The sequence below is a fragment of the Hordeum vulgare genome, chromosome 6H (genome assembly GCF_904849725.1).
Source record: "Hordeum vulgare subsp. vulgare chromosome 6H, MorexV3_pseudomolecules_assembly, whole genome shotgun sequence".
NCBI classification, from domain to species: Eukaryota; Viridiplantae; Streptophyta; class Magnoliopsida; order Poales; family Poaceae; genus Hordeum; species Hordeum vulgare.
Genome location: NC_058523.1, coordinates 431,837 through 503,925, shown reverse-complemented (window position 1 = coordinate 503,925; position 72,089 = coordinate 431,837). Strand labels below are relative to the sequence as shown.

Here is a 72,089-nt window from a genome sequence, read left to right as displayed (position 1 = left end):
CCATCAGGCTACGAACCGGAGTCTGGCTAAGACTAGAAAGTAAAGCAGATATACACGCATCTCACGAGAAGCATCCCGCCGGTGGCCGGACCCGAGGACGCTGGCGGCGCCACTCCCGGCCACCACCGGCAGGGAAACCAACGGCGGGGCCCGCGGGACTCTCGGGGGATCCATTTTCGCCCTGAGCGCGGGAAAAGGACTCCGCTTGGCTGCCGGAACTGCAACTGCCGGAACCCTGCCCGCCTGGGAGCACGCGACACAGAACCTGACGGCCTCCCTGCTGGCGCTGCCGAGCTGCACTACCGACGACGAGGGGGTCCTCTGGGCACGGCGCTGCTGCCGAGAGGGGGGGAGGAAGCCCCTGCTACAACCCCTACCTCTAACAGCAACAAACTAAACACTCGAACTCTGCACGTACACACAATAACAAACTCCTGACGAACGGCGGCAGAGAAGACGACGACCCCGCCGCGGATCTAGACTGGACCGAGGAGGAGGAAGCACTGGGCGGCGGGCCTCACCTTGGGGAGAAGAGGGGGCGCCGGACGGGACAGAGGAACGCCGGAGGCGAAGAAGAGGAGCCGACGCAGCTCGCCCGGTTCGCCCCGATGACGGGGACGAGCTCGACGGGGGGGGGGGGGGGGGGGGGGGGGGCGCTCCTCGGGGTCCTAGCGCCGGGAATGGGACGCGGGGAGCCGCCCCGAGCCCCCGGACATGGCGGTCGGTGCCGGAGACGACGGATCGGCGGTTGACGAAGGAGGCGCTGCACTACCCTCTCTCTGCTTCCTCTCTGATACTTACCAGGGAAGAACGAGGGCAGGAGGACTCTCGCGGCGCTGCGGGGAAACGGAGTGGGAACCCTAGGCGTAGGGAGGGGTCCCGGGCTCCTCTTTAACGTCTCGGGAGGCGAGCTCGAGCCGCTGGATCAAAGAGAGAGTGATCGGGAGGTGGAGCGCGCGTCATACAGGGGTGACGTCGGGAGGAAGAAGGAACGCTCGCCAGTGGGCTCGGTCGCCAGGGGGGAAGTCCTACTGGGCCGCACGGGAGAAGGCATGATGGGCCAGGGCAAGAAAATAACACACAGGAGGCTTGACCAACAAGATTGATTGAAAAACAATTGCACCCAGGGAAGGGAAAAGAGATTATACTGCCCAGAATAACTACTGGGTTTAAAAAAAATAAAAGGAAAATCCTGCTAGACCTAAGAAATAATGGCCCAATAGGGAAAAATAGCCAAGCAATATTTGGTGATGTTTGAAATAAATGCAAAACAGTAATTAAGCTACTGTTTTGAATTTATTTGCACCACTAAAGTCAAGGAATCAAACCAGAAAAATTGCACCCCCTCACAAGCACATTTTATCTACCCACTAGACATTTTATAATCATCTTTGAGAAGAAGGAATTTTGACAAGGATAAAAATAGGAGGGAAAAGGAGTTAAAAGGCAAGAGCTTACAAAGGCTAGCACACCCTCTTGCATCACACCCACCATTATCACATGCATCACAAGGTAGTGCAACACCACCATTTAATGCTAGCAAGGTCACATGCACTCACACACCCCAACACTATTCCCATTAGACTCAAATGCAACATGATCATGGCATGCAATCATAAGTATGGCAAGGAATGATATGTAATTCATGCATGCAAGGGAAGTAAGCACTAGGGAACACACATGAATTCAAAGCACGAAAGATATCCTCAAGATCTCTGACAAGGTGGCCCCACATGGAAGGTTACAAGAAGGGAAAGTTCTACACTTGGGGCATTACAAACTCTCCCACACTACAAAGAAGATCTCGACCCCGAGATCTAAGACTGAAAGAAATCGGGAAATTCGGAACGGAGGTGATCCTCGCGTTCCCACATAGCCTCTTTATCAGAATGGTGTGACCACTGCACTTTGAGAAACTTGACAGACTTGTTACGGGTCTTGCGCTCAGTTGCCTCGAGAACCGCAACTGGATGCTCGCGATAAGAGAGGTCAGGCTGAAGATTGATATCTTGAAGATGCACAGTGCGCTCGGGGTTCTTGAAACACCTCCGAAGCTGAGAAACATGGAACACATCATGGACATTTGCAAAGGTTGACGGAAGCTCGAGCTGGTACGCGAGGTCGCCCCTCTTGCCAACCACTCTGAACGGACCAACGAAACGAGGCGCAAGCTTGCCTTTGATGCCAAAACGCTGCATACCCTTCATAGGCGACACCTTGAGGTAGACAAAATCATCCAGCTCATACGACATGTCACGTTGCTTGCTATCGTAATAGCTCTTCTGACGGAACTGCGCTGCTCTGAGGTTGTCGCGAATGATCCGACACATCTCCTCAGCTTCTTCCATCATATCATTGCCAAGGATCTGACGCTCGCCTGTCTGGGACCAGTTGAGCGGAGTACGGCACTTCCTGCCATAGAGAATCTCAAACGGAGCATTGCAAGAGCTAGCTTGATAACTGTTGTTATACGAGAACTCCGCGAAAGGCAGACAATCCTCCCACTTCATGCCAAAGGAGATAACACAGGCTCTCAGCATGTCCTCAAGAACTTGATTCACCCTCTCCACTTGACCACTAGTCTGAGGATGGAACGCTGTGCTGAAGCGGATCTTCGTGCCCATAGCAGACTGAAACGAGTCCCAGAACTTGGAAGTGAAGATACTCCCGCGATCTGATGAGATCATCATAGGTACACCGTGCAACGAGACAACCCTCGAGGTGTACAACTCTGCCAGCTGAGCTGCTGAAATGGACTCCTTGACTGGAAGGAAATGCGCCACTTTACTCAATTTGTCGATGACGATGAAGATAGCGTCATTGCCCTTCTTGGACTTCGGAAACCCTGTGACGAAGTCCATCTCAATGTGATCGAACTTCCACTCGGGAATCGGCAAAGGCTGCAAGAGGCCCGCTGGTCTTTGATGTTCTGCTTTCACCCTTCGACATACATCACACTCATTAACAAATTGAGCAATTTCACGCTTCATACGGGTCCACCAGAACGACTGCTTCAAGTCATGGTACATCTTAGAACTTCCGGGATGAATAGAAAGCAGAGAATTATGAGCTTCTTCCATGATCACCTTCCTGAGATCACCTTTCGGGACGACAAGGCGGTCCTCGAAAAACAAAGTGTCCCTGGCATCCACAGTGAAACACTTATACTTGGGAAGGCTCTTTCCAACACCAATCTTGACCTTCTTCACCATAGTATCAAGTAGCTGAGCTGCTCTGACCTGATCTTCCAAGGTAGGAGAGATCTGAAGGTTCGCAAGAAAACCCTGAGGAACCAGCTGAAGATTGAGCTTCCTGAAAGACTCAGAAAGACCCGGCTGGAGAGGTTGCAGAATCAGACTGTTGCAATATGCTTTCCTGCTCAATGCATCTGCCACAACATCTGCCTTGCCTGGCGTGTACTCAACACTCGGATTAAAATCCTGGAGCATTTCCACCCAACGTGTTTGCCGAAGATTCAAGTTAGGCTGAGTGAAGATATACTTGAGGCTCTTGTGATCGATGAAACCCTTCAACCTTTCGTTCCAACAAGAGATGTCTCCAAGTCATCAAGGCGTGCACCACAGCTGCTAGCTCGAGATCGTGCACAGGATAGTTCTTCTCGGCAGGCTTCAGCTGCCTGGAGGTATAAGCAACCACCTTCCTATCTTGCATCAAGACAGCACCAAAACCCTGAAGAGAAGTATCGCAAAAGACCTGGTACGGCCTGGAATCATCCGGAGGAGCCAATACCGGAGTGGAGTTAAGCTTCTCCTTGAGTGTATCGAAAGCCAGTTGACACCCTGGAGACCACACATACTTGACACCCTTCTGAAGAAGACTAGAGAGCGGCTTGGCGATTTTGGAGAAGTTCTCAACGAATCTTCTGCAATATCCGGCAAGACCGAGAAAGCTTCGAAGCTGATTCACATTCTGCAGAGGTTCCCATTCAACAATGGCCTGAACCTTGGACGGATCAACCTTAATGCCCTCGGCAGAGATAATATGCCCAAGATACACCACTTCTTTCAGCCAGAACTCGCACTTGGAAAACTTGGCATACAGCTTGTATTCTCTCAGTTTATCAAGCACCAACCTGAGATGTTTCTCATGTTCTTCCTCATCCTCAGAAAAGACAAGAATGACATCGAGATAGAGCAAGACAAACTCATTCTTGAATGGCGAGAAAATATAGTTCATCAATCGGCAAAAAGTCGGAGGAGCATTAGCCAGACCAAAAGACATGACCGTATACTCATTTGAGCCAAAACTGGTCCTGAATGCCGTCTTTGGAATGTCTTCCTCACGAATGCGAATCTGATGATAGCCCATCCTGAGATCAAGCTTGGAGAATACTTTAGCACCTTTCAACTGCTCGAACAACTCATTTATGTTCGGAAGCGGATATTTGTTCTTGATTGTCTTCTTATTCAATGGGCGGTAATCGACACACACCCGTTCCGTGCCATCCTTCTTCTTGACAAACAGAACACCACATCCCCACGGAGACGAGCTTGGTCTGATCAAACCCAAACGCTCTTGCTCATCGAGTTGTCTCTTGAGTTCCTTCAACTCCTCTGGACCCAGCTTGTACGGCCGCCTGCACACTGGCTCTGTGCCTGGCTCAAGCTCAATGACGAACTCCACTTCACGGTGCGGAGGCATCCCTGGCAACTCTTCAGGAAACACGTCCTTATATTCGCAGACTACTGGAACTTGCTCAATGGGATTGATCTCACCCTTTTCATTCAAGGAGAACAAGCGGACTGTGTCATCGGGCGCCGCGAATATAATCACATCCTCCGAAGAGTGGGTCAGCTTCACTTCTTTAGCTTCACAATCAATTGATGCCTTATTCATGGCCAACCAGTCCATACCAAGGATCAAATCAATGTCGGACTTGCCCAAGACAATAGGAGACGCCAGAAAAGCATAATTGTCCAACTTGATAGAAACATCCGGAACCCTCATGAACGAACTCATGCGCATGCCCGGAGAAACCACACGGAAGGGACTATCCAAATGAATTGTAGGAATATCATGCTTAGCTAAGAAAGGCTTGGAGATGAAGCAATGCGAAGCACCAGAATCAAACAAGACTTTAGCAGGAAAATCATTGACTAGGAGATTACCCATGATCACATCCGAAGAATTCTCTGCCTCAGCTGCATTCACCATGTTGACTCGAGCTGATCTGGGGTTGAACTTCAAAAGAGCGTTGCTAGGAGGTTTGCCTGGAGGAGGAGGCGGCAGACGGAGCTGTGACGTGCATTTGTTGGCATAGTGACCCTTCTGCCCACATTTGTGACAAGTGACAGCTGCTGGCTGCCGGAACTGAATCTGAGGAGGCCCTTGCTTCTGATGCTGATATCTCTGCTGGAATCCGGGGTTGGGTGGGCGGGAAGAACCACGTCCACCTGAGTGCTTCGGCTGCTGAGAGTGTCGAGGAGGAGGAGGAGGAGAAACCCAAAACCTCTGTTGCTTCTGAACCACCTGAGTCGAGGAAGAGCTGGAATCTCTGAAACGTTTCTTGGAGTTCTCCACCCTGAGCAAGGCTGCCTCTGCTCTGAGAGCTAAGTTATAGAATTTGTAAAACTCCTCAGGATCGTGCAAAGCGAGTGCTAACTGCAAATCCTCCTTCAAGCCACCCCTGAACTGGTATATCTTACTCTTCTGATCCGGAACATCCTGCAATGCGTAACGGGCCAGCTCGTGGAACTCAACATTGTACTTGTACACATAATTGTTGCCCTGCTTCAAGCGCCTGAACTTCTCACGCATCTCCTCAACAAAACTGGAAGGAATGTAGTGGGACCTGAAGTCACGACAGAACTCGTCCCAAGACATCACCCTGCCACCTCTGGAGTCCCTAAGCTGCTGCCACCAAATAGAAGCCTCCCCCTTCAACTGGAATGTTGCAAACTTGACATAATCCTCTGGACGCACATTGCTACACTCGAAATGCTTGTTCATATCACGGATCCAATCTTCCGCGTCAAACGGCTGGTCGCAAGAAGTGAACGTCCTAGGCTGGTTTGACAGGAACTGACTCAGACTGGCGAAGTGATTGCCACCCTGCTAGAAATTGCCTTGCTGATGATTGGCTCTCTCTTGGATCAACTGCAACAACATCTGAGTATTTGCATCGGTAGCTGCCATCATTGCCTGCCAAGCCTCTGCAGGAGGAGGCGGCGGCGGTGGCGGAGGAGGAGGTGGAGGAGGCATATCCTCACGCGCTGGGGTCTGACGAGTTGGTGGAGCCATCCTGAAGACGGACAGCATATTAGTCCACAGAATGTTTGAAGATAAGCTGAATCAAAAGACAGAATATCTGAATAGAACTTAGCACTGCACTCGAACAACATAGCAAGAGTGCATTCTCAAAGTAACAGACGACAAAATTCCGATAAGGGGCCACAGCAAACAAATGTGAGCTAGAACTGCTCGGAACAAACATATGATCGAGATTTCCCAAACCTCAATCAAGCGTCTGTAGGAAGATAGTCCTATAAGATACTACCAGATATCCCACCTATTAATTCCCAAAATAACTGGTCATGCAATCAGGCACACGGATACAAGGAGTATTTCACACCACTTCTAACTAAACCGTCACCTGTATCACATCCTTCAACACACAACCAGCATCTCGGAACTTCGTCTACAACAGATCCTCGTGATCACAACGATACCAAGTGTGGTAGTACCCCCGAACCATCTACACCAGTACTGGGGACGTCGGGGTTATCTCACCACTACCCGTATTGAAGCAATAACGAACACCCTCCGTTCTTAGGTACTCAGAAATCTGAATGATGGCGATGTGCGCGATAATCCCTGGAGCTCAACTCCCCTGATACTTAGAGCAGATAGGAGGCACCAGGACACAATTCCGTCACATCGAAATCATATAGATTTTGCAAACACCCGCGTGATCGTAAAAAAAAAATTTGAGCGGGAAAAGGAGTAGAGTTAAAGATTTCCTAAGACGGAATCCTCACCAGAGCAAAGAAGAGGAGAAAAATGAAACCTACTCTCCGATATAACTAAGACTCAAAACATTTACTAGACTCGACTCGGCCAAATACGATCACACAAAGGCTCCTATGGTCGTAAGGCTCTGATTACCAACTTGTAACGACCAAGATGCGGTCCTTTCCGACCTGGGGGTCGAGGCCCCCGAATAGGAAAGAAGCGCATCTAAGTGTTTGCAAGCAAGTAAACATAGCACCTAATAATAAATAAAGTAGACAATCTGGGATTCAACTGTCTTCTTATTAAAAAAAACAGAGTACAACGCAGATACAAACAAGGTAGTTCTGGTACGGACTACAAAACAAGGAAAATGCTATGCTACCCGCTGCAGGCCCACAGTCACGACCACGGCTCAGTCCTCTGGATAGTTCACGTAGAGGCGATCTGTCTCCTCGTCGTACTGCCACGCCAGCTGGGTGCCATCGGGATCATCTGCCTCTGGGGTACCTGTACCTGCTGGGAGTTTCGGAGGAATCCCTGAGTCACGGGGATTCAGCAATCTAAGACCTTGGTGCCAGAACTAGTCATGTTATTGGGTAAGGAAGGGGTGAAGTGTTTCAGGGTGCTGCATCCTAAGGTTGAATAAGTGGCTAGCTTACGCAAAGGAGAAGTGACAGTGGTCTACGCTGACGGTCGGGAATGCTTGATCAGAAAGTGATCCTGAACACCTACCTACGGCATTCATAACCCCACCGTGTTCCCGGTCGAAGAGAGATCTTCGAAGGGACAGTCACGGTTACGCACACAGTTGGCATGTTTTATTAGGTTATGTCTAAGTTTTCTAATACCGGATGTTAACAAAATATTCCAAGTTGCCACATAACCGCGGGCACGGCTTTCCGAAAGATTAAACCCTGCAGGGGTGCTCCAACTAGTCCATCACAAACGAACACAAACCGCAAAGGCATCCTCTATCACGAATCTCGTGATCTTGTCGGATTCCTTAGAGGAAAACCTCAACTCTGGGGAAAACCAAAGCTTCACCGGGATTCCTGTACGCAAGATATACCGCTAAGGCAAGACAAGACTAGCAGGACCTCCCGACGTGTCGACGACCCTGATAAGAGCCGCGTATCTCAGTCTCAGGACACGCCGGATGAGCGATGGTTACCACGCCAAAACTCCGAGTTGCCCCGGGGAGCGTAATAAGCTGCTCTGGTTTGGACCAACACTCATGAGGAGCACTGGCCCGGGTTGTTGATTAAGAAACCTCGGGGTAGATATTCCCTATGCAGTTTATTATTAAGTGATTAGCAAATAGTACCAATGTTGGTTCCTGCCGGACAAGCCTTAACACTACGCGATTTATCAAGGGGGTCCCCATAACAACCCCGAACGTGTTAGGAGCGGTCAATATGGAATCAAACACCGGTAACCGGTAACTAAGGCGGCAATAACGGAACAAGACACCCGGCAAAAGGCATGGCTCCCGTCATTTACCAAATATATAGGTACATTAATTAAATAACAGAAATTAATATAATGATATCAAGCTAATGGCAACTCATGAGTTATAAACACCTGCAACTAACAATGCTAACATTAGTAGCTGAGCAAGCCTACCTAGCCATGCAAGTTTGCTAGGAAAGGGTAAGGTGTTTAGGCTCATGGCATATGAAGAGGCAATATATTTTTCAGTGGTAGGCACCGAGCAATATGACGTGGAATCGAAACTAACATAACAAGTCTAGATATGGGATCAAGGTCATGTCATCTTGCCTGTGATATCCTCAGCTTGGAATGGTTCTGGATCGTCCTGCACGTACTTTCCTGACTCCACGTATTCGGTCTCCGCTCCCGGTGCTACCCAATGCAAGAACAACAGCCAATGAACAGAAGCACCACAAAATGCAACAATCACATAATGCATGAGATGAACGTTGAGCAAGCATCCCTATTTCTAACACTAGCACAAGCAAGAATAACTACAACAAGTTCCTGGGCAGAACTTTGCACTAAACTATTTGGACATGCATGGGAATGAAATGAACAGATGCATCTCGTAAAAACGGTGCAAAATCATATAAAGAACTTTGCAAACGGAGCTACGGATCAACGGGAAACAACGAAACACGATATGAGCCCTACGTGAAAGATTCATCACCACACACACAATTGGCACGAATCTGGTGTTCCCAGGTTTCCAAGACATATATGAACCCAACATGAATGAAATGGAGCAAGGTAGAACACTCCAACAACAATTAAACGCAAACTTTGCACAAAATGTCAAAACTACGCAATCTGCCAGCTTCTGCATCTTAGCTGTTTGAGAGCAACATGCAACATAGCTACAGGTCTTCAAACATGACAAATAATATATGTGGATGTAGCCAACCAAGAACACTACCATCTCCATAAATAATCACAGCAAAAGGAATTAAACTCTAGAAGATACAAGGCCACAAGCTTTCCCAAAACCATCAGTTCTCAGGGACTTAGTGAAAATTCCTGCACCTGAGGTTCTGTTTCTGTTCTGAAGCTTTTTGACAGCAATCCAAACACAATCTACTGGACTCCAAATGACTTGAAAATTTACAGGAAGCTTCACAACCATACCAGGTTCAAAATACTAGCACTGAACTAAGTCCAGTTCTTAACATAATGACCAGCACAACCTTATCTACAGGGGAAGAAAATGTTCTCAGCATCCCAGACTTAGTGAAATTTTCAGAGTTCAAAAATCTGGAATTTTCCAGCCACATGCCCACTTTGTCTAGGCATAGTTTTCTCACACATGTTCCCAAGAGGTGTTTGACACCACTATGGTATTGAGCACAACCCCCTACAACTAGCACACCAAGATCCATGCCTTTGGGCTCCTTCTATACCATGGGAACAAGGCCCAAACTTTCAACAAAATGCAAATGCAATCCATAAGGTATGCTTCTGAGATGACAATTACCTAGGAGGGTTTCATGTGCACAATGACAAAGTGACATGGGGGTTTGAACCCCATGTTTGTGTCATGCACATCAACAACTCCCACACCCATATCACAATATTATTAGAACAAACACATCACAATGGAACCCTAGGCCATCAAGAGAGTATGCACCCCCCACATATGGGCATGTGATGGTACACACTCTCACATGCATTACTAGGATCCTCCTAGGAATCATGTCTTACTCAAGGTGCAACCCTCACAACAATCTACCCTAGCTAAACTAGGAATCCACACCTACACATGCTATGATGGCAATAAGCAATAGAATTATCTTGCACACACAATTATATGTGGTGGGGAGGGCACCCCTACATTCACACACTTGCACAAGGCCACCCTCATGAGGGCCACTAGCACCCACATGCACTAGGCTAGCAAGGCACCCAAGCGAGAGCACCAATATACACACACTTGCACACACATCACACCTCAAGCACCATTTGCGAGCACCTAGGTCCACACCACTACTACCATCACAATTCTTCTCCTACTCCCCCAACAAGTAGCATGGAAGGAAGGAATACATAGGCATAGATTCACCACTAATATCATCACAAGCTACTCCTACACCTCCTACAATTAACATGGAAGAAAGAACCACATAGGACAATATATACTCTGAGCTGGACATGGGGTTGCTCACATAGCCAGGGAAAAATGACTGCAAACAGGGAAAAAAATTAAAAAGAAAAAGAAATCTGGGCTCACTGGGTTTCGAACCCCAGCCCCCTGATACAACAACACCACAACACACCACTACGCTGACTGCTACGATTGTTAACAAGAGAGGAGGGAATAGCAAGGTAAGTTAACTGCAGGCCCATTGACACAAATAATCAAGCAAAACAACAAAAGGCGCCGAGGGGGGACTCGAATCCTGGACCTCTCATCAGGCGCATGCATATGACAGACAGGTACTACCATCAGGCTACGAACCGGAGTCTGGCTAAGACTAGAAAGTAAAGCAGATATACACGCATCTCACGAGAAGCATCCCGCCGGCGGCCGGACCCGAGGACGCTGGCGGCGCCACTCCCGACCACCACCGGCAGGAGAAACCAACGGCGGGGCCCGCGGGACTCTCGGGGGATCCATTTTCGCCCTGAGCGCGGGAAAAGGACTCCGCTTGGCTGCCGGAACTGCAACTGCCGGAACCCTGCCCGCCTGGGAGCACGCGACAGAGAACCTGACGGCTTCCCTGCTGGCGCTGCCGAGCTGCACTACCGACGACGAGGTGGTCCTCTGGGCACGGTGCTGCTGCCGAGAGGGGGGGAGGAAGCCCCTGCTACAACCCCTACCTCTAACAGCAACAAACTAAACACTCGAACTCTCCACGTACACACAATAACAGACTCCTGACGAACAGCGGCAGAGAAGACGACGACCCCGCCGCGGATCTGCACCGGACGAGGAGGAGGAAGCACTGGGCGGCGGGCCTCACCTTGGGGAGAAGAGGGGGCGCCGGACGGGACGGAGGAACGCCGGAGGCGAAGAAGAGGAGCCGACGCAGCTCGCCCGGTTCGCCCCGATGACGGGGACGAGCTCGACCGGGGGGGGGGGGGGCGCTCCTTGGGGTCCTAGCGCCGGGAATGGGACGCGGGGAGCCGCCCCGAGCCCCAGGACATGGCGGTCGGTGCCGGAGACGACGGATCGGCGGTTGACGAAGGAGGCGCTGCACTACTCTCTCTCTGCTTCGTCTCTGATACTTACCAGGGAAGAACGAGGGCAGGAGGACTCTGGCGGCGCTGGGGGGAAACGGAGTGGGAACCCTAGGCGTAGGGAGGGGTCCCGGGCTCCTCTTTAACGTCTCGGGAGGCGAGCTCAAGCCGCTGGATCAAAGAGAGAGTGATCGGGAGGTGGAGCGCGCGTCGTACAGGGGTGACGTCGGGAGGAAGAAGGAACGCTCGCCAGTGGGCTCGGTCGCCAGGGGGAAGTCCTACTGGGCCGCACGGGAGAAGGCATGATGGGCCAGGGAAAGAAAATAACACACAGGAGGCTTGACCAACAAGATTGATTGAAAAACAATTGCACCCAGGGAAGGGAAAAGAAATTATACTGCCCAGAATAACTACTGGGTTTAAAAAAAATAAAAGGAAAATCCTGCTAGACCTAAGAAATAATGGCCCAATAGGGAAAAATAGCCAAGCAATATTTGGTGATGTTTGAAATAAATGCAAAACAGTAATTAAGCTATTGTTTTGAATTTATTTGCACCACTAAAGTCAAGGAATCAAACCAGAAAAATTGCACCCCCTCACAAGCACATTTTATCTACCCACTAGACATTCTATAATCATCTTTGAGAAGAAGGAATTTTGACAAGGATAAAAATAGGAGGGAAAAGGAGTTAAAAGGCAAGATCTTACAAAGGCTAGCACACCCTCTTGCATCACACCCACCATTATCACATGCATCACAAGGTAGTGCAACACCACCATTTAATGCTAGCAAGATCACATGCACTCACACACCCCAACACTATTCCCATTAGACTCAAATGCAACATGATCATGGCATGCAATCATAAGTATGGCAAGGAATGATATGTAATTCATGCATGCAAGGGAAGTAAGCACTAGGGAACACACATGAATTCAAAGCACGAAAGATATCCTCAAGATCTCTGACAAGGTGGCCCCACATGGAAGGTTACAAGAAGGGAAAGTTCTACACTTGGGGCATTACAAACTCTCCCACACTACAAAGAAGATCTCGACCCCGAGATCTAAGACTGAAAGAAATCGGGAAATTCGGAACGGAGGTGATCCTCGCGTTCCCACGTAGCCTCTTTATCGGAATGGTGTGACCACTGCACTTTGAGAAACTTGACAGACTTGTTACGGGTCTTGCACTCAGTTGCCTCGAGAACCGCAACTGGATGCTCGCGATAAGAGAGGTCAGGCTGAAGATCGATATCTTGAAGATGCACAGTGCGCTCGGGGTTCTTGAAACACCTCCGAAGTTGAGAAACATGGAACACATCATGGACATTTGCAAAGGTTGACGGAAGCTCGAGCTGGTACGCGAGGTCGCCCCTCTTGCCAACCACTCTGAACGGACCAACGAAACGAGGCGCAAGCTTGCCTTTGATGCCAAAACGCTGCATACCCTTCATAGGCGACACCTTGAGGTAGACAAAATCATCCAGCTCATACGACATGTCACGGTGCTTGCTATCGTAATAGCTCTTCTGACGGGACTGCGCTGCTCTGAGGTTGTCGCGAATGATCCGACACATCTCCTCAGCTTCTTCTATCATATCATTGCCAAGGATCTGATGCTCGCCTGTCTGGGACCAGTTGAGCGGAGTACGGCACTTCCTGCCATAGAGAATCTCAAACGGAGCATTGAAAGAGCTAGCTTGATAACTGTTGTTATACGAGAACTCCGCGAAAGGCAGACAATCCTCCCACTTCATGCCAAAGGAGATAACACAGGCTCTCAGCATGTCCTCAAGAACTTGATTCACCCTCTCCACTTGACCACTAGTCTGAGGATGGAACGCTGTGCTGAAGCGGATCTTCGTGCCCATAGCAGACTGAAACGAGTCCCAGAACTTGGAAGTGAAGATACTCCCGCGATCTGATGACATCATCATAGGTACACCGTGCAACGAGACAACCCTCGAGGTGTACAACTCTGCCAGCTGAGCTGCTGAAATGGACTCCGTGACTGGAAGGAAATGCGCCACTTTACTCAATTTGTCGATGACGACGAAGATAGCGTCATTGCCCTTCTTGGACTTCGGAAACCCTGTGACGAAGTCCATCTCAATGTGATCGAACTTCCACTCGGGAATCGGCAAAGGCTGCAAGAGGCCCGCTGGTCTTTGATGTTCTGCTTTCACCCTTCGACATACATCACACTCATTAACAAATTGAGCAATTTCACGCTTCATACGGGTCCACCAGAACGACTGCTTCAAGTCATGGTACATCTTAGAACTTCCCGGATGAATAGAAAGCAGAGAATTATGAGCTTCTTCCATGATCACCTTCCTGAGATCACCTTTCGGGACGACAAGGCGGTCCTCGAAAAACAAAGTGTCCCTGGCATCCACAGTGAAACACTTATACTTGGGAAGGCTCTTTCCCACACCAATCTTGACCTTCTTCACCATAGTATCAAGTAGCTGAGCTGCTCTGACCTGATCTTCCAAGGTAGGAGAGATCTGAAGGTTCGCAAGAAAACCCTGAGGAATCAGCTGAAGATTGAGCTTCCTGAAAGACTCAGAAAGACCCGGTTGGAGAGGTTGCAGAATCAGACTGTTGCAATATGCTTTCCTGCTCAATGCATCTGCCATAACATTTGCCTTGCCTGGCGTGTACTCAACACTCGGATTAAAATCCTGGAGCATTTCCACCCAACGTGTTTGCCGAAGATTCAAGTTAGGCTGAGTGAAGATATACTTGAGGCTCTTGTGATCGGTGAACACTTCAACCTTTCGTTCCAACAAGAGATGTCTCCAAGTCATCAAGGCGTGCACCACAGCTGCTAGCTCGAGATCGTGCACAGGATAGTTCTTCTCCGCAGGCTTCAGCTGCCTGGAGGTATAAGCAACCACCTTCCTATCTTGCATCAAGACAACACCAAAACCCTGAAGAGAAGCATCGCAAAAGACCTGGTACGGCTTGGAATCATCCGGAGGAGCCAATACCGGAGTGGAGTTAAGCTTCTCCTTGAGTGTAACGAAAGCCAGTCGACGGGTTCTTCTTCGACGGCCCGCACAAGGGGTGGTACTTCCATTTCACCTCTATCTCTCCGTAGAGCCTTGGAAGACAGTCTGACGACACCACCCGCGGGTGATTCTTCTTCGGCAGCATTGCCCACTGGGAGAGGTGCTGGTCGGGTAGGGAAGAAGGGGAAGGCTACAAGAAGAGGTGGTGGCCGCGGAAGAAGTAGGCGGACTGTTGCACCATCCTCGCCACCACCACCAAATCATTCACCCGAGCACAGGACTACTATGGTGGACCCGTTTGAGGAGGAGGCTACGGGGACTCTGGTCCAGGAGCCTCGGGTGGACGGGCATTCGGCCCATGAGACTCCGGTCTAGGATCAGCCTCGGGTCGAGGTGCCTTCTTCCCACGAGACTCGGGTTCCTGAGGCTACATCCCAGGAGACTCCTGCCACACACGCTTGGCCAACGTGGAGAGATCCGGATGGGGTGCCTGGCCGAATCAGTCCGAGGTGCCGGATTGGACCGAGCGTCCGGGTGGTTGTTCTGCAGATGGCAGGGACGAGTTTACGGATAGTGAGGGCGATGTGCAGGTGGATGGGGCCACCGTGTACAAGCGTGGTAGTACACGCCTCCCGGTAGTGCTGGCTACCCACGAGCAGAGGCCGGTGATTAAGCCTGAAGGGAATAGGTAAGTACATTTACTCATTTTTTGGCTTTTCCCTTCAAGTTTCTTCAAATATCTAATGCATTGACCTTATCATACTGCAGGGGATGGGCACACCCTCGTGGAGTCCGGAAGCCGAACGGCGTCCTTGGTGTGCTTTGTCGGACAAATTTTCCGGGGTTAGTCATGTTGCCTGGTGAGGGTCAGGTTCCTACACTAGGATTTTCCTGGGAGCACTACCAGGCTGCGGAGGCCCCGCTGGAGGAAATTATAGATGGTGTCTTGTGCCACACGAGGGCCGAGATGGTGATCAAGAGCTTTTAGGTAAATTATCCTTTTACACAATCTAAAATTAACAATATAGCTAATTATTTTACTAATCGGTGTTGTCTCGTTTGATTGCAGACCTTCTATAGGTGTGAGGAGGGATATGAGGAGGAGGAGGCCAAGGTTTTTGAGGCCGAGTGTAGGCGGTTCTTATAGAACTTACGCCACGAGTCTCGGCTGCACGCTATTCGAGACTACTACGCCACGCGTGGTATTAAGAAGGAGAAGGAGGAATGCCGCGCCAAGTATCTGAAGAAGGAGCAGTACATGAAGGTAATTACCTATTATTAAGGCCTTCTACGTAGTTCTCTTTATTTCATTCATAGGCGTAGCGCTCAAAATTCTTTCTAATAACTTATAGGTGCCCCCCAGATGGTATGTGGATAAGATGGATTGTTGGGAGGCGTTGGTGGATGAGTGGTGGACAGGGAACTGGAGAGCTGTCCACGACAATTTGAAGGATCGGCGGAGCCAAATGGTTGGTGTGCCACACCATCAAGGCAGCGTCAACTTACTTCAGTTCGGACGAAACTGGGTATGTGGTTTGCTTCATGATTCATGCAATTCATTCTTCATGCTAGCTTGAGCCCCTTACTAATACTTTGCTCCTCTCTTTTAGGCGCACCACAATAAGACAGAGATGTCACACTTGTACGACCTTTATGGCATGGCCCATAGTGACTCCTACAAGAAGGCGAAGGCATTCTCTGAGTATGACCTGGATGATCCAAATAACTTCACCAACATATCATCCCACCACAAGCTCGTGACATACAGGGACACGGGGAAGGCTAGGAAAGGGGAGAAATTTAACCCGAGCCAGGAAGCTTCGGATCCAGAGCTGGTGATGGATCAATAGCCATTGGAGATGGGATAATACGTTGTCTACTCACTCTCCCGGAGATCAAGGCGCGCCAGTCGAGCTCATGTCCTGAGATAACGCCTCATCCACGGCCAGTCGATCTTGCCATCGAGGTTAGTTGTACGGACTCGGAAAACTTTCATCCATTTCATTATGTGTGTGACCATCAATCATTACGGTGGTAACAAGAAATGGTGTTGCAGGATGCTCTTCAGAAAGAGACAGCGGCAAACCAGGCTGCTCTTGAACAAGAGAGATTAGCAAGCCAGGCTACTCTTGAGGCTGCTCTTGAGGAGAGGGACCGGACCACGGCACGAACGATTGAGGAGGAGAGGCACCGGAATGACGCGGGTCAACGCGCCTTGTACGAGCTTTTTGTGGTATGTTTTTTTTCACATTAGCCAAATCATGTTTGTAACGTGTGTTTCATTACTAACTAATACGACCGACTCTTCAGAGTCTGTGCGAGAGGAGCGGTCAAGTCCCTCCGCCTATGCCCGTCTTCTCTGCGATTGGCACGGTGAGTTTTATTTGAATGGTCATTATAAACTAGTATTAACAATTGAGTGTCATCATGCTAACTGAGACATTACAAAATATCTTTTCTGGAGAATAAGTCCTGAGCGGCATCGCATGACACTTATCCAGAGCAACGTCTCCAAACGAAGCCGGCGCGAGCAACCGTGTTGTTTCTCCTCCTTGATGACCACGACGGTAAGTTTTCTCTAGTTCATTTTTGACATAATTAGATAATTTAGCTCCTCCTCCTCTAAAATGACATATTTAACCCAAGTTAGGTCCAAAACGACATATAGTTAGCTTGGCTTCCACCTAAATGAGGAGGATAAAGAAAAATGGAAATAGAAATAAGAGGAAGAACAAGAAGAAGAAGAGGAGGAGGAAGAAGAGGAGAAGAAGAGGAGGAGGAGGAGGAGGAGAAGAAGAAGAAGAAGAGGAGGAGAAGAGGATAAGAAAGATGAAAAATGAAAAGAAGGAAGAGGAAGAAGAAGAGAAGAAGAAGAGAAGAAGAAGGAGAAGGAGGAGGAGGAGAAGGAGTCCTCCTTCTTCTCCTTCTTCCACTAGTGGGGACAGGGCCTATAGCCCCGGCCCGTAAGGGGGTTTAGTCCCGGTTCACCAACCGGGACTAAAGGGGCGGGACTAAAGGCCTAACCTTTAGTCCCGGCGCTGTTTCAATCCGGGACCAAACGTGCTCCACCTGGGCGCCTCGGAGCGCCCTCAGGGGCAGGCCCTTTAGTCCCGGTTCTTAACACGGACCGGGACTAAAGAATTTCAGATTTTGCTTATTTTTGGGTTTTAGGGTTTTAGGGTTTAGGTGTTCGGGAGATTAACGTGATGCCTCGTTTGGTGTTGGGGAATTAGTTTTGATATAATTCTAAATAGAAATAATTATGCATATATATATAAGATTAACTTATCTTACAAGCGAGCATGTATATACAATTATATGGAGTTCTGAATTATCGGGACTAGAACCCGTCTATTCGATTACATGGACCAACATCAGTAATGCCCCCTAGCTACACTAAATCGTCCTTTGTCATCTATAGCTTCCGTCCTCAGAAAGGTCGCAAGCTCCTATGCAACAGCAATCGCGCGTTGCTCTGGTAGGACCTTCTCCCTCATGGTCGTGTACTATATAAGAAGAGGAGATGAATATGAATATCAATCATGATAACAAAGAATGACCGGTAAAAATAGAGGTGTGAATGTGTTGGAATTATGCCCTAGAGGCAATAATAAAAGTATAGTTATTATAATAATTCCTGTATCAAGATAATAGTTTATTATCCATGCTATAATTGTATTGAATGAAGACTCATTTACATGTGCGGATACATAGACAAAACACCGTCCCTAGCATTCCTCTAGTTGGCTAGCCAGTTGATCAATGATAGTCGGTGTCTTCTGATTATGAACAAGGTGTTGTTGCTTGATAACTGGATCACGTCATTGGGAGAATCACGTGATGGACTAGACCCAAACTAATAGACGTAGCATGTTGATCGTGTCATTTTGTTGCTACTGTTTTCTGCGTGTCAAGTATTTATTCCTATGACCATGAGATCATATAACTCACTGACACCGGAGGAATGCTTTGTGTGTATCAAAGTCTCGCAATGTAACTGGGTGACTATAAAGATGCTCTACAGGTATTTCCGAAGGTGTTAGTTGAGTTAGTATGGATCAAGACTGGGATTTGTCACTCCGTATGACGGAGAGGTATCTCGGGGCCCACTCGGTAATACAACATCACACACAAGCCTTGCAAGCAATGTAACTTAGTGTAAGTTGCGGGATCTTGTATTACGGAACGAGTAAAGAGACTTGCCGGTAAAACGAGATTGAAATAGGTATGCGGATACTGACGATCAAATCTCGGGCAAGTAACATACCGAAGGACAAAGGGAATGACATACGGGATTATACGAATCCTTGGCACTGAGGTTCAAACGATAAGATCTTCGTAGAATATGTAGGATCCAATATGGGCATCCAGGTCCCGCTATTGGATATTGACCGAGGAGTCTCTCGGGTCATGTCTACATGGTTCTCGAACCCGCAGGGTCTGCACACTTAAGGTTCGACGTTGTTTTATGCGTATTTGAGTTATATGGTTGGTTACCGAATGTTGTTCGGAGTCCCGGATGAGATCACGGACGTCACGAGGGTTTTCGGAATGGTCTGGAAACGAAAATTGATATATAGGATGACCTCATTTGATTACCGGAAGGTTTTCGGAGTTACCGGGAATGTACCGGGAATGACGAATGGGTTCCGGGAGTTCACCGGAGGGGGGCAACCCACCCCGGGGAAGCCCATAGGCATTGGGGGAGCCACACCAGCCCTTAGTGGGCTGGTGGGACAGCCCACAAGTGCCCAATGCGCCAAGAGAAGAAAAATCAAGAGGAAAGGAAAAAAAAAGGAAGGAGGTGGGAAGGGAGGGGGACTCCTCCCACCAAACCAAGTCCAACTCGGTTTGGGGGGGGGAGTCCTCCCCCCCTTGGCTCGGCCGACTCCTTGGGGGTCGTTGGACCCCAAGGCAAGGCCCCCTCTCCCTCCTCCTATATATATGGAGCAATTAGGGCTGATTTGAGACGACTTTCTCACGGCTGCCCGACCACATACCTCCACGGTTTTTCCTCTAGATCGCGTTTCTGCGGAGCTCGGGCGGAGCCCTGCTGAGACAAGGTCATCACCAACCTCCGGAGCGCCGCCACGCTGCCGGAGAACTCTTCTACCTCTCCGTCTCTCTTGCTGGATCAAGAAGGCCGAGATCATCGTCGAGTTGTACGTGTGCTGAACGCGGAGGTGCCGTCCGTTCGGTACTAGATCGTGGGACTGATCGCGGGATTGTTCGCGGGGCGGATCGAGGGACGTGAGGACGTTCCACTACATCAACCGCGTTCTATAACGCTTCTGCTGTACGGTCTACAAGGGTACGTAGATCACTCATCCCCTCTCGTAGATGGACATCACCATGATAGGTCTTCGTGCGCGTAGGAAATTTTTTGTTTCCCATGCGACGTTCCCCAACAGTGGCATCATGAGCTAGGTTCATGCGTAGATGTCTTCTCGAGTAGAACACAAAATGTTTTGTGGGCGGTGATGTGCGCTTTGCTGCCCTCCTTAGTCTTTTCTTGATTCCGCGGTATTGTTGGATTGAAGCGGCTTGGACCGACATTACTCGTACGCTTACGAGAGACTGGTTTCATCGTTACGAGTAACCCCCTTTGCTCAAAGATGACTGGCAAGTGACGGTTTCTCCAACTTTAGTTGAATCGGATTTGACCGAGGAGGTCCTTGGATGAGGTTAAATAGCAACTCATATATCTCCATTGTGGTGTTTGTGTAAGTAAGATGCGATCCTACTAGATACCCTTGGTCACCACGTAAAACATGCAACAACAAAATTAGAGGAGGTCTAACTTGTTTTTGCAGGGTATGATTGTGATGTGATATGGCCAACGATGTGATGTGATATATTGGATGTATGAGATGATCATGTTGTAATAGAAATATCGACTTGCATGTCGATGGTACGGCAACCGGCAGGAGCCATAGGGTTGTCTTTATACTAACGTTTGTGCTTACAGATGCGTTTACTATTTTGCTAGGATGTAGCTTTAGTAGTAATAGCATAAGTAGCACGACAACCCCGATGGCAACACGTTGATGGATGATCATGGTGTGGCGCCGGTGACAAGAAGATCGTGCCGGTGCTTTGGTGATGGAGATCAAGAAGCACGTGATGATGGCCATATCATGTCAGTTATGAATTGCATGTGATGTTAATACTTTTATGCACCTTATTTTTCTTAGAACGACGGTAGCATTATGAGGTGATCTCTCACTAAAACTTCAAGACGAAATTGTGTTCTCCCCGACTGTGCACCGGTGCTACAGTTCGTCGTTTCGAGACACCACATGATGATCGGGTGTGATACTCAACGTTCACATACAACGGGTGCAAAACAGTTGCGCACGCGGAACACTCGGGTTAAGCTTGACGAGCCTAGCATGTGCAGACATGGCCTCGGAACACATGAGACCGAAAGGTCGATCGTGAATCATATAGTTGATATGATTAGCATAGGGATGCTTACCACTGAAACTATACTCAACTGACGTGATGATCGGACTTGGGATAGTGTAAGTGGATCATGAACCACTCAATGACTAGAGAGATGTACTTTTTGAGTGGGAGTTTAGCATATAATTTAATTAAGTTGAACTCTAATTATCTTGAACATAGTCTAAGTCCACTTTGAATATATTTGTGTTGTAGATCATGGCTCACGCGACAGTCATCCTGAATTTTAATACGTTCCTAGAGAAAGCTAAGTTGAAAGATGATGGAAGCAACTTTGTAGACTGGGCTCGTAATCTTAAGCTAATCTTACAAGCTGGGAAGAAGGATTATGTTCTTAATGCTGCGCTAGGAGATGAACCACCCGCTACGGCTGATCAGGATGTTAAGAGCGCTTGGTTAGCACGTAAGGAGGACTACTCAATAGTTCAATGTGCAGTCTTGTATGGTTTAGAATCGGGACTTCAACGTCGCTTTGAGCGTCATGGAGCATTTGAGGTGTTCCAGGAGTTGGAGTTTATCTTTCAGAAGAACACCCGGATCGAGAGGTATGAGACCTCCGATAAATTCTATGCTTGCAAGATGGAGGAAAACTCGTCTGTCAGTGAACATGTGCTCAAAATGTCTGGGTACTCAAACCGTCTAGCTGAACTGGGGATTGAACTCCCGCAAGAAGCTATCACTGACAGAATCCTTCAATCACTGCCGCCAAGCTATAAAGGCTTTGTGTTGAACTACAACATGCAAGGGATGAACAAGTCTCCCGGCGAGTTGTTTGCGATGCTGAAAGTCGCAGAGTCTGAACTCCGTAAAGAGCATCAAGTGTTGATGGTGAGCAAGACCACTAGTTCAAGAGAAACGGCAAAGGCAAGAAGGGAAATTCGAAGAAGAGCGGCAAGCCTGTTGCCAATCCGCCGAAGAAACCCAAGGCTGGACCTAAGCCTGAAACAGAGTGCTTCTATTGCAAGGGTATGGGTCACTGGAAGCGCAATTGCCCCAAGTATCTGGCAGATAAGAAGGCGGGCAAAGAAAAATCAGGTATATTTGATATACATGTTATTGATGTGTACTTAACCGGCTCTCGTAGTAGTGCCTGGGTATTTGATACCGGTTCTGTTGCTCACATTTGCAACTCGAAGCAGGAATTGCGGAATAGACGAAGGCTGGCGAAATACGAAGTGACGATGCGCGTAGGAAACGGTTCCAAGGTTGATGCAATCGCCGTCGGCACAGTGTCACTTCAGCTACCATCGGGATTAGTGATGAACTTAAATCATTGTTATTTAGTGCCTGCGTTGAGCATGAACATTATATCTGGATCTTGTTTATTGCGAGACGGTTACTCTTTTAAGTTTGAGAATAATGGTTGTTCAATTTCTATGAGTAACATCTTTTATGGTCATGCACCGAATGTGAGAGGATTGTTCATATTGAATCTTGATAGCGATACGCATATACATAACATCGAGACCAAAAGAGTTAGAGTAAACAATGATAGCACCATATTTTTGTGGCACTGCCGTTTGGGTCATATTGGTGTAAAGCGCATGAAGAAACTCCATACTGATGGACTTTTGGAGTCACTTGACTTTGATTCACTTGACACGTGCGAACCATGCCTCATGGGCAAGATGACTAAGACTCCGTTCTCCGGAACAATGGAGCGTGCAAGTGACTTGTTGGAAATCATACATACAGATGTGTGTGGTCCAATGAGCATAGAGGCACGTGGCGGATATCGTTATTTTCTCACCTTCACTGACGATTTAAGTAGATATGGTTATGTCTACTTGATGAAGCACAAGTCTGAAACATTTGAAAAGTTCAAGCAATTTCAGAGTGAAGTGGAAAATCATCGTAACAAGAAGATCAAGTTCCTACGGTCTGATCGTGGGGGTGAATATCTGAGTTTCGAGTTTGGTGCTCACTTAAGACAATGTGGAATTGTTTCGCATTTAACACCGCCTGGAACACCACAGCGTAATGGTGTGTCCGAACGTCGTAATTGTACTTTGTTAGAGATGGTGCGATCTATGATGTCTCTTACTGATTTGCCGTTATCATTTTGGGGTTATGCATTAGAAATAGCTGCATTCACTTTAAATAGGGCACCATCAAAATCCGTTGAGACGACACCATACGAACTGTGGTATGGCAAAAGGCCAAAGTTGTCGTTTCTTAAAGTTTGGGGATGTGATGCTTATGTCAAAAAGCTTCAGCCTGAAAAGCTGGAACCCAAAGCGGAAAAATGCGTCTTCATAGGTTGCCCAAAAGAGACAGTTGGGTACACCTTCTATCTCAAATCCGAGGGCAAAGTGTTTGTTGCTAAGAACGGAACTTTTCTCGAGAGGGAGTTTCTCTTGAGAGAATTGAGTGGGAGGAAGATAGAACTTGACGAGGTTGTCGAACCTCTCATCCCTCTGGATGGTGGCGCAGGGCAAGGGGAAACCTCTGTCGTTGCAACACCGGTTGAGGAGGAAGTTAATGATGATGATCATGAAACTCCAGTTCAAGTTTCTGTTGAACCACGCAGGTCGACGAGATCACGCGCTGCTCCAGAGTGGTACGGAAATCCCGTCATATCAATCATGTTGTTACACAACAATGAACCTGCAAATTATGAACAAGGAATGGTGGGCCCAGATTCCAACAAATGGCTAGAAGCCATGAAATCCGAGATAGGATCCATGTATGAGAACAAAGTGTGGACTTTGGAGATACTGCCTGAGGGCCGCAAGGCTATTCAGAACAAATGGATCTTTAAGAAGAAGACGGACGCTGACGGTAACGTGACCGTTTATAAAGCTCGACTTGTGGCAAAGAGTTTTTCACAAGGTCCAGGAGTTGACTACGATGAGACTTTCTCACCCGTAGCGATGCTTAAGTCCGTCAGAATCATGTTAGCAATAGCTGCATTTTTCGATTATGAAATCTGGCAGATGGATGTCAAAACGGCGTTCCTTAACGGTTTCCTTAAGGAAGAGTTGTATATGATGCAACCCGAAGGTTTTGTCGATCCTAAAAATGCTGACAAGGTGTGCAAGCTCCAGCGATCCATTTATGGATTGGTGCAAGCATCTCGGAGTTGGAACAAACGCTTTGATGAGGTGATCAAAGCATTTGAGTTTATACAAGTGGTTGGAGAATCTTGTATTTACAAGAAAGTGAGTGGGAGCTCTGTGGCGTTTCTAATATTATATGTGGATGACATATTACTGATTGGAAACAACGTAGAGCTTTTGGAGAGCATAAAAGGTTACTTGAATAAAAGTTTCTCTATGAAGGACCTAGGAGAAGCTGCTTACATTCTAGGCATTAAGATCTATAGGGATAGATCAAAACGCCTGATAGGACTTTCACAAAGCACATACCTTGATAAAGTTTTGAAGAGGTTCAAAATGGAACAGTCCAAGAAAGGGTTCTTGCCAGTTTTACAAGGTACGAGATTGAGTAAGACTCAGTGCCCAGCAACTGATGAAGATAGAGAGCATATGCGCTCCGTCCCCTATGCTTCAGCCATAGGTTCTATCATGTATGCAATGCTGTGCACTAGACCGGATGTTAGCCTGGCCATAAGTATGGCAGGTAGGTTCCAGAGTAATCCAGGAGTGGATCACTGGACAGCGGTCAAGAATATCCTGAAGTACCTGAAAAGGACTAAGGAGATGTTTCTCGTGTATGGAGGTGACGAAGTGCTCGCCGTAAAAGGTTACGTCGATGCAAGCTTTGACACAGATCCGGACGACTCTAAGTCGCAGACCGGATACGTATTTATTCTTAATGGGGGTGCGGTACGCTGGTGCAGTTCCAAGCAAAGCGTCGTAGCAGATTCTACATGTGAAGCAGAGTACATGGCTGCCTCGGAGGCGGCTAAGGAGGGTGTCTGGATGAAGCAGTTCATGACGGATCTTGGAGTGGTGCCAAGTGCACTGGATCCAATAACCTTGTTCTGTGACAACACTTGTGCCATTGCCTTAGCAAAGGAACCAAGGTTTCACAAGAAGACCAGACACATCAAACGACGCTTCAACCTCATCTGCGACTACGTCGAGGAGGAGGACGTAAATATATGCAAGGTGCACACGGATCTGAATGTAGCAGACCCGCTGACTAAACCTCTTCCACGGCCAAAACATTATCGACACCAGAACTGTATGGGTGTTAGATTTATTACAATGTAATTCACATGGTGATGTGAGGGCTAGATTATTGACTCTAGTGCAAGTGGGAGACTATTGGAATTATGCCCTAGAGGCAATAATAAAAGTATAGTTATTATTATAATTCCTGTATCAAGATAATAGTTTATTATCCATGCTATAATTGTATTGAATGAAGACTCATTAACATGTGTCGATACATAGACAAAACACCGTCCCTAGCATGCCTCTAGTTGGCTAGCCAGTTGATCAGTGATAGTCAGTGTCTTCTGATTATGAACAAGGTGTTGTTGCTTGATAACTGGATCACGTCATTGGGAGAATCACGTGATGGACTAGACCCAAACTAATAGACGTAGCATGTTGATCGTGTCATTTTGTTGCTACTGTTTTCTGCGTGTCAAGTATTTATTCCTATGACCATGAGATCATATAACTCACTGACACCGGAGGAATGCTTTGTGTGTATCAAACGTCGCAACGTAACTGGGTGACTATAAAGATGCTCTACAGGTATTTCCGAAGGTGTTAGTTGAGTTAGTATGGATCAAGACTGGGATTTGTCACTCCGTATGACGGAGAGGTATCTCGGGGCCCACTCGGTAATACAACATCACACACAAGCCTTGCAAGCAATGTAACTTAGTGTAAGTTGCGGGATCTTGTATTACGGAACGAGTAAAGAGACTTGCCGGTAAAACGAGATTGAAATAGGTATGCGGATACTGAGGATCAAATCTCGGGCAAGTAACATACCGAAGGACAAAGGGAATGACATACGGGATTATACGAATCCTTGGCACTGAGGTTCAAACGATAAGATCTTCGTAGAATATGTAGGATCCAATATGGGCATCCAGGTCCCGCTATTGGATATTGACCGAGGAGTCTCTCGGGTCATGTCTACATGGTTCTCGAACCCGCAGGGTCTGCACACTTAAGGTTCGACGTTGTTTTATGCGTATTTGAGTTATATGGTTGGTTACCGAATGTTGTTCGGAGTCCCGGATGAGATCACGGACGTCACGAGGGTTTCCGGAATGGTCCGGAAACGAATATTGATATATAGGATGACCTCATTTGATTACCGGAAGGTTTTCGGAGTTACCGGGAATGTACAGGGAATGACGAATGGGTTCCGGGAGTTCACCGGGGGGGGGGGGGGGCAACCCACCCCGGGGAAGCCCATAGGCATTGGGGGAGCCCCACCAGCCCTTAGTGGGCTGGTGGGACAGCCCACAAGTGCCCAATGCGCCAAGAGAAGAAAAATCAAGAGGAAAGGAAAAAAAAAGGAAGGAGGTGGGAAGGGAGGGGGACTCCTCCCACCAAACCAAGTCCAACTCGGTTTGGGGGGGGAGTCCTCCCCCCCTTGGCTCGGCCGACTCCTTGGGGGTCCTTGGACCCCAAGGCAAGGCCCCCCCTCACTTCTCCTATATATATGGAGCAATTAGGGCTGGTTTGAGACGACTTTCTCACGGCTGCCCGACCACATACCTCCACGGTTTTTCCTCTAGATCGCGTTTCTGCGGAGCTCGGGCGGAGCCCTGCTGAGACAAGGTCATCACCAACCTCTGGAGCGCCGTCACGCTGCCGGAGAACTCTTCTACCTCTCCGTCTCTCTTGCTGGATCAAGAAGGCCGAGATCATCGTCGAGTTGTACGTGTGCTGAACGCGGAGGTGCCGTCCGTTCGGTACTAGATCGTGGGACTGATCGCGGGATTGTTCGCGGGGCGGATCGAGGGACGTGAGGACGTTCCACTACATGAACCGCGTTCTATAACGCTTCTGCTGTACGGTCTACAAGGGTACGTAGATCACTCATCCCCTCTCGTAGATGGAGATCACCATGATAGGTCTTCGTGCGCGTAGGAAAATTTTTGTTTCCCATGCGACGTTCCCCAACAGAATGTTCATTTCTTATGTCGAATCTGTGAGCCTTGTGTTCAGAGGTAAACGTGCGAATGGTCTCGCAAACTTAGTATCTGCATAGATGCGTCCCCCGTGGCTGCTGGTCGCACTTTACGAGAATAGAATATATATAATCAAAATAATAATCTAGCATCATAAATGTATTAAAAATAGAAGTATATCATACTACTACTTGCCTGAGCCGCTCTAAAGGTCAGCTTCTCAGGCTCGATACCGGGAGTCACGCACTTAAACCGCTTCCAAACCTGCCTGACAAGGATAATGATTTGCTAAGTTTTTCATTAATTTATAAATCAGAAAATCATCGAAAGAGACCGATAGAGCGCAAGAATGATTGAAATTACCCTTGAAGCATGTCGTGCAGGCTTCGGAACTGTTCCAAGGGTCTCGATAATGGGTCGAAGGCATCAACTCTTCCCTTATCAATTTGAATGTCCAACAGAGTCCAATGAAAGCTGCACATGTATATATATATATGTGTGTGTGTGTGTGTTAGTAACTTATCAATTACACTTATAAGTGAATGGACACAACAGAGTAAAGACCCTCACCTGAAGTTGTATGGAAACAGTATGTGGTCAAGAAATTTTGATCTGTTAGCAACCTTAGAAGGTTTTCCTCCGTCTCCTTGGGTTTATCAGTAAGCGTCGCTATATGTATTTTATCTGGGTCAATAAACCCAATATTTAGGATGTTCCTATTTTTACAATCCAGAATCTTCATTCTGCATAATAGAGTACAAGTTATATATAGACAATGAATTGAAATAACTAAACAAGTTATACGTAGACAACGAATTGAAAAACTTACAGACAATAGCAACTCATAAGCGATTTGTCGAGGGAGTTGGCATTGTACATCTGGAAGATTTCATCAAAGTCGATATGGATTTCTTCGGGCCGGCCGTAGTACTCCCGTGGGACACTCACCACGATCATCGTTCTCCCATTCTTTGATTCACTTAAGTACCATGTATGCAAGTAACGCATATTTGTTGGGAGATCATCTTTGCTGACCAAAGTCGCTCCCATGACAAACTGTGGCTTAGGGGCTACCACAGCCTTGGGTAACCTGTCGTCTTGGGAAGCCAGAATGTCTTCAACCGGGATACCCCATTCATTCGCCCACTTCTTTGCTAATTCCAAATCTTGCCCCTGCACCAGAGGGGGGACATTCTCGGGTAACACCCTGAGGGGTGGAATCGACTGTTTGGTCTGTTGTACAAGCTGAGGAACGTCTGATTTTTTCTTGCTTGTAGTTCAACTTGATTTGCTCCCACTTGCACTTGCATGTGATCTGCTCTTTTTCACTTCCTTCTGCAACGTGCTTGTAAAGTCATCAGGTCTTATGGTGTAAGTCATACTGTGATGAAAGGTTCGTGAAGTATTTTGCAAATGCTATTTGCTTCTCGGTGTATTCCTCTCATATTGTGGTTTCCAAAATCTTCAAAACTTCATCCACACAAAACTGAACAAAAACTCTTGAGAAAGGTTAGTATAAATCAATCCAAACTTTATCATCCTCTACTGTAGTAAATCACTAAGATTATTATTTGACATTGCATACTAAATGCCTCAGCATATTTAAAACTCCCATCATCGAATGGAATCATTAAACAAGAAAACATATCCGAACAATGCAAACATAACAGCAATCTGCCTAAACAGAACAGTCTGTGAAGAATGCAACAAGATCCATACTTAATTAACTCCAAAAAAATTGAAAATCTTTCCACGCTGTATAGAATTTATAATAGCATACTGTGTCCAAATTTCAAGTTATTCTAAAATACAGAAAATTCTATGGAATTTTTGCACTACAAGGAAACTTTGTGTTTTGGAACAGCAACTCCTAACCTTGCAAATTAAGAATGGTAAAGGCTATCCTTGACATTTTTTTGAACTAAATGATGCAAAAAATTAATCTTAATAACAGAAAGCAAGTGCTAATAAAATAAAATGATGCTCCAAGCAAAACACATATCATGTGGTGAATAAAAATATAGCCCCAAGTAAAGTTACCGATGGATTGAAGACGAAAGAGGGGTTGCCTTCCCGGGGCATCCCATACTTAGGCTCTTTGGTGTGCTTGAATATGTCTTTGGGGTGCCTTGTCCATCCCCAAGCTTAGGCTCTTTCCACTCCTTGTTCCATAGTCCATCGAAACTCTACCCAAAACTTGAAAATTTCACAACACAAAACTTAACGGATCTTCGTGAGATGGGTTAGCATGATAACGAGCAAATCAATCACTTGGGTACTGTAAAAACAAGACTCATAATTATTTTCACACAATTCCTAATGTATCTTACCATTTCCACAATTTATGTTACTCAATATAATCTATGGAAACACCAAAACAAGCAAACTATGCATTGAAATCAGAATCTGTCAAAAACAGAACAGTCTGTAATGATCTGAATGATAACCATACTTCTGCACTTCCAAAAATTCTGAAATAATTATTACAATTAGGGAAATTTTCATATCAATCATCAGCAAAAATAATCAACTCAAAATCTCTTTCTGGATAGGAACTAAAAATAATTTCGTGAGCACAAAGTTTCTGTCTGTTTCATCTATCACCCAAACTAATCATAAAGGCTTTACTTGGCACTTTATTGAAATAAAATCTATAAAACATGATTAATATAGTAGATTAATCATGTGAACACACAAAAACAGTAAGGATACATATTGGGTTGTCTCCCAACAAGCACTTTTCTTTAACGCCTTTCAAGCTAGGCATGATGATTTCAATGATGCTCACATAAAAGATAAGGATTGAAACATAATGGAAGCATCATGGAGCATATGACTAGCACATTTAAGTCTAACCCACTTCCTATGCATATGGATTTTGTGAAAAAACAACTTATTGGAGCAAGAATCATCTAGCATAGGAAGGCAAAACAAGCATAGCTTCAAAAATTTCAACACATAGAGGGGAAACTTGATATTATTGCAATACGTACAAGCATATGATCCTCTCTCATAATAATTTTCAGTAGCATCATGAATGAATTCAAGAATATAACCAGCACCTACAACATTCTTTTCATGATCTACAAGCATATAAATTTTACTACTCTCCACAATAGCGAATTTATTCTCATGATTAATAGTGGGAGTATCGTAAAAGATTTGAACACTACGAATTGTTTCCACATTAAAAGAGTAATGGTCAGTAAAAGGGTACTCATAATTGTAATATGTTTTATCATCTTTCTTCTTTATAGCATAAGTATCATCACAATAATCATCATAAATAGGGGGCATGCTTTCATCATAATAAATTTGACCATTCAAAGTGGCGGAACTAAAAAGATCATCTTCATCAAACATAGCATAAACAAGCTTGTGGCTTTGCATATCCTTAGCATCATGGGTATTCAAAGAATTTATACTAACAACATTGCAATCATGCTCATAATTCACGTATTTTATGCCAAGCATTCTATGTAATTCTTCTTCTAGCACTTGAGCACAATTTTCCTTCCCATCATTTCACGAAAGACAATAAAAACATGAAGCATATGAGGGGACCTTAATTCCATTTTTTTGTAGTTTTCTTTTATAGACTAAACTAGTGATAAAACAAGAAACTAAAAGATTCGATTGCAAGACCAAAAGATATACCTTCAAGCGCTAACCTTCCCGGCAACGGCACCAGAAAAGAGCTTGATGTCTACTACGCAACCTTCTCCTTGTAGACGTTGTTGGGCCTCCAAGTGCAGAGGTTTGTAGGATAGTAGAAATTTTCCCTCAAGTAGGTGACCTAAGGTTTATAAATACGCGGAAGGCGTAGGATGAATATGGTCTCTCTCAAGCAATCCTGCAATCAAATAACAAAGAGTCTCTTGTGTCCCCAACACACCCAATACAATGGTAAGTTGTATAGGTGCACTAGTTCGGTGAAGAGATGGTGATACAAATGCAATATGTATGGTAGACATAGGTTTTTGTAATCTGAAAATATAAAAACAGCTAGGTAACTAATAGTAAAAGTGAGCATGAACGGTATTGCAATGCGTGGAAACAAGGCCTAGGGTTCATACTTTCACTAGTGAAGTTCTCTCAACAATGATAACATAATTGGATAATATAAATAGCCCTCAACATGCAACAAAGATTCACCCCAAAGTCACTAATAACGGAGAAGAAACGAAGAGATTATTGTCGGGTACGAAACCACCACAAAGTTATTCTTTCTGATCGATCTATTGAAGAGTCCAGAGTAAAATAACACGAAGCTATTCTTTCCGTTCAATCTATCCTAGAGTTCGTACTAGAATAACACCTTAAGACACATATCAACAAGGACCCAAATGTCACCTAGATACTCCATTGTCACCTCAAGTATCCGTGGGCATGATTATACGATATGCATCACAAAATCTCAGAAACATCTATTCAACCAACACATAGAACTTCAAAGAGTGCCCCGAAGTTTCTACTGGAGAGTCAAGAATAAAACGTGTGCCAACCTCTATGCATAGATTCCCAATGTCACGAAAGCCGCAAATTGATCACCAAAACATACATCAAGTACTCACATGAATATACCATTGTCACCACAGATGGACACGTGCAAGACATACATCAAGTGTTCTCAATTCCTTAAAGACTCAATCCGATAAGATAACTTCAAAGGGAAAACTCAATTCATTACAAGAAGGGAGAGGGGGAAGAACATCATAAGATCCAACTATAGTAGCGAAGCCCGTGGTACATCGAGATCAAGACATCTCAGGATCACGAGAGAGAGAGATCAAACATATAGCTACTGGTACATACCGTCAGCCCCGAGGGAGAACTACTCCCTCCTCGTCATGGAGATCACCGGGATGATGAAGATGGCCACCGGAGATGGATTCCCCCTCCGGCAGGGTGCCGGAACGGGCTCCCGATTGGTTTTGGTGGCTACAGAGGCTTGCGGCGGCAGAACTCCCGATCTGGGTTTCTTTTTGGGGATTTCTGTATTTATAGGAATTTATGGCGGTGGAATTGCGTCAGTTGGGCCCACGAGGAGGTCACTAGCCTGCTAGGCCCTCCCGGGGGGTAGGGCACGGCTACCGGGCTCGTGACTCCCTCGTGTCTCTTCTGGCCTTCTTCCAAAGCTTCGGGGGTCTCTTTTGGTCAAAAAAACTCACCGCGAAAGTTTTATACCGTTTGGACCCCATTTGATATTCCTATCTGAAAAAGGTCAAAAACAAGGAAAAAACAGGAACTGACACTGGGCTCTAGGTCAATAAGTTAGTCCCAAAAATAATATAAAATAGAATATTCATGCATATAAAACATCCAAAGTTGATAACATAATAGCATGGAACGATAAAAAATTATAGATACGTTGGAGACGTATCAAACGCGGAGGCGCCGTTGTTCGGTGCTTAGACCCGAATCCACCGCGATTTGAACCACTATGAGTACGACTCCATCAACCCGCATTCTAGCAATGCTTCCGCTTAGCGATCTTCGAAGGTATGAAGGTGCTCTACCCCTTCTGCTAGATAGATCCTTGTGAAGCGTAGGAATTTTCTTGAAATTACTACGTACCCCAACAGTGGCATCTGAGCGAAGTTCTATGCGTAGATTCTATGCCCGAGTAGAACACAAAAGTTGTGGACGATGATTTTTTAATTTCTTGCCGTTACTAGTCTTATTTCTTTTGGCGGTATTGTGGGACGAAGCGGTCCGGACCGACTTTACACGTACGCTTACATGAGACTAGTTCCACGGCCTAACATGCACTTGGTGCATAAGGTGGCTAGTGGGTGTCTGTCTCTTCCACTTTAGTCGGATCGGATTCGATGAAGAGGTTCCGTATTCAGGATAAATAGCATTGGCATATCAACGTTGTGGATATCATGTAGGTAAGAAGCGTTCTTGCTAGAAACACAAATCAGCCACGTAAAACTTGCAACAACAATTAGAGGACGTCTAACTTGTTTTTGCAGGGTATGCTATGTGATGTGATATGGCCAAAATGATGTGATGTTACATATGTGGTGTATGAGATTGATCATGTTCATGTAATAGGATTCACGACTTGCATGTCGATGATTATGAAAACCAGCAGGAGCCATAGGAGTTGTATTAATTTATTGTATGAGATGCAACGCCACGTGATTACTTTACTTTATTGCTAAACCGTTAGCTATAGTAGTAGAAGTAATAGTTGGCGAGACGACTTTCGGGAAGACACAATGATGGAGATCACGGTGTCATGCCAGTGACAATGATGATCATGCATGCCCCGAAGATGGAGACCAAAGGATCAAGATGATATTGGCCATATCATGTCACTATATGATTGCATGTGATGTTTATCATTTATTTCATCTTATTGCTTAGAACGATGGCAGCAAAGATAATATGATCCCTCATTAAAATTTCGAGAAAGGTATTCCCCTAAGTGTGCACCGTTGCGAAGGATCGTTGTCTCGAAGCACTTTGTGATGATAGGGTGTGATAAGCATCGTCCTTCGCTCCTTACCGCGCCCCGGTTCCCGACCTGTGCCGCCGGCCTCGCCGCGCACACCACCCCGCGAGAGGAGCCCAACGCCGCCCGTTCCCATCAAGGAGTGCCCCGTGAGAGGAGCCCCGACCCGCGCGCGGCGCCGCCGGTGGAAATCGAAGAGGCCCCCCCCCACGCCGCCGCCCGTTCCCGGCCCTGACGCCGCGTCGACGTCCCATGTTCCCGGCCGCCGACGCCGCGCCCCGGCCCAGTTCCCGTCCCCGCCGCCGCCCTTCGTTCCCGGCCACGCGCGGTGCGCCACCCCGCGGCCTAGTTTTATGTTTTAGTTGTTTTAGCTGTTTAGTTAATTTAGTTGTCGATCTGTTATTGTTAGTTTAGGTCACGGTTAGTGTTAAATAGGTTATTGTTAGTTTAGGTAAAGTAGGTTATTAGTGCAAAAAAAGAAGATTTTGTTTAGGTTTTGATTTGACATACAATTGGTTTATGTTTTAGAGTTGATTTTCTTTTCTTTTTTGTTGCAATTTTATGCATGAAAATATGTTAGTGTGATATATGGATTTGGGTTATAAAAACCCAAGGAATCCAATGGTGGAATTAATTTTATCACCCTTGGTAAATTTTATTTCTTGTTAAGTTTTCTACTGGTATTTCTCTATTAATATTTTAGAACTATTTTATCAATATAAAACAGTTGTAGAAATTTATTAAATAGTAGGAATTTAAATCGTTGTAGAATTGGTTCTCGGTGTCGACGTACAATGCCTGGCCCGCAGCCTCGTTGTCGACTCGGTGGCGCCAACATGTGCGGGACTGGGCTCCACCGGACTTGCACTCGGAGGAGCTACTTTCCGGGGCGCGCAACTTGGTGAGGAACCGGTCTGCCGTCGTCGAACCGTAGCTTCTTTGGTGGCGGTCGCGTGGGCCACTTTCGGTGCCGAGGGTGTCGTCCCCCGAGGAGGAGGTACGTCGCCGTGTCAGGGAGGAGGACGAGCAGGTCCGTCACTACATGGAGGCGTTGCACACTAGGTTCTCCAATACCTGGCAGGTTCCTCAGGGATCTCACCCAAGCTATGATCCGGTGATGGTTCCTGCTCTTTGGGTGTCCACTGCCCACTCCTCGGTACAGCAGCAGCTCTGTGTTGGTTGATTAGTTAGATATTATTCGAGAGATGTATTACTGTATTCGAGACTATATATTCGATGATATTAACTGGATTATTCGATGATGCATTAATTAAGTGGATTATTCGATGTATATTATTTTAGTTAATTTAGTTTTTTAAGTTTTTGTTAATTTAGTTGTTTTATATTTTAGTTGTTTTAGTTGTTTAGTTAATTTAGTTTTTTATGTTTAATTAATTTGTGGATACTATGGATCCAAGACACGGCAGAGACAAATATCAGGAAGACATGATGCATGGTTTCATCCGCGGGGATGATTTTGTGGTTGGCGATGTCACCAATTAGTTTGTGAACGAGTCCGGCGAGTGAGATGAGTCTCTCAACGCAGGAGGTGGAAGCTCCGGTGAGGTAGACGCTCACGCCTCGGGCGAGGGAGGAGTCAACGGCTCCGGTGAGGGAGAAGCCAAGGAGGGAGAAGCCGACGGCTCCGGCGAGGTGGATATATATATTAATAAATTAATCATCTGCTGTCTATATACATATATTAACGCTCTTTCTTCTTTTAGCCCTCCGGCTCGAGCAAAACTTCAGTATGGACAAAACGAGACCCAACCAAGAAGATTGATGATGTGAGAGGTACATGATCGAAAGAGTCTCAAAAGGCGGGAACCGATTACTCCCACAGATGTAAAGAAGAAATTTGTGAAGGCATGCGGAGTTGTTGTTAGGGACCACATCCCTATAACCACTCGAGAACGGCTTAAGCCAAGGGCAGAAGGAGTCTCGTATGTCGGCACAGTAGCCAAACAAAACATTTGGAGAAAGCTCATGCTTCAGTTCACCCTGCCGACACCAGAGGTGGATCCATATGAGGAGGAGCCAAATGATGAGGAAATGAAGAGGCGAAAAGAGGCCCTCGAGAAAAAAGTCAAGATGTGGGCTCTTAGGAAGATGGTTGATCTATTCAGGGGCTGGAAGAAAAGATTGCACCAGGATTTTATCTTGCAAGATAAGACTCCAGATTTCGATAACGGCTATGAGAAGATAAAAGACTACTGGACCGAATTTGTGGCTTTAAGATGTCGGAGGACGCCTTGAAAAAGTCTACAACAAATAAGATGAATGCACTTATGAAAAAGTACCACCATATTATGGGTCCTGCTGGCTACGCCGGTAACATGGCTAAGTGGGACACACTTGAGGCACCATTTCTGGCTAACAATATCACTCGAGAGCCAATAACATGGATCAAATAGTCAAGAAACTGGTTTTACGGGCATGGGGGCATGTTGGACGCAGAACGGAAGGCAATATATAACCAAAGACACATTGATAATCCCCTACTACCCATCGAGAACATTAGAAGTGCAGTAAAGGATGTTGAAGAGGGACGGTTCGTTCCTGATAGAGAGAACGATGGGCTCTCACACGCCCTTGGGAATGATGAACACAAAAAACGAGCATGAGGCTTACCAGGATCCCCGCCGTGGATGCTCGTGTTTTCCGAGGAAAGGAAGAAATTTCCCGTTAGAAGCCATCAGAGGAGAAAGTAAAAGAAGGCATCTGAGAAAGCGGCTGATGCAGACCGGCTGCATAATGTAGAACATGCAGTAAAGCGGTTGAACAGGATGAAATCGACAGACTTAACAGCCAGCAAGGTAGCGGCCAATCTCAGCGGCTCATGATAGAAGCTGCATCGAATCGGAAAAGCAGTGTCGCTTCCACACTGCTCCAGGATAATGGTGATGATGATGCACTGACGACGGCTCCTCCTCGTCGCTACCTAGTGGATGATATCACAGTGAGCACAACTTGTGAGCTAAATGTTAACGTTGCTAACTTAAGGTTGACTGTGGCAGTCCGCATATGGTCGTACCAATTGTACATAATGCAACTTGGCATTGCTCTCCGGTTCCAAAAGGGTACGTTGTCTTCATAGTGGATAAACTGATGAAAGATTATGAGGAGTTGAAGTCAAGAAACAGACCGTTGCATGGCCAAAGGAGCACATCTTGCTTCCAAATTGGCCGCCAAGGCCACCGACTCCTCATAGCGGCAATCCTTCTTCACCTCCACCTCACCAGTCTCCGGTACAACCGTAGTCTTCACCGCCTCACAAGTCTCCAGCGCAACAGTCGTCTTCGCGGCCTCACCAATCTCCAGCGCAACCGTCGTCTTCGCCGCCTCAACAGTCTCCAGCGCAGCCGTCTCCACCGCAGCATTAGCCGTCTCCACCGCCTCATCAGCCGTCTCCACCGCCCCGTCAGCCGTCTCCACTACCGCATCAACGGTCTCCGTCCACTAAGCATCGAAGCAAAAAACGGAAACGTACCACCGCTAATAGTGGCTGCAGAAAGGGGTTCCGATCACCGAAACGTAAGTCATTGCCCCTCCCAAAAGTACCTCTCTAGAATATGGAGACGAGACCCGTGGACTGTGGTGAAGAGGAAAATAAGAAGGGGGCAGACGCCCAGTATCAACATTGGAAGGCTAACATGGCTAACAAGAACAAGCCGAAAGAGTCAGAGTTCCCGGTCACCCCAGAAGATCACGTCACGCGCGTGAAAATTCTGAATACCCTTGCACAAGCCCCGCCACCCTTGCCAGCAGACTATGAACGCTCTATTGGCAAGTCGGGTGAGGCACAAAAGCAGCGGTTGATGAAGAGTAGTAGGTCCAGTGGGAAATCAGTTGCCCAGCTCGGACAACAGAAAAACCAATTGTGCCCCCCGCTCAAAGTATATTCCGATACAAAGGTGTGCTCGAGCGGAGCTGCGGTCGAGCAGAGGTATGATGAAACAGCTGATATCGATCTGGAGTTTTTTGCACTATTTCGGAGAAGCGGCCAAGGCTCATGGCATGTCTATTGATCGGTACTTAAACCATATACAGGATTTCGCTGACGTAACATACGTGTACAGGCACGAGTCTCCTCTCGTCAAACCTGAGTTAGTCAACGAGCTACCAACAAAAATGCGAAGATTGCATAACTGGTACATGCGAGCATCTGCTGAACAACAAAATTGGATCTACTGTGCATATAAAAACGAGCATTACGGGCATGGAAAAGGCGTGCTAATGGTTGAATTTGACGAATTATTTCAGTTAGACAAACAAGACGCCCTCGACAAATCTATCATGAGTGAGATGCCCTCGACAAATCTATTATCAGTGACTATTGTTTGTAAGTATTATTAATTTATGTCATTAAGTGTTACTCCGATCGTTCATTGCATGTATAATCTTACTCATCACTATATTAATTTTGCAGAATCAAGATTCTCGAATGCAAAAGAGGACGAATCTATGACATTGGGTTCATTGACCCATATTTCATTCATGACAAAAGTCTCGCACTCGATCCCCGCGAGACACAGAATAACTTGGTACAAGGGTTAAGGTTTTCCGCTACCAAAAGGGAAATACTATTTCCTTACAACTTCAAGTGAGTGTTGCTGTCTTGTACACATATTGTATTTTTGCTTACTCGATGTTAAGTGTATAATTGACTCATTATGCGTGCGCAGCTTCCACTTTATTTTGTTAATCATTGTACCTGACGATGGACTAGTAAAAGTCATGGACTCGCTACGCAAACCCCTAGCTGATTGGGCGAACATGCAGGAATGCATCCAGAGGTAATTTCAATCATTATGACACTATATCCTGATAGCAAGTAATTAATATAGAACTCCTTTATTCATTTCGTTTTCTTGGCAGGGCTTGGAAACGGTTCACCGCCAAGTGTCGAGGTGCTTGCAAGCCACATCTTACATTTAGACAAATGGATGTAAGTACTACTAGCTAGATCAGCACATCTCTTTGTTCTAGTTTCAATACCATTATCATGCTTGATTATGTTTTTGATTGAACTCTGTTCTCGTAAAGTGCTTGAGGCAGGAAAAGGGGAACAATTTATGTGGATACTATGTTTGCTAGTTCATTCGTCATATGACCCATGAGACGGGCAAAAACCGGGACTTAAAAAATTGAAATACGATAAACAATACTCACAACTTTATTTTATTACCATCAATTGTGTTCGGTTTCATTGATATATATTGACCCCTTCTTTAAATTAGATCAAACGGTTGCGGGACGGTCTTCTACCACAGGATCGCGTACAAGCAATTCAAGAGGACATTCCCGGATTCTTAGATGCAGAGGTCCTAAATCTAAAGGGAGAATAATATTTCCTGCCGGATGCAGTGAAATTTTAAGTGTAAAAGAGATGCATATGTGCATCTAACTCGTGTCTACATTTTGTAATATGTTCGACAAAGCCCAACGGATGAGATGGTGTAATATATTCATGATGATGATGTGCAATATAGATGTCCCTTTATTGTTGTGTATGTAACATCCAATTTAGTGCAAAACAAGAATTAATAAGTGCCCAAAACAAATAAATCAAAAAATAGCAAACAAAAAAGGGACAGAAAAATAGCCCCCAATCAATCTAGTGCAAAACCCTAAACCCTAAAATCTGCTAAAAAAAGGCAGCAAAGCAATAGCCCCGGTTCTTAATAAGAAACGGGACTAATTTCCCTCCCCCCTTGCTCACAGCCCCGCCACATGGAGGACCATTAGCCCCGGTTCGGGACCGAACCGGGGCTAGCATTAGTCCCGCTTTTCTAGTACCGGTTCCTGAACCAGGGCTAATGGACCGAACGAACCGGGTCTGAAGCCTCATTTTCTACTATTGGATATCTCATTCATCATGGCATCTCCCATGCATCTAAAATGACATGGATGTTAGCGTGACCAGAATAGGTCAGATCCAAAAAAAGTCTTAAAACAGGGTCAAATCAAGCTAATCTTTGGGTTAATTAAAGATCAAGAAATGATTATGTCCCTCTATTCACGATGAGAGACAATAGAGTTTTTTTCCATGCCGGGAAGAATAGATATAGAGACGTGAGAGACAGGAATCAGGGGAGTGCTCTGCGCCGGTGCGCCGGTCAAAAATTTCGGCAGGCCGCGCGCGGGCCGCACGAGCCACCAACCCCCCGCGTCCGCACCGTTAGATCTCCATGCAACATTTTTCCCTCCGATGCAGCAAATTTCGGCGCGATGCAGCAATTTTTTCAATGGTTATAACAAAAAACAAAATTTGTAGCAAAAAAAATATCCACATAATCGTAGCAAAAAAACGAAGTTGATGGTGCGTGGTAGCAAAAGTCAAACGCCGGATTGCAGCAAATATCTACGTGACGTGGATGCAACTTTTTTAGTGAACGGTTGCAGCAAAAAATGATGCCGCTTGTAGCAAAAATTAACACGGTTGTAGCAAAAGTAAAAAAAAACACCGATTGTAACGAAAATCCGACAAATTGAAGTTGCAACCAAACGTATATGCAACTTTTTTACTGCACAAATGTAGCACAACAAAATGCTTGCAGCAAATAAGACGCTGGTTGCAACAATTTTAGACGAAAAAAGTTGCATGTCAAATCAATGAACGCTCACACGGTCGCGTGCGTCTGGCCGAACGGTTCGGCGGGCGCACCGGACAGAAGCGTTTCCCCAAGAATAAAGGCTGTGAGGTTAGTCATCACTGTTGGTTTGATTTCATCTCACCTCCACTATTCTGGACCATTGGTTGTTTATTTGAGAATAGGTATGCTCTATATTCACAAGCTAACACACTAAGTGGGATAGTTGAGGCTGCATCATGTTATGGTTGTTGGCTTGTTGTTTTCACGTGCATGCCTTATTTGTCTTCAGTATCAATTCATATCATCCTTTGGACCACCTGACTAAGCTACTTGGCGGTTTGCAATTATGTTTTCTGAAGCACCTTCAGCAAAACGTGAGACATGCAGAGGCAAGTCCCAAAACATAGAATTGAACCATCCGTGGACAGCCTCTGCTCTACGATTTTGGGCAATGGATTCATCACCTCCATTATTGTCGATCACGGATTCATCACCACACTGTTGTGGAGCATGTGCGCCCATCATGTGATGATGTGCCTTCTCTAGCGCCCAAGGAGCAACCTGTCTTGAAACTTGGTTGTTCAGTACAACACATATACTACTATATTATAGCGGCTAAGCAGCGGAGTGCGAAGTTTGTGTGATTGCGCATTTCGGTGCTCTGAATCCTGGACGTCCAGCAGCACATTGGGATGGTAAGCTGTCTGCTGACTGTTCCCTGCTAGCTCGTGTTAGGTTGAGGATCTAGGCATCATAGACATATTGGTTTGGCACACATGTTTCGTAATACATGTGTCTACTGTTCTCTTATGGCCCCGGTTGAGAGACTGAACGATTAAATATCTAGTTGGAGGAAGGGTGACTGATGAGATAGAAAAGACAAGTCGTGATGGGTGGCCCCGGTGAACGATTAATGAATTTGTGGGCCTGGGCACCACCGCTTGCACGCATACGCAGCCTACAGTCATGCAATGTGGCCGCATTTTTTAATGGGTTAAACCTAATTAGCTTTTAGTGATGCATTAAGGTTTATGTGAGGGTGTGCATGTTTAATTGTTTTCACCCTATTTTAAGTTTAATGTCATCTACGATATCAGATGCAATACATATCCTCTTGTTACATTCCAACTCAAAAGTAGAACATTCCAAAAGCAAAATGATCAGTGAAGCAAAAATAGAAGCAGCTACCGTGATCGTTGCAGCACATAAATTCATAATACATTCCAACTCAAAAGTAGAACATTCCAAGCAGTTCTCAACAACCTGCCATAACATTCCAACAATTCATTGCGCAAAAGTAAAACAGTTCACAACAACATCTAGATCATAGAGGGGGACTAAATGGGGCCTAGATCCTTCAGGAGGGTTGCATGCTCTGCCCTGGTCTTGATGTCTGCAGCACTCGTTGATAAACCGCGTGCATGCGACATAAGGTGTTCATAAATCTCATCCTTGGGCTTTGGCTTTGTGGTGCAGTATGGGCATCTGAACATTCCCCTCTTGAAGTACGCCGCCTTCCCCTTCTTCCTGATCTTCTAAGCTTCCTTCTCAATCAAGGACTCCTTGTTGTCGTCCTCCACGTCATCTCCAGAGTTATACTGCACACATAAATTAAGCATTATGGAGCCATAACACACACTTCTGATTCAGAATGATGCAATAAACAAACATCAAATAATTCCCATTTACCAAAAATTTTAATGAACAAACAAAGAAAAAAGGCGTGTACAGTAATCTAACTAAACAAAACAACATTGAAACACTCTCTACATCAATTTTCATTAAAAAGCCCACCAACATGCATTCATATAGTGCTTACGCTGAACTAAAAATAGTTGGGATTACCTCGTACGTGTCGTCGTCGTCGTCGTAGTCAGAGTCATACGGGCTGTTGAACCCAGTCTTGGCGAGCTTCCTCTTCATGCATGCAGCTTCTTTTTCCTACAATATAAGTAATTCCATTAGCACAAAATATGTAACACAGTATTCAAAAAGGTCAAGCCATTCAACAATGTGCTTCTAATTACATTCATAGTGCTGCTGCATCAGCCACCCTATTCATGAACATGCTCAGCCGGATTTATACAAAAAAAAATTAAAATATTGCACAATTGGGTTGCTCAGCCTCTGCCGTGCCCCGGTGAGGGGATAACCACAACAAATCTATCAACATACCCGACACATAAATAAATCTAAAAGCACATGCAGCAATTAGAGATCCGAATTCAAAAACCTAACTCTTATTAAATCCGTACTAGTAATCCTTACTAATAAAATATAGGCGAAATTTAGGAATGGGTGTTCGTATATATCAAGCGCATAACCTGGGTGAAATCTTTACTAATAAGATAAAGATTCCGTTGATTCAAGCCAACAAAAATGCAAAAGTTCGTCAACACATGCAAAAGCAGAGTGTGCTCTGCTCTATGAATATATGTGCTTATCAACGATAACTATGAAAGCAGTTGAACGGGAAGCATTAACACATCCACATGCACAAATCAAGATTGAAAATAAAGAAATCCAAGTCTAAATAAATCTATGGAGCATTGAAGCAAGAATCAACTATAAAAAACCAGAAAACCTCATCTAAAAAACCCACCTCATCGTCGTGAGCCTGCGCAGCACCACTCGAGGTTGTGTCCTCCTGCTTCGGCACCTCCTTCTCACGGTCCGCAGCGGCGACAGCGGTTGCGGTCGTGTCCTCCACCTTCGGCAACTCCTTCTCAAGATCCGCAGCGATGACAACGGTTGCGGTCGTGTCCCCCTGCTTCGGCATCTCCTTCTCAAGATCCGCAACGGCGGCAGCGCGACGAGCGCCCTCGATTGTGTGTGGGAGATGAGAGCAACGGGGAGATGGTGCGACGAGAGAGAGCGAGAAGACGAAGTGGAAGGAGTGGGAGACGAGGCGACGAGGGAGACCATGCGCCCGGAGGCAGTTCCCTGTTTATACGATGTGAAAGTTCCTGCAAGCGTCCGCCACGTGCTATCCCACGACCGCCACTTCGTCCGGGACATCTTACAAAAAAAACAAAAATGGCAAAAAAACATGATGGCATAGACGAGGCGACGATGGACGGCGAGGGAGTAAATGACGTGCATGTTGAATGGGCTAAGAAACAATAAAAAAATACTTTCGATTTCACCTGAGCATGCTGTTGAATTGATGTCTGCGTTGAATTGATGGGTTCTACAGTGATCGCGCCCGTTTGATGGACGGCAAGCTTGCATTGGAACATCACGCGCCGTGACCTGCTGGTCCACTACCTTCCGCAATACACGGCGTGCTGCTATCGATACGGAGGACAGCTCCCATTATACGGTGAGACGCGTGGATCCCTAACGAGTGTGGATGGACGGGATGTAGAGCACCGAGGTGCTCGGCCTCATATGCAAATTTTTGCTAAGTAGCGGCTCTTCTTGTGCGTTTGCCGTCGTGGCCGCTGCTTTCCACTACGCCGCCACGTGTCCCCAAATGAACAGTATATATCATGAACAGTAACCCTACATATATACTACTGTATTATAGCGGCTAAGCAGCGGCTCCTCCTGCAAACGAACAGTAACCCTACATGAACAGCAATTCCTGGAAACAAGTAACGCACGATGAATAGTAACCCTATATGAACAGTACTTCCTTGCTATATTTTTTGGCCCTTCTCCCCGAGTTCTAAAACGAAATATTTCCCTGTATTTCCCCCTTTTTCCAAAATTACAATAGTTAAAATTTACAAAAAAAAAATATTTCCCCGCGTTTTAAAACATGAACAGTACCTTGTTGAATAGTGCTTTCTTGTTTTTTTATAATTTTCCTTGAGTTTTAAAACGAAATAATGGCCTGAGTTTTCCCCCTATTTTTAACCCCACCTTTTTCCAAAATTATCTTTATTTAGAACCCCTTTTAAAAATCATTAAAAAGTTAAAAATTACAAAAACAACATTTCTCTTATTTATGGTCAGGGCTCTCCAATGCACGACACCTAATATTACCTCATTTTTCTATAAATAATAATAGTGGGTAAACCATAACTATAGCTAACCAATAATTATGACGAACAATTTTCACAATTTCTTCCAAATGAAAAGATAAAATTACCAAAAAATATAAAAACAGATATTACATAAAAAACAAATTTGTTAAATGACGGGCTTAAACTCGGGTGCGGCGTGTCGCCGCACCGTCTTCCCACTAGTATTATATATTGCCACATCGCCATGTTTGTAGGACGGTCACGTGGTCAAGGTGGCAAGAAATTAGGACGGAGCGGGAGTTGAATCGCAGCGGAGCTGCGGCGATGGAGGATAGGGTTGGACCCATAATTACGCTGTGAAACATCATATATGCCGGCTGGAGGGGTCTTTTTGCGGGCCGCGGTAAAAATATTACGGGCCAGATGCGTGATACGGGATCTGTTCTGTCCATCAAAATGGGTCGAACCCGTATACTCGCCGGAATTTTGTGATTTCATCCCTTTTACGAGGTCTGCTAGAGATGCTCTAAGAGAATCTCTAGCAGACCCTGTATAATGCCCCGACCCACAAAATAACCGGAAAATATGGGTCGGGGCAGAAAATGCTGCTAGACCAGAGCCCGCAAACACGTCCGGCACGTAAATTGTTTTGCGGGGCACGGCAAAAGTTCGCTCTCAACCTTCAGTTTAACTGGGGGGATGCCGAACCCAGCTCGCCCCTAATCCGCAAAGAGATTTGGAGCGACGAAAATTTCTGCGCGGCCATTCCCCGCTCCCCCAACTCGGCAGCCGTTGCCCTGCCACCGCGTGCTCCGGACCTTCTTCCCCGCCGCACTTCGTCACCATGGAAGCCTTCCAGCCGGCAGATCTTGTCAACGTGGAGGTCGCGCACGCACAATCCCGTCCGGCGGATCTCGTTGCTGGACATGTCGCACCCGCCTTCACCCTAGTCACCAACGCGATAGCCTGCAAGCGGCAAGGCAACATTGTCGTGTAGGGCGGCATTCCAGCTGGCCCTGCCGAAAAGGAAGGCGCGTGAGTTTCCACCGCTGCCGCGTGATCTTCTCGGCTGCCGGCAGGGAAGATGAGCAAGGTTTCAGCCGTGAAGCCAAAGAAAGTTCCTACGAAGAAACCTTCGGCGACTCCATCCGCCCCGGCGAGGCGTTCCCCCGACGGTGCCTTTGTACGGCGCTGTTTCCACCACATGCGAGGTGTTCGATGAAAGGGCCGGAAGGTATGCATCCTTGCTCACTTACTTTTTGCTTCGGTTTTTCGCCATTGTGGTAGGCCGTGATGTGCTTTCACTCAATGTAGCAGTGGTTCAAACAATGGTCAAAAAATATGACAAGTGGGCGTTGATTGACAAAGAATCCCCACCGAAGACAGGTTCATTGACGGACATGGATGAAGATGAAGATAATGATGGCCCAAGAAACTTGCACAAGCCCGATGGTGAAATAAAGACAAAGGAGAAGATGAAAATGGAATGTGAAGCATCGACCTTTCGGGACAAGATAGATTCCATGCTGCAATCAAATAAGTTATTGGTAGCGAAGCCTTTGGAGGCAAAGATAGAGTTGGTCGAGAAGAAGTCACGAGAGAAGCAAGGGAGGTGGAAATTGCTCAAGGAAGTTGAGGAGATAAAAGCACGTGCCGCTGAGAACAAAACCATGTCCAACCTTCTTGCCGAAGAGAATAGGATCATGCCTTTGAACTGCAATGACATGAATGGAATCAGCAAAGAATGGCATGATATGACAATGAGAGAAATCTGGATGAGGAGGATGCTTGCGTGTTACAATGGCGGCGAGGGTTTCTCCTCTAGAATTGGAACCAATGATTTCGGTGCCAGTAGGGACAAGTGCCGGAGTAGGAACAGGTGTAGGCGACGAATTTGAGGGCGGCGATGGCCTAAATGGTTCAGACTGAAGAAGGGTCAGTATGCATGAAATCCTTTTGCGTTTGTAACTATGCTCTCATTTCGCGCACGAACTATGTTTTGTTGTTTAAATTCAAACTCATTTACCAGAATCGTTGTCAAATTCTAACTATGTTTATTGGAAGGTTTTCCGATTTGCGAGTCGACACGGTGGCGTCCGAACAGACCCGATATTGACGACCCATATAATAGCATCTTCTACTAATATCATTTTATAAGAGTCCGTGTTGGGTGGGGGTCTGCCTCAGTCATCCCGCGCTGGCCTGCAAAAAACGTTTTTGGCGAACTGTAAACGATTTTACGGGTCGACAATATATATGGTCTGATAGAGATTCTCTAAGCTACTTGGCGGTTTGCAATTACGTCTTCTGAAGCCCCTTCAACAACACGTGAGACATGCAGAAGCAAGTTGCAAAACATAGCATTGAACCATCCGTGGACAGGCTTTGCTCTACTATTCTGAGCCATGAATTCATCACCTCCATTATTGTGGATCACGGATTCATCACCACACTGTTGTGCGCCCATCATGTGGTGATGTGCTTTCTCTAGCGCCCAAGGGGCAACCTGTCTTGAACATGTGCGCCCATAATATGTGCTCACTACAACACATATTATATATTGCCATTTTCAATATACTGTAGCACTCTCCTACCATTTTCAATTAATATAATTCCATATTCTCTCTAGGCAAGACGAAAAAAAATCACGAATTAATATTCAGAATAAAAATAGTTCATTTCCAATCTGAATCTTGCATACAATATGATGTCTAAATTTGGCAAACCATATGCCCTCTTTCACTAGGTCGGGAAGCTTAGTTGATGCAAGGCTGAAATTTAATTGAGTCACCAGCTTGGCAAGCCAGAGGCAAACACTCAAATCTAAATCACCATTTAGAAATTTACGTCATCATTTACAAATCTAATTAATTCATTATTTACAAATCTTAGCCACCAGCTCGGCCATGAATTCATAACTGCACTCCTCGTCTAGTTGAGTAAAATAGGCATGAACACGTGTGACACTAGCAGAACACGTATGTGTGACACGTGTGACACATGCAGGAACACGTATATTCATAAGGCCCTATTGTTGCAGATTTGCACTAGCAGAAATGGAGTGGTACCGCCATCCCTCTATAAATAGGAGTCTAGCGTTGTAGGATTTCCATCAATCCAACATAGCCATTTCTCATTCTTCTAGAGAAACTAAAGCCAACGAGCCAACCATGGCAATCAGCAAGAGTATTAAAAGTGTGGTTATTTGTGTTCTCATACTGGGTTTAGTTCTGGAGCATGTCCAAGTAGAAGGCAAGAGTTGCTGCAAGAACACGACGGGCAGAAACTGCTACAACACCTGCCGCTTCGCCGGTGGTTCCCGACCAGTCTGCGCAACTGCTTGTGGTTGTAAAATCATAAGCGGCCCAACATGTCCTAGGGACTATCCTAAGCTGAGTCTTCTCCCTGAATCCGGTAAAGAAGTATCATTTTTATTCTTCTCAACTTGTTGATAATTACCTACTAATAGGAAATTATTTACATACTTGTGGTTCAAATTACTTTTGTAGGTGAACCAAATGCGACTGAGTACTGCACAATTGGATGCATGACTTCCGTTTGTGACAACATGGACAATGGTAATTTTAATTTACCACATTTATTTTTATTTTTACCGGGGAGAAAAAATATTGTGTTTTAGACATACATAACATCAAATATTTTGTAACAGTTTTCCGTGGCCAAGAGATGAAATTCGACATGGGACTCTGCAGCAACGCATGTGCCCGTTTCTGTAATGATGGTGCAGTCATTCAGTCTGTTGAAGCCTAATCATGCCTTCTTGGGCATGATTTCTATGGCCAAGGTCGTTTTGTCATTTTCTCTTCAACAATCTTGATACCATCAGCTACATCGAAGCAAATGTATCATCTTAGTTATGTATTTCTGTTTTTCCATCGTTCCAATAAGAGTCGCCACGATGAATCTATTTGTACCCTTGGCTTAATATAAAAGTTCCATGGATATATTATGTGATACATTGCAATTTCTATATTTTCCGATGTTGTTTCATGTATATCAATCGTTTTATATTCAGACCATACATTTTGAGATTATATTTACCTTTGAACATATGAGCTTTCATGTTTTTACCGTGAAAGTTTTGTCCACTAAACATTAATTAGGCGTTACACGATATAAAGGAACTCGAAGGGCCATGAACTGTCTAGTCGAACAGAATGTTGCTAACAGGAAATTAATGGTCATCACCAACATGTTTTGCATATTTCAGGATAACTATGGTCACTAAGGGACGAGGGGCGGTCGGTGGAGACATATAACTTTGATTGCTATCTCGTTAGTCCACAACGAGCGTATATAACCACTAAATTGCCCCTTAAAATATGAAAAATTCTAGTGTTCTAGGGAGTTTGTATACATTGTTTGGGGATGACCCAAATCGTCACACGATAATGGGATATCCAGCTATATTTTCGTGTCGATTGTATTTCCTTTTGAGAATCTTGAACCTAGCATTATAGACTTGTGTGCTCTCATATTTGTGTCCTTGTAAATGGGAGATATGGCTTTGAACGGCAAACCAAATGAAAATGGGAGTATGTTCAAAGAGTCACTTTAAGTAATAAAATATAAATCCAAATAAAAAACACAGTAACCTCGACTGTCTTTCGATCACAAAACTGATCGAAATTAGTTACTGGAGATGGTTTTATGTGCAAATCAACCCTAATAATACTCGTAGTTTGTTTCTTGTTCACTGGATGTATCTATGATAATACTTAAGAAAAAATCTTCATGTGACCGTATATACTGGGGCATCTCACGCGTATATATTTCTTTATTCTGAATATTCTTTACTGAAAATGTCAATGGGCTTAGATTTAATGAAGTGCGGGTATGCAATATGTATGTAGGATATTCACATGCTAGCACACTCAGAGGTATACTGGACCAGAAGTAGGTTGAGGCTGCTATCATGATATGGTTAGTGGCTTTGTTGCTGCCTTTTGCATGTCTGAAGTATCATTTCTTATCATCCCTTGGACCATGTGCCTTATCTACTTGGCCATTTGTAAACCTAGGTAAGCCAATAATGCTTTTCTCAGCCCCTTCAACAAGGGCAATGATGCTTTCGTCCATAATGTTTTCTCTCTCATTTGAATGTGATTTCCTCTCTTGATTAAAGGTTGATGGAGTAGTTAATGGTAAAATGTAATTAGTTTATTTGGTCATAACAGAAAATAGGGAGTACTACTGGGGTAGCTCCCGTGGTCCATGGGGCATGATTTAGTTAATAGGATATTTTTATGAAAGATTCACTCATCTATGGTTTTTAAAGAGTACGTGTTTGGTAACTGATGAGCTGCTCACATGCAAGACGGATGATGGATGGGTCCATGGCCATAGAAGTCATGCCCAAGTTGCATATGGGCGACTGTCACCAGCGGTTGCGCCAAGCCATGGATTGATCGCAGAGGACTCATTATTTACAAATCTTAGCCACCAGCTCGGCCATGAATTCATAACTAGTGGGCACTGCATTCTACTACTATAACTGCACTCCTCGTCCAATTGAGTAAAATAGGCATGAACACGTGTGACACTTGCAGAACACGTATGTGTGACACGTGTGACACATGCAGGAATGGAGTCTGGCAACCAGCAACCAGCAAGAGTATTAAAAGTGTGGTTATTTGTATTCTCATACTGGGTTTAGTTCTGGAGCATGTCCAAGTAGAAGGCAAGAGTTGCTGCAGGAACTGCTACAACACCTGTCGTTTCGTCGGTGGTTCATAAGCGGCCCAACATGTCCGAGGGACTATCCTAAGCTGAATCTTTTCCCTGAATCCGGTAAAGAGATATCATTTATATTCTTCCCAACTTGTTGATAATTACCTACTAATAGGAAATTAATTATTTGCATACTTGTGGCTCAAATTACGTTTGTAGGTGAACCAACTGCGACTGAGTACTGCACAATTGGATGCGGGACTTCCGTTTGTGACAACATGGACAATGGTAATTTTAATTTACCACATTTATTTTTATCTTTACCGGGGAGAAAAAATATTGTGTTTTAGACATACATACCATCAAATATTTTGTAACAGTTTTCCGTGGCCAAGAGATGAAATTCGACATGGGACTCTGCAGCAACGCATGTGCCCGTTTCTGTAATGATGGTGCAGTCATTCAGTCTGTTGAAGCCTAATCATGCCTTCTTGGGCATGATTTCTATGGCCAAGGTCGTTTTGTCATTTTCTCTTCAACAATCTTGATACCATCAGCTACATCGAAGCAAATGTATCATCTTAGTTATGTATTTCTGTTTTTCCATCGTTCCAATAAGAGTCGCCACGATGAATCTATTTGTACCCTTGGCTTAATATAAAAGTTCCATGGATATATTATGTGATACATTGCAATTTCTATATTTTCCGATGTTGTTTCATGTATATCAATCATTTTATATTCAGACCATACATTTTGAGATTATATTTACCTTTGAACATATGAGCTTTCATGTTTTTACCGTGAAAGTTTTCTCCACTAAACATTAATTTGGCGTTACACGATATAAAGGAACTCGAAGGGCCATGAACTGGCTAGTCGAACAGAATGTTGCTAACAGGAAATTAATGGTCATCACCAACATGTTTTGCATATTTCAGGAGAACTATGATCACTAAGGGATGAGGGGCAGTCGGTGAAGACATATAAATTTGATTGCTATCTCGTTAGTCCACGACGAGCGTATATAACTACCAAATTGTCCCTTAAAATATGAAAATTTCTAGTGTTATAGGGAATTTGTATACATTGTTTGGCGATGACCCAAATCGTCACACAATGATGGTATATCCAGCTATATGTTCGTGTCGATTGTATTTCCTTTTGAGCATCTTGAACCTAGCATTATAGACTTGTGCACCGTCATATTTGTGGCCTTGTAAATGGGAGATATGGCTTTGGACTACAAACCAAATGAGTATGAGAGTATGTTCATAGAGTCACTTTAAGTATTAAAATATAAATCCAAATAAAAAACGCAGTGGCCTCGGCCGTGTTTCAGTCAGAAAACTGATCGAAATTAGTTACTGGAAATGGTTTTATGTACAAACCAACCCTAATAATACTCATAGTTTGTTTCTTGTTCACTGGATGTATCTATGATAAAACTTAAGAAAAAATCTTCATGTGACTCTATATACTGGGGCAACTCACGCGTATATATTTCTTTATTCTGGATATTGTTTACTGAAAATGTCAATGGGCCAAGATTTAATGAACTGCGGGTATGCAATATAAATTTGTTCCTTTGTTTGAGAATATGTATGTAGAGTATACTGGACCAGAACTAGGTTGAGGCTGCTATCATGATATGGTTAGTGGCTTGTTGCTGCCTTCTGCATGTCTTAAGTATCAATTTTTACCATCCCTTGGACCACGTGCCTTAGCTACTTGGCCATTCGTCACGTGCAATTGTTGGTAAGCCAATAATTCTTTTTTAAGCCCCTTCAACAAAACGCGAGACACGCAGAGGTAAAATGATGTCGCAAAACAAAACAGAAAGTTTGCACACCTAGATGGGGCAATGATGCTTTCGTCCATAATGTTTTCTCTCTCATTTGAATGTGATTTCCTCTCTTGATTAAAAAGTTCATGGAGTAGTTACTGGTAAAATGTAATTAGTTTATTTGGTCATAACAGAACTGAGGGAGTACTACTTGGGTAGCTCCCGTGCTCCATGGGCCATGATTTAGTTAATGGGATATTTTTGTGAAAGATTCACTCCTCTATTATTTTTAAAAAGTATCACTCCATCTTAAAATAAGTGATTCAACTTTGTATTAAATCTAAAGTTAGTACAAAGTTAGTACGTGTTTGGTAACTGATGAGCTGCTTGTATACAATAGGGATGCTTGTATACAATAGGCATGGATGATGCTGGCTTAGCTGCCGGAACATGTGTGCTAAATCCCGAATAATGAGACGATAGATATTTGTGCTATCTTACCGGAATGGGACGATAGATATGTGAGAGACAAGAACAAAAGCATCCCTAGCAGATCCCGGATAATGCTCCGACCTGCAAAATACGGGTCCATGTGAAAAAAGTTACCCGAGTACACCCCTCAAACCCGTCGGACCCGTAAATATTTTTGCGGGACGCGGCAAAATTCCCACCCCAACTCGTAAAAATGTAGGTTCTCCCCTTCGTCCCGTCGGTGCCCTGTATATATCGGGAGCGGTTGATGGGTGCGACATTTCAGCCCGCGTCTTTCCCCCACCCACCGCCGTCGGGCTGCCACCTATAATTCCGGCCATACCAGCCGTCGGGATCACGTCGGCGGGGTGCCACAGGCCGGTTATAAAGTTGCATACCGGCGACTGTTTGTCGTGGCTGCCGGATCTGACATTTCCGGCCACCGGCGGCTGGGCCAAGCCATGGATTGGTCGCGGAGCACTCCGCACAGCCCCGGCAAAGCGCCAACGCCGTATGCAGGTACTGGTTTATCCTCTAGTCGCCACCGTTGGTTTGCAGGCAAGGCCTCGGCCGACCATCGACCAGGCTCGATGCTCGCCCAGTGGCTCGCGGGCTTGCCGATGCCACTCATAGAGTGCGAGGACTGCACAGAGACAGTGTTATGGCTCACATCTAGCATGCGGCAACACCTCGGATGGGTATCTTCAAATGCCATAAAGACGGTTTATATTCTTCTTTTCATTCGGCAAAGATTTGGTAAATCATTATGTATCCAATGCCTATAACTCATTTACGTAAACGATTTTTTCTGATTGGTGATATATGAGGTTTGCTAAGGATGCTCTAAGGGCTGCAGGATTGGTCATCATTGAGGAATTTGTGAGTTGGTCAGAATAATTACTGCTGACCATCATGTGGTGTTTTGCCTTCTCTAGTGTAGAAGGGGCAACGTGACTTGGAAATATTTATTGCATAGTATTTATTAGACAACATATTTATATTTAGGTTGAGTCATCATATTTAGTGCGTACACCGAAATACCGAAGTCGCGCTTAGATCTAGGCTGCTAGATATGAAATTTTACTCTCCTACTTCATAACGATAGACACCTTTTTGTATTAGTATTCTCTACGATCTGTCTATTCTCTACGAAAGAATAGACAGTTTCACAAATTAGTATTCACAATAAAAAATGATTTACAATGGAAATCTTGCAAAAAGTATACTGTCTAAATTGAACAAATTATATGCCCTCTTTCACTTGGTCGGTAAGCCGGATGGAACACTAAAATTTAATTAAGTCACCAGCTTGGCAAGCCAGATACAAACACTCAAACCTAAATCACCTTTTACTAGTTTAAGTCACCATTTAAAAATCTAATTAAGTCATCATTTATAAATCTGAGTCACCAATACAGCCATGAATTAATAATTAGTAGGCACTCCATTCTACTACGATAAAGGATGAGGTGACGAGGCACTCCATTTACTTTATTAACCAAATTCAAGGTGAACAACGACTACAGAGAAAGGTTGGGACAAAAGGCGCATCAGAGTACACTACCATGGCGAACATCTGCATTATCCTGTCCGAGAGCCCGTTCAAACTACCGCAATGCTCGTTTAAAAAACTACCTCTAGCTTCTCCATTTGAAGAAATGGCGTTGCTGCCTTCTCCTCTATGAACGATAGGCATCCAGTATGCCATCGCCAGAGAGAAAAGAAAGAAGAGAGAATGGAGTTTTCATGGGTTGCCGATTGGAGATAGATGGTCGGCGTCGCCTATTTTGTTGTATTTGGGTTAATAGAGTACAATGGGCAATTAGTGTAATTTATAAAGAAATAGAATTTACACATGGTGCTTTTTTGTTAAAAAATGGAAGAACAACATTTTCTACCGGTGATGCCACATATGTGGTGTGGCTCCCTAAAATGTAATCAATGGTTAATCAATAGTCTTGCGTGGTTCACGTATGAGATATATTGGCGTCTATTGGCATGCATTATTGCTGCCCATACTATGATTGTATATTATTGATTTAGATATGCAAGTAAGTACAAAGTGAAGGTCCATGTCATCAATGTAATAGCAGCTTCATGCGGGACCGCAGCATACATTTCTATCAGTAAGATTGGTAACTTTTAAAGAAAAATGTTATTCAGACACCTTTTTGTATTTTTTGCCTTGGTATTTGTTGCTTCATGAATGCTTTGTTTCTATCAACTAGAAAAATGCGGAAGTCCAACAAAGAGACAAATCAAAATATGAAACACGCACGGACATAAAACCTAGATCAACAGGTGTACTAAAACAAAGAGACAAATGCATATGTGAAACATGCAAGACAACTTTCAAGGCTCCTTATCATGTTAGGGATGGGAGATTGCGTCCTACTAAAAGATCTAAGCAACAAGACTTCATATAATAAAAAAGGAAAATTGTTTCGGCTGGTTGGTGGTTCATAAGTTATCTTAAGTTACTAGAGATCGGAGCATGGTCTCTGAATTTTTTAGATGGTGTAAATGTGATCTAGTACTCTGTGACCAGGCGGTTGGCGTGTAAATGTGATCTAGTGTTGTGACTCACATCTGTCACGCGGCATCACCTCGGATGGGTATTCTTGAAATGCAATAACAACGGGTTATATTCCGTTTCAGTTCGACAAAGATTTGGTGAATCACTATGTATCCAATGCCTTTGAAGAAAATAAAGAAGCAAAAAAATGCGTTTTCATGCTCCAAATTGAAATGCAAATAAGTGACTCAAATTGAATGCAAGCCAGATACAAACACTGTAAACATAATCACCTTTTACAAGTTTAAGTAACCATTTAAAAATCAAATTAAGTCATCATTTATAAATCTGAGTCACGAGCTCAGCCATGAATTAATAATTAGTGGGCACTGCATTCTACTACTATAAATGGTGAGGTGAAGAGGCAGTCCTCTATGATTTGGTCACTCGTTTTACTTTATTAACCAAATTTATGGTTAATAAGTACTAGAGGGAAAGGTTGGGACTGAAGGCGCATCAGAGTCCACCACCATGACGAGCAGTTGCATTATCCTGTCCGAGAGCGGGTTCAAACTACCGCAATGCTCGTTCAAAAAACTACCTCTAGCTTCTCCATTTGAAGAAATGGTGTTGCCTCCTTCTCCTCCATGGACTATAGGAATCCACTATGCCATCGCGGGAGTTAAAAGAGAGAAGAGAAAATGGAGTTCTCATTGGTTGCCGATTGGATAAAGATGACAACAATCAAAGGCAAGTTAACATCCATCACATGGTCGTCGTCGCCTCTTTTGTTGCATTTGGGTTAACTTAAAACAATTGGCAATTAGTATAATTTATAAAGAAATATAATTTGCGCATAGTGCTTTTTTGTTAAAAAATGGAACAACAACCTTTTCTTCCCGTGATGCCACATATGTAGTGGCTCCCTAAATTGTAATCAATGGTTAATCAATAGTCTTGCATGATTCACGTATTAGTTTGGCGTCTATTGGCATGCACTATTGCTGCCCATACTATGGTTGTATATTATTGATTTAGATATGCAAGTGAGTACAAAGTGATGGTCCATGACATCAATGTAGTGGCAACTTCATGTGGGACCGCAATATACATTTCTATTAGTTAGATTGGTAACTTTTAAATTAAAGTGTTATTGGGGCACCTTTTCGCATTTTTTGCGTTGGTATTTGGGTTTAAGGTATTTGTTGCTTCATGAATGCTTTGTTTCTATCAACTAGACAAATGAGGATGTCCAACAAAAAGACAAATAAAAATGTGAAACACGCACGGACATAAAACCTAGATCAACAGGTCTACTAAGAGAAGAATGCATACGTGAAACACGCAAGACAACTTTCTAGGCTCCTTATCCTGTTGGTGTTTCAATAGCGACTCAGGATGACGATGGGAGGCAGCGTCCTACTAAAAGATCTAAGCAATAAGACTTCCATATAATAAAGAATCCAAAGTTGTTTTGGCTGGCTGGAGGTTCACAATTTCTCTTAAGTTATTAGAGATTTGAGCATGGTCTCTGAATTTTTGAGATGGTCCCTATATGGTCTCGACCAGGCGGTTGGCGTGTAAATGTGATCTAGTACTCTGTTCAATCCATGCAGTGAGGGCTGCAGTAACCAGCAGCGATGTTGTCTTTTAGCTCACCTCCATTATTATGGACCAAGGATACTGTTGTGGAACCATATGGTGATGTGCCTTCTCTAGGGCCGAAGGGGCAACATGGAAAATTGGTTGCTTAGTAAAAATATATTTACATTGCCCCATCCAGACATGCTAATGGTCATGTAGGTAGCTGGGTCACGTGGTCTAGATTCAGTCATCAGTCCTAGCTGGTGCGTACAACGAAGTAGTGAAGTTGCACTTGGATATGAAATTTCACTCTCTTACTTCATGACCATCGTAGCTTGCCAGTACCAAAGACTAGACATTTTCACAAATTAATATTCATAATATTAATATAGTTGTTCAAATTTGGAAAACTATATGCCCTCTTTCACTAGGTTGGCAAGTCGGAACACTGAAATTCAATTAAGTCACTAGCTTGGCAAGGCAAATCCAAACACTAAAATTTAAGTCACCATTTACAAATTTAAGTCATCATTTACAAATCTAATTAAGTCATCCTTATAAATGTAAGTCACCAACTTGGCCATGAATCCATAATTAGTGGGAATTGCATTTACTACTATAAATGATGAGGTGACGAGGCGCTCCTCTATGATTTTTGTAGAGTACGTGCTTGGTGTATGACGATGGAATTGCACGATGTATTGATCAGGTGCAACCGCACGTATATATGATGTACATGGTAGGCCACGACCGCAACTATACAGAATTAGGAGGTGGGCGTAATACACAATATGCACATAACATATATACTCAACCCCCCCCCCCCCCCCCCACGCAGTCCAAGCGTCGACGTTGCTGACGCAAAGACGTCGTGCGCAAGCCTTTGGTCATGATATCTGCAAATTGTTGCTTTGTGGGAATATGGAGAACACCAACGTCGCTAAGAGTGACCTGATCCCGAACAAAAAGAATATCAAGCTCATTGTGCTTGGTGCGGCGATGTGTACTGGGTTGGCGGAGAGGTAGACCGCCAAGACGTTGTCGCAGTAGACCACTGTCTCCTTGGTGACCTGACACGAGAGATCAAGAGGAAGATGACGAAGCCAGGAACACTCAGCGACAACATTCGCCATGGCACGATACTCAGCCTCAGCACTTGATCGGGAGACCGTAGGCTGCCGCTTGGACGACCACGAGATGAGTAATAGCCCAAAGAAGACACAGAAACCCGAAGTGGATAACCTTGTGTCGGGGCAGCCAGCCCAGGCAGCCTCGGTGTAGGCGGTGATTTCGGTGAAGGCGGAGGCAAACAACGTGATGCCCAAGTCCACGGGGCCATGCACATAGCGTAGGATCCGCCTTACAGCGGCCTAGTTAACGTCCCAAGGAGCATGCATGTGAAGACAGACCTGCTGGAAAGTGTGCTGGATCTCTGGAAGTTTCTGTGAGAGGTACTGCAGAGCGCCAACAATAGAGCGATAGAGCAGAACATCCGAAACAGGAGAACCGGAAGTGGCGGAGAGCTTGGTCTTCGTGTCGACACGCGTGGTCGCGGGTTTGCAATGAAGCATCCCAGCATGGTCAAGAAGCTCATGAGCATACTTCCGCTGATGAAGGAAGAAGCCATCAGGACCACACATGACCTCAACACCTAGGAAGTAGTGCAAAGGACCCAGGTCCTTGATGGTGAACTCAGCACGAAGACGGTCAGTGAGCCGACTGAGAAGGCCAGGTGTGCAGGCTCTTAGGATGATGTCATCGACGCAGAGGAGCAGATATGCAGTGTCGGCGCCCTAGTGATAGACAAACAGCGAGGCATCAGAGCGTATAGACTGAAACACGAGTTGATGTAGGAACACCGCGATGCGCTGGTACCAGGAGCGAGGACCCTGCTTGAGCCCGTATAATGAGCGTAGAAGTATGGACACATGATATGGAGACGTCGGATCAACAAATCTCGTAGGCTGCTGACAGAAAACCTGCTCTTGAAGGTGACCATGGAGGACGGCGTTAGAGACATCCATCTGGTGTATAGGCCAGGCATGCGAGACCGCAAGCTAGAGGACGGTGAGGATCGTGCCAGGCTTGAGGACCGGAGCGAAAGTTTCAGTGAAGTGGACGCCAACACGCTGGCGGAAGCTGTGAACAACCCAACACACCTTGTAGCGAATGAGGGTACCATTAGGACGGAGCTTGTGCTTGAAGACCCACTTCCCGGTAATCAATTAGCGTGCTGGGGTCAGGGAACAAGCTGCCAAGTCCGATTCCGCTGCAATGTGTCAAACTCCTCCTGCATCCCAGCCATCCAGAGCTTGGCCAAAGAACGCCGGTGTGGGCATGGGTGACCGGGCCGACCGCAGAGGCCACGGGTGGTGGAGCGGGCGGGGCCGACGCTGCAGGTGCCGCCGTGTTTTGGTAAAATGGCCGTAACTTTTGCATACGACCTCCGATGAAAAAGTTTTTTATATGAAAAATCATCTACTCGAGAAGTTACATCCGAATTCATGGGGCAAAGCCCATTATCGATTTTCTAGAATCCTCAAAAACCTAAGAGAAAAAAAGTTATGATACTTTTAAGATCTGGAGGCAAAAAAAATTCAAAAAAATAATGCAAAAAATAAATAAATTAGCAATGACGCACTATTGCATGGTGCGCCACTGCTATTTTCCCACCTTCAAAATTCAAAAAATACAAAAATAAAAAACAAGTTAGCAATGGCGCACCATATGAATAATGCACCACTACTATTTTCCCGTCTTCATAATTCAAAAAAATCAAAAAATCAAAAAAATTAGCAATGGCGCATCAGTGAATAGTGCGCCACTACTATTTTCCCGTCTTCACAATTCAAAAAAATAGCAATGGCGCACCAATGCAAGATGCGCCACTGCTAAGTTAGGACAGAAGTTTAAAAGGGCCGACCAGCCACTTACCCCTTCATTCTTCTCCTCCTCTCCTCCACTCCATCTCCTCCTCTCCTGCTCTCCTCCACCCCATCTCCTCCTCTCCGACGACCTCCTCCTCCTCACGATGCTCCTCCTCCGGTGACCTCCTTCTCACGGTGCTCCTGCTCCAGCGACCTCCTCCTCCCTCCTCTCCTCCTCACGGTGCTCCTCCTCCGGCGACCTCCTCCTCCCTCCTCTCCTCCTCACGGTGCTCCTCCTTCCTCTCCTGCTCACGGCCCTCCTCCTCCTCTACGGCGACCTCCTCCTCCCTCTTCTCCTGATCCTCACGGTTTCTCCTCCCTCCTCTCCTCCTCACGGTCTCTCCTCCCTCCTCCTCTACTTCCGGCCACATGTGAAGCTCCCCCGGCACAAAGAACGTACCAGATCCAGGTCGAGAATGAAATGTGAAAAAAATTCAAGCAACAAAAATGAGCAAAAAAACAAGCCAAAAAAATGAGCCAGATCTAGATCCAGATCCAAATTCAAAATTCAAAAATAGCAATGGCGCACGTTGGGGGTAATACGGTGCGCCACTACTATTTTCCCGCCTTCAAAATTCAAAAAAATCAAAAAATTCAAAAAAAAAGTTACCAGTGGTGCACCTGTATCAATAGTAATGTCGCACTACAAGGTGTGCCACTGTTACCTGCAATACTAATGGCGCACCAGAGGTGCGCCATTAGTATTTCTTACTAGTGGTGTGGTAATAGTGGCGCACCTATAGTGCGCCATTAATAGCAAAAACCGGTGCGCCACTAGCAGCCTTTTTTCTAGTATTGAGCCAATCCACTTCGAATTAAACCCCATATTCTGCATGATCTTGATCATTGTCGAGTGTTCAATGGTGTCGAATGCCTTCACGAAGTCAAGCTTAACTAGTACAATCTCTTTTCGAGAGGCTTGGCATTGGTGGATGTGATCGCCCCTATTGAGGGGGTCTTATTGCAAGTTAACCAGGTATGTGATCGCCCCTTGAGGGAAGCTTAGTGAGTGTTTGTTTGCGAATGAAATCATTGAAAGTGAACATGTCGTGGACATCTCCCCCTGGAAAGTTACGGTTCTCAGGAGCTCTAATGTAATTGAAGTCTCCAACTATCAACTAATCTTCAGAGGTGGGGATGTCAAGATCAAAAAGCCAACTTGTATAAAGAGCGCGGTGTTCCCATTACAGGGGCCATAAACATTAACTAGTTTCTAGTAGTGAGCTGATTGTGTTGATTTAAAGTTGATCCCCAGAGGAAAGCTTTTTTACAAGAAGATATTCCCCCAAATAAACATTACTATTCCATATCGTAACTAGGCCCCCCGACGAACCCCTAGAGGGAACAAACGCAAACTTGTCAAAATGTTTGGGGCAGTAAGTCTTGAGGGTTTTTGCATCAAACTGCGGCATTTTAGTTTCTTGCAAACAAATGATAGAGCAACCACTGTCACGGATTGCGTTCGAAATAGCTAGATGTCTTTAGGAGAATTAAGACCTCGGATGTTCCAACATATCATATTCCAATTCTACAAAAGAACCATAAGAAAAACTCAAGGGCAGTAGAGAGACTGAAATAAAGCGTTATCCGCAGCAGGACCCGGCATCTCCTTGAGGAGCTCCCTATGTTGGGAATAAGTTTCAGTTTCAGTTGTTAGCTCTTCAGGGTTATAGGTGTCGAAAGTTCAGTTTCGTCAGAGTCGTTTTCTGTCAGGTGTTGGCGCGATTTGTGCGCCCACATCGCGAGTCCTTAGGAGAGCCGTGGGCTCGATCCAAGTCGTGGGATGGCACGACTTAGTCGGGATCGTGGCTATAGCCACGGCAAGTTTGTTATTCCTGCAGAATAAGAGGAAGAAAAGCACCAGAAAAGCAGTAACTTGGACACTGCACAAAACCTCTCAAGTTCATCAGTGGTTCATCTTCTTCCTGCGCTGATTCCACCTTCCTTTTGATCACGAGTGAGTAGGGGTTTAGCTGACAATTGGCATCAGAGCTTTGTTGATCCATACCTGTCGGAGGGATGCCGAAGATTGGAGGAGGCGACGCGTCGAAGAAGGCCGCCGACGGCGCTGACGACGCGCTGCCCAAATCCACTCTGTCCCTCCCGCGCTCCGGGCGCTATCTCGGCGGCGGCTCGGGCACGGCGTGGCCCACGCTGACGAGGACCAACTACAACTCGTGGTCACTGCTGATGAAGGTGATCCTCCAGGTGCGACACCTGTGGGACGTCATCGACACCGGAGTAGGCGACTTCGACGACGATCGCATGGCACTGGAGGCTATCCTTCGGGCCGTGCCGCAGGAGATGATCCCCATGCTCGCCGTCAAGGACACGGCGAAGGAGGCATGGGACGCAATCAAGACGATCCGAGTCAGGGCCGATCGTGTCCGCGACTCGAAGGCCCAGAACTTCCGCAAGCAGTACGAGGATCTCAGGTTCAAACCTGGTGAGTCCGTCGATGATTTTGGGTTGCGGCTGCAGGAGCTCGTGCATCAGCTGGACGTCCACGGCGACCCCATCGACGACAAGAAGGTGATTCTCAAATACCTGCATATCGTGCCGAAGAGGTACACGCAGACGGCGTGATCGATCGAGAGTCTTCTCGATCTGAACACCATGTCCATTGAAGAGCTCACCAGGCATCTCAAGGTCTGCGAGGAAGATGACGACGGCGAGCCGGCGGGTGCAGCAAATGACGGCCAGCTGCTGCTCACAAGGGAGCAGTGGCGCGCGCATGAGAAGGAGGACACTCCCTCTAGGAGTGGCGGCGGAGGCGGAAACCGCCGCGACAAGGGACGCAGCCACGACGGCGCGTGTGACAAACCGCGGGGAGGCACAGGGGCTGCCCGCGATGACAAGTGCCGCTACTGCGGCAAACTCGGGCACTGGGCCCGGGAGTGTCGCAAGAAGAAGCGCGAAGAAGCCCACCTCGTGAAGGAGGGGGCGAGGAGGAGCCCGCGGCATACTTTGCGGCACAACTGAACCTCGTCCTCATCGTCGACGCGCTGGAGCAGGACGGCGAGCGGGTGTTCCTGAATGAGGAGCAGGCGATCGTGCGGCTCGGGGAAGACCAGGAACCTGTCGACGTTCCCTGGTACCTCGACAACGGCGCATCGAACCACATGACCGGCAGCCGCGCTGCTTTCGCTGATCTGGACACCAAGATCGTCGGCACCGTGCGCTTCGGCGACAACTCCATCGTCGACATCAAGGGGCGCGGCACGGTGGTGATCTCGGTGAGCGGTGACGAGCATCGTGCCCTCACTGATGTCTACTTCATCCCCAAACTCAAGACGAGCATCGTGAGCCTAGGGCAGCTCGATGAAAGCGAGTGCCCATCTTCGATCCGCGGCGGCTACATGACGGTGTGGGATCGGCAGAACCGTCTACTCGCAAAGGTACCACGCTCGCCAAATCGTCTCTACAAAGTCAATCTCAAGATCGTGCAGCCTGCCTGTCTCTCTGTGCACTGCGGCAACACGGCCTGGACGTGGCACGTACGCCTCGGACACCAGAACTTCGGCGCTCTCCGCACCATGTCCCACAGCGGCATGGTTCGCGGCCTACCGGAGATCGGTCACGCTGACCAGCTGCGCGATGCTTGCTTGGCAGGGAGGCAGAAGCGCGGGTCCTTCCCGCAGGCGGCAAAGTTCAGGGCGACGGCGCGTTTGAAACTTGTCCACGCCGATCTCTGCGGGCCGATCTCTCCGGCAACCCCGGACGGGAAACGTTACTTTCTTCTGATGGTGGACGACTACAGCCGTTACATGTGGCTGGCGATGCTCACCACCGAGGACGAAGCGGAGATGGTGATCAAGCGCATCAAAGCAGCAGCAGAGGTTCAGAGTGGATGCGTGCTACGCACCCTGCGCACTGATCGGGGAGGGGAGTTCACATCTCGCTCCTTCGACGATTTCTGCGCCGACAACGGTGTCCAACGCCACCTCACCGCGCCGTACACTCCATAGCACAATGGTGTTGTCGAGCGGCGGAACCAGACGGTGGCCGCCTCTGCAAGAAGCATGCCCAAAGGGAGAAGCGTTCCCAGTGTGTTTTGGGGGGAGGTGGTGACCACAGCGGTATACCTGCTGAACCGCTCCTTCACGAGCACAGTGGACGTTAAGACCCCCTTCGAGCTCTGGCACGGGGCGCCACCGAGTCTGCATCACCGCCGCGTATTCGGCTGCGTCGTCCATGTCAAAACAGCGCGGCCACATCTCAAGAAACTTGAGGATCGAAGCAAGAAGATGGTGCTGCTTGGCTACGAGCCAGGCACCAAGGCGTGGAGGGTGTTCGATTCCCTGACCCAGCGCGTGCACGTCACCAGGGACGCTATCTTCGAGGAAGCAGCGTCATGGAGCTAGGAGGGCGCCGACATAGAGACGCAGAACGGCCAATTCGACATCGCCTACACTCCACCGACTGCGGCCCTACGCGGCTCGGAGGGCACGCGTGAGGGCGCACCAGCCCCACCACCGAGCGCTCCAACGGAGGCAGACGACGAGGTCGAAGTGGAGGCGTCACGTGCTACGCCCCCGCCAACAGAGACACCAGCAACTCCTCCCATCGCTACACCGCCTGTGCCACCGCATGCAGGTGTGGAGTTCGCCACGCCAGGAGCCGATAACACGCCTACTGCAGAGGAACGGGACTCTCCTATGCGAAGGTATATGACCCTTGCTAACATAGAAGAAGAGCTCGAGCAAGATCTCTTCCTTGCAGAAGGGGAGGAACCTGCAACTCTTGCAGAGGCCCAGTCCGAGGTAGGGTGGCGGGCGGCAATGGCCCAGGAGATGGCCGCGATCAAGGAGAACAACACGTGGGAACTCTGCGATCTCCCCGCCAGCCAACGTCCCATCGGGCTCAAGTGGGTCTACAAGCTGAAGAAGAACCCGGCGAGAGAAGTGGTGCGGCACAAGGCGAGGCTCATCGCTAAGGGGTACGCACAGCGCGCCGGCATCGACTTTGACGAGGTCTTCGCTCCAGTGGCGCGCCTGGATTCCGTACGCGTCCTCCTCGCCGTAGCAGCTCACCACAGCTGGGAGGTGCACCACCTTGATGTGAAGAGCGCGTTTCTGAACGGCGACTTGACGGAGGTGGTGTACGTCTCCCAGCCCCCCGGCTTCGTCGTCAGCGGCATGGAGGGAAAAGTGCTGCGCCTCAAGAAAGCGTTGTACGGCCTTCGTCAGGCACCACGGGCATGGGACTCCAAGCTCGATCGCACTCTTCGTTCACTAGGGTTTACCCGATGCCCCTCTGAACATGCTGTGTACGGTCGCGGAGGAGAAGGCTCGCGTCTGCTGCAGGGAGTATACGTCAACGACTTGATCGTCACCGGCGTCAGCACACTGGAGATCGCCAAATTCAAGCAGGAGATGACGGACAGGTTCAAGATGAGCGACCTGGGCCTCCTGTCCTACTACCTCGGCATCGAGGTGACCTAGCAGAATAGCAAGATCACGCTCTGTCAATCTGCATATGCTGCCAAGCTGCTGGAGAAGGCCGGCATGGCGGACTGCGCTACAGCGCAGGTGCCCATGGAGCCGCGCCTGAAGCTTAGCAAGACAAGCTCAAACCCGCCGGTGGACGTGACGCTCTACCGCTCCATCGTCAGAAGTTTCCGCTACCTGGTGCATAGCAGGCCGGACATCGCCTTCGCTGTGGGGTATGTGAGTCGATTCATGGAGAGGCCCACGACGGAGCACCTGAGTGCTGTCAAATACCTCCTCCGCTACATCGCCGGCACCAAGAACTACGGGTACGTGATCCATACCAGTAACAGGCAGCTCGAGCTCGTAGGGTACAGCGACTCGGATCACGCTGGTGATCTAGATGATCGCAAGAGCACGACGGGCAGTCTCTTCCTCATCAACGGCTGCCCGGTGACCTGGCAGTCTGCGAAGCAGCAGGCAGTAGCCCTGTCGTCGTGCGAGGCCGAGTATATGGCTGCCTCCGCTATGGCGTGCCAGGCTGCGTGGCTCCGGCGCCTCCTAGGGGAGCTGCTGAGCAAGGAGGAGGAGACGGTGAAGATCTACATCGACAATCAGAGTGCTATCCAACTGATCAAGAACCCAGTGTTCCATGAGCGCAGACATATTGATACGTGCTTCCACTACATCAGGAGGTGCTTTGACGAAGGCAAGATCGCCGTCGAGCACATCGGCACCACCAATCAACTCGCCGACATTCTCACCAAGTCTCTTGGAAGAATTCAGTTCCAGGAACTACGAGGAAGGATTGGCATCACCAACATCACCGAGGACTAAAACTTAGCAGGAGATTTGTTGGGAATAAGTTTCAGTTTCAGTTGTTAGCTCGTCAGGGTTTTAGGTGTCGAAAGTTCAGATTCGTCAGAGTCGTTTTCTGTCAGGTTTTGGCGCGATTTGTGCACCCACATCGCGAGTCCTTAGGAGAGCCGTGGGCTCGATCCAAGTCGTGGGATGGCACGACTTAGTTGGGATCGTGACTATAGGCACGGCAAGTTTGTTATTCCTGCAGAATAAGAGGAAGAAAAGCAGCAGAAAAGCAGTAACTTGGACACTGCACAAAACCTCTCGAGTTCATCAGTAGTTCATCTTCTTCCTGCGCTGATTCTACCTTCGTTTTGATCACGAGTGAGTAGGGGTTTAGCTAACACGCTAGTGGATAGCTCTTCTTCAGGAATGGCGCAGAGTTGAACCCCAATGGCCTACATACTGCTGATAGGAGTAGGTGGGGGCACATCTTCCTCTTGTGGAATGGCGCCTACAGAGACTGACATAGCAGGCACCACCCTGGGCTTGACCTTTGATTTGCCAACACGGCCATCAACAATTGGTGGGACTTTGAATGCAGGCTGTTAGATGGTTCTACTGGAGTGACCACATTGGTCAGTAGGGGGGCAGAGTGTGATCATCTCGGGAGTTCTTTGATAACCACAGTGGATTCAGTCGTGACAGCAAGAACCGCAGAGTTGATTTGACTGAAAATCAGGCCCTCGGCTCCAAAAGAAACCTGAAAACCCACTCGCACGAAATAATGTTTAAAGCCATATACATTGAGCCAAGGCCCCACATCGGCTATTAGTACTATAATGGCCGTAAGTATGAACTCATTAAGCTGTTGTCTTGGGACTAGATCGGACAGCAACAACGATAAAACAATATCACCTTGTGCAGAGAGCCCAAAACGGACGTGATGGCTGTGTAAATCAATAGAGATCATCAGGGAGTCTTCAGTGTGCTGCAGCTGCAACAGTTGAGGGTGAATCACGAGCAAAGTAAATGTATCAGCTGAGTTATTGGAATTGTCTTCGTCCTGAGAGGTTGTGATTGCATCATTCCAAGCCTGGGATGCACTGTCAAAGATGTCATCCTCTGGCACCAGATCATCTTGGACTTTAAGAACCTGCGCAGCGAGCCAAGCCTAAAATTTTTATAGGTGTGATGGCAAAGGAGGGTCAGGGGGAAGGCCACACACCCCAACCAGCATTTACATCCTGCTGATTATTGGCAGCATTACCAGGAGGAGCTCCATTGGGAGGTACACGATTTTGAACTAACCAGTTGTGTACTTGCTGCTGGTACAGTTGCTCGGCCGTCAGATCAGGACCAAGCTGATGGTGTGTATTACCATCCGGAGGAGGGGATCTTCCCCAGCAGGTGGAACTTCTGGCAACAGACCATTCTAGTCATTGCTTCTCAGAATAGTGACCTGAACTGTCCAGCAATCTCGAGCACCTCCAAGCTGCCAAACCACAAAACTTTTCTGAACTAACCGAATGTTAATGACTCTCACTTTGAGCATAACAAACCTCCTATCTTGCCTCAGATTATACCACGAGATGAGATAGCCAAAACCACCTAGAGAATTGTTGATGTAGTACTTTTTTGGTAGTCATATAGGAAACCAAAGTACATAATCCGCAGCTCTGGCCCAAAAGTAGTGGTGCCGCGATTCAGTGCTTCATTGTAGGGCACAAATGTGATTATAAATCATCATCTTCTAGTTCTAGTGGTGTAGCAATGGTAGTGTCACGCATGAAGGAACCCATAAGTCCAAAAACCTCAATGCCCACAGTGTGGTTCAGTGGTAAAGATCTTAGCCTCGTCCAGAAAACCCTTAATCTGGGTGCGGATGGCCGCACGGCGATGCAGGGGGGCCTAGTGGCGTACCTCCACGATTGCCAGGAAGTCGTGGTTGCGAGATGTAATTGGACCAACCACCATGCCACTCCTCACCAGCCTGTCAGCACGACTATGTTCGACGGCGAAGCCCGGTGGTAGGAACGACACTGGGTTCAGAGGGTAGTTAGCCATGGTGGCGAGTGCAAACCATGGCAATGGTGGCAGCAATGGTGGTAGCAATGGATGTGGCGGGGGGGTGTGCTCTGTTTGGGAAGGTGGAGAAGGATTCGAAGTGTGAAGGGTAGGATCGAGATTTTGGGCACCCAGGCCCATTTGTTGGCTCTGTACGTACTTCTTGCGGCAAGATTGCTCCGCATGGCCATAGGCCCCACACCAGTCACATCTAACGGAGCTTTGAGCACTGCCTGGTTTAGGATTGGAAACGACTCTAAAGTCGGCAACGTGAAGCTGATTGGTATCGTTGATTTTGTTACCCATTTCATGAGATGTATCCGCGGATATGAGGCGTTTTAATTTCGCCAGGCAAGAAAACGCCTTATGATCAGGGGCCGAACAGTTAATGTAGATTAACCTCATTTGCCAAGTGCGCTTATGATGTCCCCATTGAAGGCATCTGGAACACAAATCGGCCAATTAATGGCCAAATCTGTGATTTCCTCCTTTGAATATTGTGCTTGTGCCAAATCTGCCTTGTGTCGGGTCTCTAACACACGAGGCCAATCTTTATGAGGAGGAGCATATTTGAATGAATACATTAAATAGCATTGTGGTGGGGGTGGGTAGGGAATATTGATCCGACAATGGAGACTGCCCAGAATGAGGAAATCAATGTTATGTGAATCCTCCTATTCCTCCAGTTCCTCCTGAGCAACATAACTCTCCATTAACCGTAAATGCATGTGACCATCCGAAATTAACGGTTTGAAATTCAAACTTGAATGTATGAGCTTGGGCTTACGTTATGAATGGACGTCAGTACCCAAGGAAGAAGCTTCTGGCTCATTGCAATTGCAGAAGACCATGTGATCACTTGGAGCGAGTCGTGAATTCATGCAACCCACCGATGCAAGGTCCATATCAACACCAGAGCGTAGAAAGCTCAAGTTAGTTTTGATCGCCATAATGCGTCAAGCAGAGATGTTTACTAGCTCCGGATCCGCATGCCAGTGAGGATCAGATTGAATGGCATGGGCAAAGCGGCCCTTGAAGAGATGAAAATGACAAAAAAAATCCGTCCACACTCTATCTTTAAGACCATAGATGAAATGCCCCACCTTGTTGTTGGCAACAGAGAAACGAAATGATCGGGTAGAGATCTTGTGGACGTTGTAGCCCGTGCTAAGACCATGCAGGCAACATTGGACCACAATACCCACCAACTCAACATTGAGGAAGGATGTAGATGAGAAAGAAACGACCAAGAAAAACTCCTTGCCAGCCCGGGAGTTGGAAAAAAGAACTGTGGTATCAAACTTACACCTCACCTGATATGCCAAGGTCAATCTCGGCGAGAAATCCCAGTGTAGCAGTCCCTCTATCTAGATTAACATGAGAAATCTTGATAGGTTGGGTGGAAAGCGGGTGGAGAGGGGGAGAGGGAGAGAGCCATCCTCTCGCTCACACACTTGTCAGCTTCATTTACAACAAACCCGACAGCAGTTAATGTTCTCTCCAACTTCTCGTGTCACTGATTAGGAGCTTGTCTAAGGCCATATAAGTACTTCAAAAACTTTCACACCTTTCCTTCCTGACCAGGTACTATGAAACCAGCGGGCTGATCCATATAAATTTCCTCATTCAACTCTCTATCGAGGAAAGGTGACTTAATGTCCATTTAATGAATGAGAAGATCATGTGAGGCTGCCAATGACAGTAGCACCCGAATAGTAGTTAGTCTAGCCACAGGTGAGTAAGTATCAAAGAAGTTTTCACCTTCTTTCTAGGTATAAATCCTGGCCACAATCCTTGCCTTGTACTTTTTTATTGTACCATCAGGTCTAAGCTTTTTCTTGAACACCAATTTACATCCCATGGGTTTGCATCCATATGGGCGGTTAGTGACTTCCCATGTTCCATTAGCAAATATGGAATCCATCTTACTATGGACAACTTCCTTCCAGTAGTCAGCATCAGAAGATGCATAAGCTTCTCGAAGAGTCCTGGGTGTGTCATCCATTGGGTACACAATGAAATCATTACCAAATGACTTTGCAGTCCTTCTTCCCTTACTCCTTACAGGAATTTCATTGTCATCGTGCTCGGGATTCTCAACGTGTTCCATCACAATGGTAGGTTTAGGAGTTACAGAAAATTCCTGATAAGATAAAGTAGGTATCTCCTGATTTGATGAGTTAGACATATCCTTCATAGGAAATATGTCCTCAAATAAAGTCACATCATTCGACTGCATAATCGTACCAATATACATGTCGGGTATTTCAAAGCATAGCCCAGAATAACACAATCCACGATTTTTTGTCCAAGCTTGCGCTTGTTGGCAATTGGTATGTTGACTTTGGCCAAACAACCCCAAGTACGTAAGTAAGAGAGTTTCAACCTTTGCCCTTTCCCATTCCACAAATAGAGTAATGGTTTTATGCTTTGTGGGAACTCGGTTTAGGACATGACAGGGAGTCATTAATGCGTCCCCCACCATTCCTTGGAGAGACCCGATGTGTCTAACATGGCGTTAACCAAATCAGTTAGATTTCAGTTCTTTCTTTTGGCCACCCCATTTGACTGAGGTGAGTAGGGAGGTGTACTCTCATGACTTACGTCGTGTTCTGAACAAAAGAATCAAATTCATTGGAAAAAATACTCTCCACCATGATCAGACCTAAGCCGTTTGACTTTTAGATCAAGTTGGTTTTCTGCTTCAGCTTTATAATTTTTGAATTAGGTTAAAGCCTCATCATTTGATTTCAGAAGGTACACATAATAGTATCTAGTGGAGTCATCAATCCACGTCCGGAAATATTTCTTTCCCCCTTTTTCCAAAACGCCATACACCTCACAAAGATCAGAATGAATAAGCTCTAGTGGTGCCAAGTTTGTCGCCTCTGCAGTCTTGTGAGACTTGCGATATTGCTTAGCTTGCAGACACAGTTGGCACCTGGAACTCTTGACAGCAGTGAATTTTGGAATTAAATTCAGCTTGGCTATCCGCTTCATGCAACCAAAGTTAATATGACAAAGCGCGAATGCCACATATGAGATTCAGAATTATGGCAAACATTATTAATAACTTTAGTGCAAATATCTGACAATGATAGGCGGAACAAGCCTCCGCACTCATAGCCTTCTCCAAAAAATTGTCTATACATCGAAATTAAAACTTTATTGAACTCAAAAACCAACTTAAAACCATCTCGACACAAACGGGAACCGCTGACATGATTTTTATATATGGACGGAACATGATGAACGTTCTTCAGGCGCACGATCTTCTCTGAAGTAAACTTCAGATCGACACTCCCGACACCTAGAACAATACCATGTGACACGTTCCCCATCAGAACGGGGGAAGTCCCTGTGACCTAATAAGAAGAAAACATGGATGCATCAGCATAAACATGGGCATTGGCACCGGTGTCCATTAACCAATCTGGAGAATGAAAAACTGAAAGGATGGTAGGAAAAATATCATTGGCGGACTTCCGCACTTATCAAGTTCGCGCTCATCATAGCGGTTGTGACATCTCTGAGCCTAGTGATTTGGATCACGCAGACATGGCATAGTCCCTTCCCCATCGTATAGGAAGAGTTCTTGAACTTGGTAGAGTGTGATGGCTTGTTCTTTGCAACAAACTTGACTTTGCCCCGAGTTTTGTTCTTGTTGTTTTGGGGATTGTTGAGATGGAAGTTCTTCTTATGTACCATGTGGGCACTATAAACTCCCTCAACAGCTTGATCACGTGTGTCTTTTTCCCTCGCCTTGTCTTCAACATCAAGACATCCAATGAGATCCTAAACAGAGAATTGTTGTCTCTTGTATTTCAGAGAGGTAACAAAATTGTTCCACGAAGGTCAAAGCTTGGCAATGGTGCCTCCGTCCACAAACTTGTTCGGTGCTATCCCACAGACAACAGTGCCAAAAATTGACACGTTGACAGAGGCTGAGATTGCATTGGTTTTTCCCTTGAAGAGGAAAGGGTGATGCAACACAGGAGCAGTAAGTATTTCCCTCAGTTTGAGAACCAAGGTATCGATCTAGAAGGAGGGTCTCGTCAAGTCCAGAGTACCTGCGCAAACACAAACAAGCTTGCACCCAACGCTTCAAAGGGGTTGTCAATCCCTTCAAGATTGTTTGCAAAGTGAGATCTGAAGGCGGAAAGTGCAACGAAGTAAAAAGTGTAAGGCTGAAAATATGGTGTGGAGTAGACCTTGGGGGCCATAGTATTCACTAGAGGCTTCTCTCAAAATAGCAAGTATTACGGTGGGTGAACAAATTACTGTCGAGCAATTGATAGAACCGCGCAAAGTCATGACGATATCTAAGGCAATGATCATACATATAGGTATCACGTCCGAGACAAGTAGACCGATACTTTCTGTATCTACTACTATTACTCCACACATCGACCGCTATCCAGGATGCATCTAGTGTATTGAGTTCATGACGAACAGAGTAATGCTTTAAGCAAGATGACATGATGTAGAGGGATAATCTCAAACCAATGATGAAAACCCCATCTTTTTACCCTTGATGGCAACAACATTATGCGTGCCTCGCTACCCCTTCTGTCACTGGGTGAGGTCACCGCACGG

The 72,089-nt window shown here is 46.2% G+C and overlaps 1 protein-coding gene and 1 long non-coding RNA gene across 2 annotated transcripts; both read left to right on the top strand.

Moving 5' to 3' along the window:
• The first annotated feature begins 47,328 nt into the window (after positions 1-47,328).
• LOC123404531 (thionin BTH7-like) lies at positions 47,329-48,199 on the top strand. The gene is made up of 3 exons (XM_045098455.1): positions 47,329-47,636; positions 47,732-47,800; positions 47,893-48,199. The coding sequence occupies exons 1-3, from the start codon at positions 47,393-47,395 to the stop codon at positions 47,991-47,993; spliced, it is 414 nt and encodes a 137-aa protein (XP_044954390.1). The 5' UTR covers positions 47,329-47,392; the 3' UTR covers positions 47,994-48,199.
• Positions 48,200-50,131: 1,932 nt separating this feature from the next.
• Positions 50,132-50,600, top strand: LOC123404530. The gene is made up of 2 exons (XR_006611834.1): positions 50,132-50,201; positions 50,294-50,600. It is a non-coding gene; the product is annotated as an uncharacterized LOC123404530 (long non-coding RNA).
• The last annotated feature ends 21,489 nt before the right edge of the window (positions 50,601-72,089 follow it).

Coding starts and splice junctions, on each gene's coding strand:
- LOC123404531 (XM_045098455.1), top strand. CDS start 47,393: ATGGCAATCAGCAAGAGTATTAAAAGTGTGGTTATTTGTGTTCTCATA. Junction 47,637..47,731: donor GAGTCTTCTCCCTGAATCCG/GTAAAGAAGTAT, acceptor TTACTTTTGTAG/GTGAACCAAATGCGACTGAG. Junction 47,801..47,892: donor TTGTGACAACATGGACAATG/GTAATTTTAATT, acceptor ATTTTGTAACAG/TTTTCCGTGGCCAAGAGATG.